The sequence below is a fragment of the Gouania willdenowi genome, chromosome 22 (genome assembly GCF_900634775.1).
Source record: "Gouania willdenowi chromosome 22, fGouWil2.1, whole genome shotgun sequence".
Lineage (NCBI taxonomy): Eukaryota > Metazoa > Chordata > Actinopteri > Blenniiformes > Gobiesocidae > Gouania > Gouania willdenowi.
This window is the reverse complement of record NC_041065.1, coordinates 16,316,087-16,387,833: the sequence shown is the minus strand read 5'-3', so window position 1 is coordinate 16,387,833 and position 71,747 is coordinate 16,316,087. Positions and strand designations below refer to the sequence as shown.

The 71,747-nt window shown below is 37.7% G+C and overlaps 4 protein-coding genes across 11 annotated transcripts; 3 read left to right on the top strand and 1 right to left on the bottom strand.

The window, feature by feature from the left end:
• Nucleotides 1-11,793: 11,793 nt before the first annotated feature.
• On the bottom strand, nucleotides 11,794-23,357 carry bag5 (BCL2 associated athanogene 5). Of its 2 annotated transcripts, none has more exons than XM_028438794.1 (5): nucleotides 22,279-22,999; nucleotides 18,891-19,032; nucleotides 15,319-15,687; nucleotides 14,839-15,233; nucleotides 11,794-14,530 (listed from the first exon to the last, which is right to left on the bottom strand). In XM_028438794.1, exons 1-5 carry the CDS (start codon nucleotides 22,308-22,310, stop codon nucleotides 13,990-13,992), a joined length of 1,479 nt encoding a protein of 492 aa, XP_028294595.1. In that variant the 5' UTR covers nucleotides 22,311-22,999; the 3' UTR covers nucleotides 11,794-13,989. The 2 variants fall into 2 exon arrangements, with proteins under 2 accessions (XP_028294595.1, XP_028294596.1); XM_028438795.1 differs by lacking the exon at nucleotides 22,279-22,999 and adding an exon at nucleotides 23,040-23,357 and having other exon boundaries at nucleotides 11,799-14,530.
• Nucleotides 23,358-24,005: 648 nt separating this feature from the next.
• coa8 (cytochrome c oxidase assembly factor 8) lies at nucleotides 24,006-27,603 on the top strand. The gene is made up of 5 exons (XM_028437317.1): nucleotides 24,006-24,183; nucleotides 24,498-24,695; nucleotides 26,463-26,526; nucleotides 27,233-27,323; nucleotides 27,462-27,603. The coding sequence occupies exons 1-5, from the start codon at nucleotides 24,061-24,063 to the stop codon at nucleotides 27,574-27,576; spliced, it is 591 nt and encodes a 196-aa protein (XP_028293118.1). The 5' UTR covers nucleotides 24,006-24,060; the 3' UTR covers nucleotides 27,577-27,603.
• A 1,513-nt stretch (nucleotides 27,604-29,116) lies between these two features.
• klc1a (kinesin light chain 1a) lies at nucleotides 29,117-61,786 on the top strand. 6 transcript variants are annotated; one of them, XM_028437312.1, is made up of 16 exons: nucleotides 29,117-29,589; nucleotides 37,420-37,687; nucleotides 39,005-39,235; nucleotides 40,488-40,566; nucleotides 43,206-43,434; nucleotides 44,550-44,637; nucleotides 45,607-45,708; nucleotides 46,318-46,491; nucleotides 47,737-47,836; nucleotides 48,116-48,168; nucleotides 48,255-48,322; nucleotides 48,527-48,635; nucleotides 49,111-49,245; nucleotides 55,390-55,520; nucleotides 58,333-58,399; nucleotides 58,841-61,786. In XM_028437312.1, exons 2-16 carry the CDS (start codon nucleotides 37,421-37,423, stop codon nucleotides 58,904-58,906), a joined length of 1,899 nt encoding a protein of 632 aa, XP_028293113.1. In that variant the 5' UTR covers nucleotides 29,117-29,589; nucleotide 37,420; the 3' UTR covers nucleotides 58,907-61,786. The 6 variants fall into 6 exon arrangements, with proteins under 6 accessions (XP_028293113.1, XP_028293112.1, XP_028293114.1 ...); XM_028437311.1 differs by having other exon boundaries at nucleotides 49,111-49,272; XM_028437313.1 differs by lacking the exon at nucleotides 58,333-58,399 and having other exon boundaries at nucleotides 49,111-49,272.
• A 1,433-nt stretch (nucleotides 61,787-63,219) lies between these two features.
• On the top strand, nucleotides 63,220-71,113 carry zfyve21 (zinc finger, FYVE domain containing 21). Of its 2 annotated transcripts, XM_028438830.1 has the most exons (8): nucleotides 63,220-63,424; nucleotides 64,851-64,901; nucleotides 65,033-65,201; nucleotides 66,497-66,572; nucleotides 66,645-66,736; nucleotides 66,888-66,941; nucleotides 67,382-67,512; nucleotides 69,567-71,113. In XM_028438830.1, exons 1-8 carry the CDS (start codon nucleotides 63,233-63,235, stop codon nucleotides 69,600-69,602), a joined length of 801 nt encoding a protein of 266 aa, XP_028294631.1. In that variant the 5' UTR covers nucleotides 63,220-63,232; the 3' UTR covers nucleotides 69,603-71,113. The 2 variants fall into 2 exon arrangements, with proteins under 2 accessions (XP_028294631.1, XP_028294632.1); XM_028438831.1 differs by lacking the exon at nucleotides 66,888-66,941.
• The last annotated feature ends 634 nt before the right edge of the window (nucleotides 71,114-71,747 follow it).

The window sequence follows — 71,747 nt, the reverse complement described above, 5'->3', positions numbered from 1 at the left end:
ATTTATGATTGTTTTATAGCAGTTGATCAACAGTGGATCATTATATTATTACATCACTAATATGAAGCAGTATGGACACAAATGACCCAAAATAAATAATACATTCTTTAATTCTAAGTAACTCAAAAGTTACTATTTCCAGTAACGCATTACTTTTTGGTGTAAGTAATCAAAATAGTAAATGAGTTACTTTGTGAATAAAGTAACTAGTAACGATAACTAGTTACTTTTTTTCAGTAACTAGCACAACACTGAGCATACTAATAGTATATAGTAGACAGTATGTACTCATTGAGTGTGTAATATGTTAGTATGCGATTTTGAACACAAACAAGGAGGACAGTGATTGGTTTGACACCATTTTTGTTCTCCAGCAGCTTTAAACCATGACTCAGCAGCTGTACTCCTAAAGGCTGTGCTGTTTTGTTCCCCCAGTCGTTCCTTTTAGTTTTTCTCTTTTTGTTCCCATTTTTCCTTAGTTTTCCTCCTTTCTTCCTCTCTCTTACATAACTGCTTTGAATACGGTGAGTCAGGATTCAAAGCGCCACCCTGCCGAGTTCAGCTGTGCATTTTAAAGGGCGACCATCCGACTGAAACCTGACGTGAATAAGTGATAAATATCTATGAGAGATGAAACTTTCCATCCAATCTCTGTGTGAATTATTGATGTCTGGCTCTGCCCGAAAGCTCTTTACCTCTGGATGGATCCGTTTTTGAGAGGAAGTCAATGCAGGTTTGGATGAACCAACACCAGGCGTGACAAACATATAATTTGTTGATTGCACAACCTGCAGAGCAGCCTCTATATATTGAAATTAGAGTGTTGTCCCTTTGACTCTGGGCTGCAGCATGTGTGCATGAATGAATTATTGATTCACTTTCCCTGCAGGAGAGTCAAACTGCAAGATGGAAATCAGTCGAGTTCAGTGCAGACACTTTCTCCTTTCATTGTCCATTTAAAACCGAGTAAGGATCTCTTTCATTACCATGAAAAAGCCGCTGTTTATTCAGAGCAATCCGGTTGCCCCAGAAACCCATCTGCACAGTAAGCCGAGATCAGTCCGCCCCTAAAATAGTCCCCAAAAAATGCACACGTTCCCTGGTTTGATCACTGCTGCTATCATAGCTTCGTTTGTGTAGATAAGAAATTCACAATAAGTTTTAGTACGACAACTTATCAGCATATTTATAATTTTTTTAAAAACACTATTTGAACCAAACAACATAGCCCCGCCCCTTCGCCCTTCAACCCTGCTCAGTTAAGCCCTGTTACGTGCTAAGCTAACCAAAACCTGCAAGACAATGAAAAGGGGTTGGTGACAAATTTAGCTTTCCCCTATCCAAAAATGTTACATCATTTAGGCAGGTTGCACAAGTATTTTTCCCATTAACGTGCACTCTGTGCACATGTTTGTCCTCCAGTCTCTGAAACAGACTCAGCTGATGAATCCACACCTATAAACCCCAAATAGATTAGAAAATATGTCTCTAAGCAAGCGGATGAATAAAAAATGTGGGATGAAGGGTATTTCTTTCTTCACCCTGGGAACCACGCTCATTAAAACTCAGGGTGTGACCCAGTTTGCTCTGTGCACCCTGCGGCGTGGGGGAAGGGACGATAAGAAGCCTTTGTCTACCTTCACCAACCCACAGTCCTGAAGCACTGATGATGGCTTCATTTCATACATTTCTATCCATTCTAATGGAGATGCAGCTTTTTAGCAACACAGACCAAAATCCCATAGACAGAATCCCAACACATGTCCTTGTTTAAATGGTTTTTTTTTTTTAAATTAAATGCCAACATCTGAAATCTGAACCTTATTCATACAGTTTGTCAGATCTTTAGAGGTTTCAACAATATCTGACATAGTGATTAGACCATCAAATGCAAACATCATAACAATACCAATAGAAATAACCACGGTAACCCATTAAACATCTCAATAACCTAGTTGTAAAAGTGAACACTGTATAACCAATAACAATAAAATATATCAATACCACTAACAGTAGCCACAACTCTAACCATAACCTGCTCCGCCCACAAAACAAACAGGAGCCACAGATCAATATAAAGGGGTGAAAGAGGTTTGTACTGTGGGAAATGTCTACAGTGAGACATATGATGAGCAGATTCACTGATGTTATGATTAAACTGGTGTCCCAGTCTAACCACTGACTGTCTGTTGCACATGACCTTCAGGCTGGTTTCAGACCACCACTGTTTCTGTTTCTGGACCCAGTGTGACTGAGAAGTGTCTGAACAACAGAACGATCCCACATCTCCGTGCTGCATTGTGGGATGAGATCAAAGGTGAAATTCCCAAGTTATTGATTTCTACAATGACGCACACTAAAGATAAATGTAATATTGATGATTTTAAGCAGTGGAAAGTGCAGCAGTAAAAGCACATTTGTAAAGAACAAATTTTGACAGTTACTGGTAAGCGAAAAGATGAACTTGAACAAAAATGGCTGATTGGGCAGTGGGGTCAGCTGCTCTGATGCTCAGACATTTCTATCCTTAACCTCTGCTCACTGCCTTCATGTTTTATTTTGTTGTTTTTTTTTGTCTCTTTTTATTGTTATTTCATGTGTACAGCAGGAGTGTAACACTGATAAGCTTCTGTTAGATAGTACATCAGTCAGGTGACAGACACACATTCATCTTTAATGAGCGACTGTTTACACTCAGAGCAAAGATAGACGTGAGTTCTATTCAAATGAAGTCATATTATGTAAGATATTTTATTGGTATTTATTAGATACTTCATGCTACACCATGTCATTCCTGCAGGTGGCAGGTGGTTTAAAGGGGCGGTATTATGAAAAAGTCACTTTATAATGGTTTTGCTACAGCGATATCCCTTTAGCTTCATTCAGAGGGCCAAAGTTGAAAAAGTTCTTTTCCCTCCCTCCCTTGTTATAATACATTTAGTAAAAATTAGCTCCAAACGGGTGAGTTGGATTTTTCTCGCCATGTGACGTCACATCGCAGAAACACCTCCTCCTGACAATCCTGGCTCCTCCTCCCCTATATAAGAATGTGAGCTCCACCCTCTCAATTACCTCACAGGTAAAACAAAGACAGTGGTTTAATATAGAATATATTATGCTTTATTGTCATATATGTAAAGCCACATACACAAAATGTGTTCTCTGCATTTAACCCCTCCCTGAGGATCAGTGGGCAGCCACGGAGTAGTGCCCAGGGAGCAGTTACAGTCAGTTCCATTTTTAGTATCCGTTATACAGCCTCGTATCGCCTTTGACATGATCTGACGTGTTTGTGACCCAATGCGACGCAGCGGTTGGACTAAAGAGTGGATTAGCACCTTGAATGGACTATTCCTGTAATCACTAGTGGTGAGGATGACAATAATGGACTTGGTAAATGGACTTGATTTTATATAGCGCTTTATCACCACACTGAAGCAGTCTCAAAGCGCTTTACATATCAGCTCATTCACCCATTCACTCTCACATTCACACACCAGTGGGACAGGACTGCCATGCAAGGCGCTAGTCAACCACTGGGAGCAACTTAGGGTTCAGTGTCTTGCCCAAGGACACTTCGACACATAGTCAGGTACTGGAATCGAACCCCCAACCTCTCGATCAGAAGACGACCCACTACCACCTGAGCCACGGTCGCCCAAAAAAGTGACGTAGCAGCTCCGGTGAGTGTTTAAAGCAGCTGATTGACTCTGCTGCTGATGTGATAAACACACACCGTGGAGCAGATTTAGTCTGACTCACAATCACAATAGCCGTTTAAATAGCCATGTGTTTTACTGTAATGTACAGTTTTTTGGCTGAAAACAATAACAAGAGTGTGTGGCTTGCAAAAGAAAATTGCTATAGTAACAAAGCTGTGGAAATGAAGTCTGCGTCTACAGACACGCCCACTCATGCATATGCATGAAAACCCCAAAAAGCCCGTTTTTAGAAGCGTCATTAAACTGACTTTTCAGAGGCTAAAACTCTGGAAAACTGTCAAGTTTTGGAAAATAAACCTTGTTTGGAGTTTTTAGAAGAAAACTGAGATGGGTGAATAATAGCATGATACTGGACCTTTACTATAAGACATATATTTGAATTAATAGTTTTTGTATTCATGTATATTATTATATGCTCTATGTATAGCGATATTCATAAAAAAAAGAGTGATTCATAATATTAATTGAAATTGTACATATTAATGTAGTTCTGGGTAATATTTAGATATTTAATTTATATTTGTATTGTTTTATTTGATATTTGTATTTGGAGCATTTTCAGAGCATTATACCATATTATGCATATACAGTATGAATTTATATTTACCATAACAAATAAATTAAACATTTCAAAGTGTATAAAAAAATTTAATGATCAAAATAGTTACATAATAATTTTGTTTTCAGTTTTTCTATGCATTCATGTCTACACTCATTAAGAACACACCACAGCAAGACATCAGGTGTAAAATAACAAATGCAGTAATAATTTGATTGGCTCCGGGTGATGTAATTGGGTGTTTAACGTCGTAAACGGGCGATAAAATCTGCAACCTGCACGTCGTCGGCTCAGGCTAATCTCTGACCTTGTGATAATAAACCAGGGCAACGACACGGTTTTTACAGTGCGAGACGATACCTGAACTTTGACCTCAGAGATGTTGTAGTTTAACAAAGACTCCTTTTAGTTTTTATGGCCCAGGTGGATCAGAAAAAAATCCAGATTTGTGGGAGAAATAGTGCAGTTTTCACAATTTTGTGCCCAGTTTTGTAATAAAAACAAACAAATGTACCTCCAGGATCTTAACTTTACAATTGCTCAAATTTGCGATAATTAAAAAAAAAAAAAGAAAATAATTATGTAATTTGGAGGAATTCAGTGGGATTATTTGCAAGAAATTAGAAAAAAAAATCCAATAGAAATGGCTGCAGTCAGAACGTTAAGCAGAGAAAAAAGGCACGCCTCTTCATAATTTGTGAATTTTTATGGTTTTGAGAGATTTCTGGACCTAAACTTGATGGCGTTTTACAACATCATTCATGTTTTTGCTTCAATTTTTCTTCCTGCAAATCTGAATCAGATTCTCACTTCTCTGAAGGAAACAGCTGAGCTTCTGAACACATGCAGGGAGTGTGAGTCACAGCAAAAAAAACAGTGATGTTCATAAATAATGGAAACAAGTGAAGGGAAGCATCAAATCAGGAGGAAGACGAGAGCAGAGGTTTTCTGTTGTCGTAGAGTCCTGTTTTAAGTGGACAGAGGCAAGAAAGGTGCTTTTATTTTGAAGGTAATTTTATTTATTCCATCTATACACATTTATTTTTTTTAAAAAAACTCTAGTTTGGTGGTTATTTTTCAGTGCCAGGGGTGCTTATTACTTACTCAGTAAGAACATGGAATAAAACGACTAAATGAAAGCTTGTGAAAATCACCAGATTAAAGATAAAAAATAAATACATGATTTTTTGTTTATTTATGCCTTTGTTTATTCATTCATTAATGCATTTATAGAAATGTTGCACACAGCTACGATTACCTGCCTTTCCTTTAAAGCTTTGTAAACACTGACCTTTAGTGGTTGATTTATTTATGACAGTAACAATGTAATAGAACAATATTTCTAGAAACTATTAAGAAAATATTTATGACACTGCTTTTGTTTGTTTTGTTATTTATTTATTTTTTCATACAGCTTCAGCTTTAGCCGGATTACTCACCTTTCTTATATTTGAACATTATTTATCCATTTTAACTGATTTTGCCAGGTGCAAAAGAAACAATGAATGACATTTGTTAGTGTAGAGAGTTTTCTAAGCACAGATTTAATATTATACACAGGAATATTGATGTTCTCCGTGGAACCGAAAAATAAACTTTAGCTGAGCTAGTGTTTGAGAAAAAAAAGATTGAATTTACATAAACGACAATATTTGGATGATAATTTTGAACTTAAAAAAAAAACAAAAAACTAAAAAAGAGAAAAAGAACAATTATAATAGCTAGCCAGCTATTTATTATACCTTTTTTAAAATAAATAACTGAAATGTAAGAAAAATCATCAAGAAATAGGCAAAACAACAACAACTAACCTTTAATGTTGTTTACAAATTCTTTTTCATAGATTTTTTTTTTTTTTTTTTAACTGCTGAACATTCTAAGAATTCTTTTTTTTCACAATTTCACTTTGAATAAATGTTTGATAAAACATTTTGCGCTGAAAAGCTTCACCAATCCTGTATTCATACATTATTTGGTGCACATTAGACTGATTATGATTAAATACAAACCTTTCCTGTACATTAACCTCTAGTGGATGACGTGTGTATGGCAGCATCAGTAAATCCTGCTTTGTTTTACAGTGAATTCTTCATCTGATTTATGTGCATTTCTTCCTCTTTTTGGTGAACTTTGGTCTGTCAATGTCATCAATCACCTCGTGCAGGATGTACAGTGTGTGTTTCCTTTCTGACACAGAGGGATGGAGACTTTACCCCGGAACACGCAATCAAACAGCAACAGAGTTATTTATAGTATGGCTGCAGATTAGTAGTACAGTACACAGTGTGTGCACAGTGAGAGCGACACCATCAGGTTAAAGCTGAGGCGTCACCTGCAGCTGCTCACAGTCCTGAAATAATCATTATTAACAAATATCTGTAAAATTACATTACATTATATGAACATTACATTTAAATATGACAAAATTGGTAAATTACCTATAATAATAGCATAATATCATATTATGGATAATTACTCTTGTCTGTTAATTTACAGTTATTTTGTTTTATGTAAAATGATATTAAATCTGTAATAAATACAGACAATTGTGTGTGAACTTGCAGTTAACAATGTAAATATGCAATAAATTGTCATTAAGAAACATGACATTTTTATCATCTTAACATAGTTGATTAATTGTGTCTAGGAACTTATGGCTATAATCTGTCATATTTATTTTTGTTGAATGTTCATTGATATGATACAAAGAAAAAATAAATAAAAAACTTGTGTAAAAATGTGTAAACAGCTACAGAACATTCCTTGTAAAAAGACTTCTTTTATTTTAATTTTTTTTATCTTACAGTGAATAGAATTCCTTTTATGGCCATTGCACAAAGTCTAACAAAATTGCACATGCCCCTCCCACATGCCCCTCCCACATGCCCCTCCCAACAGCGTTCAAGTACACTTCAAATATTCAAGCCAAACAGACACAGTTATCATAAAAACAACATAAAGTATGATAAAAGCCTGTCGGAATAAAAAGTTCATCAGTATAAAAGTTAATACGCATAAAAGTGCACGGTATAAAATATTTCTCTCTACTCCCTGTAACCACATCACTGCACTTTGGTTCCTCTCATTCAAACACATGTATTGTGTCTTTATTCAATACGTCAAACTAAAATCAAGTTAGGACCATATAACCTCCCCCCTGAGGCTGTTAGCTAGAAAAAATGGACAAAATATGAAAAAATAAAATAAAATAAAATTGGAGCTATTCTATAGTAAGTCATAAAAATGTAAAATAAAATATAAATTTAAATTAGGGCTATGTAGTACGTTACTGAAAACTAGCTAAAACATAACGCTGAAGTAACTACATTAAAAATGACAAAAATCTGACAAATACACAAAAGCAGAGGTAAGGTGATGTTGAGGAAAACAAAAAAAGGCAAATATTTGATTTTATTTATTAATTATTATTATTAATTTTTTAGATAAGTGTATTGTAACAACCTAAAAACTAGTTCCATTATGATAAACAATTTAAAACATAGGTCAGGCTACTTAATAAGGTACGGCTATTCTATTATGTATAAATAAGTCATAAAAATGCATTTAATAAATAAATAAATGCATAAATGAAATTCCAGGTTATGATAAAACCCTAAACCAGGCGTAAAGCTGAAGTAAAACTAAAAATGGCATGTGATTTTAATTATAATTATTAATTATATTTGTAGAAAGACTATAAGTTACTACAAATTATTTGATATAGTATAATATTTATATAATGCCACGTAAAATGAAATAAGGATATAATAAAGCATAGAAATAGCAAGAATTAGTATTCATGCATGAAAAAGTAAGGCATAAAAAAGGATTCCATCCAACATCTAACCCTAGAATAGATGAGACACGCTGCCAGCCACTGCTGCTGTTACCGTGGAAACCGACCAAGGATGCAGCAACCCATCACTGTCAGGTACAGCCTTAGGGATTCGTCCGTGACACCATTGGAGAGGACAAAAGTGTTTCAGTCCACTGGAGCAGGAACACTGTCAGCCATAAGTGTTATTTTTAACCAGCAGCTATACATCAGTGGGTTAAACGGTTTTTGTCCTTGTCCTTCTACCTGTTTGGGAAAAGGAAAAGTCCCCAAACCAGTTGGTGTCATGGTTTGGTTTGTGCTCATGTTATCTAGTGACTAATGAAAATAAATGCAGTCACCTGAAGTGTGTTTGTATTGTGATGAACAAGTGGATCAGATTCATGTAGACGCTGTGTGATGGCGTTAAAGCCTCACTTGTGATTTGACGAGTCACCAGTTATAATGACCACCAGTTGAACCAATGCACTGTTTTTGCCTTTGTGGCTGTTTTGGTTTTATCGTATCAGTGTGAGTTTTGCCGTTTGTCTGCAGTTTTTGTTTGTCTTTATTTTATTTAGATTATTTTGTATTTAATTTTGTATTTTCATCCCACAGGACAAAGACCTGCGTGTTAACGTCATTACCCGTGGTTTAAGCTATGAGGATGCTTGTTGTGTAATACTCTGTTCCTCTATCTCAGCTTCTGCACAGCATCCCAGTCTCTGCATGACATACCCACACACACACACACACACACACACACACACACACACACACACACACACACACACACACACACACACACACACACACACACAGTCGCTGCACCAGAGCTCTTCTACACACACACACTGGGTTTATTAATAGACAAGAGGAGGCCTGCCTTCTTTCTCTCCTCCTAATGTGATTCACTGTGAAGACTCGTATAATACAACCTAATGTTGATGCAGGTTTACCTTTAGTGTCTAATGTGGGTACTGGAGGGCTGCAGTCCTGCTGGGGTGGGTTTGGTGTTTTCCCCTGCTCCACCTCTACCTGAATCTAAGGATGTAGTCATGAAGCTGATCATGACCTTTACTTATGTAGAATTTTATTTATTAAAACCTGACTTTTTTAAAAAATATATATTATTTTAATAATATAAAATAAAGCTGTAATCCTGTAAAAACTCTGACCAATCCCTGTCAATCGGTCAGAATGGAAAGAACCAATCAGATCCTTTAATGTCTTGCCCCGCCCCCTTCGGTCCCGCCCTTCTTTCCACATTAAGCACAAATGATTCATCTGAAAAGAGGTTTCTGTCTTTCTGTTGGACGGATCAATATTTGCTTTGCTTCAGGGGATTTTGTTATTTTTATATCAGGTGTTCATTCAAGCTTGTGGGGGAGTGGCTTTGGAAGGAGCAGGAGGGGGTGGAGCTTAACGGAGGGCAGCAAAGTTCAAAACTGACTCGCTGTCCAAGATTGTAGACTAAACCTTTACCTAAAAGTTGAACTTTTATTTGATTTTTTGACATTTTTAAGTACAATTTATTTGATTCTTTAATGCCAACAATTAAAAATGTAATTTATTTTGTTTTCTAACCTCTTAAATGGTCTTTTTTTTAAAAAAAAACATTTTTCTTTTGCAAACACTCATTGATTTGATCCTCTTAATTCATTGCATTCATACAATCTCACTGCACTGATTAAGTAATAAAAAAATATTTATTTGACATTAAAAATAAAATAAAATACACCAATTATGACAAAAAAAAAAAAAAAAAACATTTTTAAATCTAAGACTTCGGTCTATTAAATGGAAAAACTTAAGCCAAGAATTAATTTTTATTTCCATTTTTGGGTAAAGTTTTCATCATCATGTGACTTTGTTGGGTGGAATTTTAGATATTTCCAAAATTTAGAAATGTGTTTATCAAATTCATACATTTATATTTTGTTTGTGAATATTTTTTCTAAATAATGATCGTTTGAAGCCTCCATCATAACCTCTGTTATGCAACAACTCAGTGCACGTGTGTTAAGATGACGCCCTCTAGTGGACACATCAGGTTATTTAACTTATAGTTACAGTAAAATGAAGATGATATATATATATATATTGTGCATTTTATTGAATAAATGTGTAAATAAAAAATAAATGATGTAATACAAAAATTGAGAGCATTTTTTTTTTTTTTTTTAATTATTATGTGTTTTTAAAACCCATTAGTTGACTTTTTCTTCACTTCAGCTGTTGTTTTGGACAGTTTGCAGCGCTCCATCCTCTGTGTGTGTGTGTGTGTGTGTGTGTGTGTGTGTGTGTGTGTGTGTGTGTGTGTGTGTGTGTGTGTGTGTGTGTGTGTGTGTGTGTGTGTGTGTGTGTGTGTGTGTGTGTGTGTGTGTGCGTGCGTGCGTGCGTGCGTGCGTGCGTGTGCGTGTGCGTGTGTATAAATACACTCAGTCTTATATAAGACTGAGCTTTCTGGATGAAGACACTCATAGACGTCCATCCATTGGACATGGTCTATGTGCTTGTGTCCTGTGAAAGGCTCAGAGGACCTGAATCTTTAAACAGTCTAATAATGGACTCCTGAGGAGAGAAAACACAACACTAGGATTACAGCCGTTTCCACCTTTACTGAACCTTTTCATGGAAACCCACTTGTAAACAAACATTTAGCAAGTTTATATGTTTCTAAACAGACTTTTTTTTTTAACTTCTAAATCACCATAAATCCTTTGTGAAGGAATGTTTGACGTGCAGCTGTTGAAGTGAGAAGATGAAAAACATCTCCTCCACATCTATCAGGGTTTTTTCTTACATTCTGTGCAGTGGCCGTTTCATATTCCTTACAAATGAAGCGTCCTTTTGTGTGTCGTTATTGTAGTTTTTGACACACTGTATTTGTTTTTGATTTTTTTCTTTTAGGTATTTTTTAGGGATGTCCCGATACAACTTTTTTACTTCCGATACGATATCGATATTGCCGCCTTCGGTATTGCCCGATATTGATGCGATATCAGCACGAATCATACATACTTTTTCACTTATTTTGTAGTGTGGAATGTTAGAAAAGTCTTGATCAGGTGATGTTACTCAAACAGAGAACAATAGTCAGCAACAGTAGAGATGAGAAAAACTGATCCATTTATTATTAACCAATTGGTTACATACATTTAACCTTCATAATAATATCTATAGTATTCCACAATTGAATAAAAACTCTGTTGGAGTGTGAACCACAGTCACTTATGGATAGAAGTGCTGGAGTGGAAAATTTGGACCGCTATTCGATATCAATATCGGATCGGGACAGCCCTAGTATTTTTGATTTAATAAGTGTGTTTTGTTGGGTTTTACATTTGACATGCAGCTCTTTAACTGGATAGATGAAAACGATTTCTGAGAACAACCATACCCTTGTATTTTCAGTTCATGTTCTAATCAAGATAATCATTATTACGAATATTATTTTTAACTAAAAATAAACATTCTAAAAGGCCATATTTTGAATGCTTTTATTTGATAATTTTCCACTCTCCTTCGCTCAAGTATCCCCTGTAGTGCCATCGCTGCCCCCATTTGAGAAACACTGGTCTAAATCGATATCACATGGTCACAGGCATTATGTGTTGAGTGAACATCTGCAATGCTAATACTGTTAAATTGTATCTGTGTATTGATGTGCATCGTACTTAGACTGTGGACCTTTGCTACAATTGAATACATTAATCAAAATTAATGTCACTAATCCGACCAAAGTCATTCTTTTCCTGTTTAAACGTCAACTACAGACTTTCTACTTTCTGCTGCTTGAAGTTGGATTAAAACTTGACTTTGTTTCTCCCTTTTTCTGAGCTGAATGTGCTCGGCGGAACGTTGAAGTTGATACAAACAAAAACAAAAATACCAACAAACACTTTGAGTTTGTTTCCTTAATCTGTGAACGTTTTAATACAAGTTTCAAGCAGGTTCCAACACTCTATGCACACATCTCAGCATCTTACATCCACCTCACCCTCTGAGATAAACCCAGAACAGTGAACTTAAAGCATAGGAAACTAAAAAACAATACAAATCAGTGCATTACACTGCACAAGTGTGCCTGGAAAATTAGTGTCATCAGTGTAAATCTTGTCTTTAGTAGTTTTTATTTCCGTTTCATTTGATCACATTTTCATTGTACTCGCTTTACTCTGTGCTTCACACCAACTTCTTCTTTTTTTAAAAAAAAACACAATAGGACACATTTAATGTCTATTACTGATTTAAACAAGCCTGCTTAACATGGAAATAATGAATATTTAACCCTTGCACACACACTAAAGGTGTAGAAATCCTAGAAGACGTGTTTTTTTTTGTTTGTTTTTTTTTTTTAAGTTTCCTCCTGCGTACAATCACAACTTTTTTCCCCCTATGAAAGTTCTCCGAGGGATTTTATTTTGAATTGCAGCCACTGGAAAGGAAGCTGATGAATTGACTCACACCAAAAACACTGACCGACGAGGAGCAGGTGCAGCCTTAAATCGGAGCATTAGTGCAAACTTCCTGTAGTGATAAAAAGTGCTGGGACACATTCAGCGGATTTTTGTGCATCGGTGCGAGGAAACCAACATAGTGAAGACAGGTGGGGGAGGAAATTAAAGGCACAGAGTTTCAGACGCCTCCACATGTCTGTGACGGGGAGAACGTCCCCTCCTCTCAGTCAATAGAAAGCACAAACCAAAGCAGCAGCAGTTTAAACATCCGTCCATTTTTAGCTCCACAGCAAACGGACACGAGCGGAAAAGGTGCTTTGATCTCCAGACGACAAACGTCTCACACCAAGGGAGGGGAAACGTGAGGGGGAGACAGAACGGAAACGCAAGATCCCGTCAGACTCACTGAGGAACATGTGAACATTTCATGAATTCAACTGGATTCAACTGAATTACGAGGATTTTAACAAACCTCGTCTTTTTCTTCTTCTGCAACATGAACCTGCTTGTGACCGTGCAGAGTTACTGTATATTACCTATTTTCCAGGTATCAGTCACTACTTTTTCATCTACAACTGAGCACACGACTTATACAGCACCGCGACCTATCCGTGGACTTTCAACACGAGTTGGCAGCGCCTTCTATTGAGTAAAAACGGGAATGCATGTTTACGTTAAATTTCTAACAATGTTCCCAGTAAGTAGTAGGTTTCTTGAAAGGCGACCGATGTACTGGTGTAACTTATAGTCCCAAAATTAGGATATTTATAAAATTTGGTCCATGTTTGGGGGACTGGGCAACATCTCTTGCCTTTATTGTTCAGATTGCTGGTTTTACTGAGTTCATACTTTTTATGAAATCCACTGATGTTTAAACTAAAGATACATTTCCAGACTATTTCCTGCCATCTAGGCTTCATGTGCAAAATGTGTGTGCACACAAACACCCAGGGCAAAGCTCAGATGTATTAGGAGCATTCGCATGTCCACCTTTACTGGTGAGAGATGCTCACACGTACGTTACTGTGCCAGCACCTCTTCCTCTTCCACAAACCAAACCTGGCAGGGATTCCCAGCGTGAGCGCGCCCTCTAAAACCATCCTGAAACTAGTCTAGTAGTCTAAAACCAGTAAGTCCACTTCTAGTTTGGAACTAATGCAGAACTAGCCTTAAACTTGTCTTAGATCATGTTCTGCCAACATCTGCTTAGGACACTAAGGATGCATATTTATTTTTATTTTTTTTTTATCATTTATTGGTATTAATGTGAACTAATCAAAGAGCTTCATATTTTCAGAACTTCAATAGATGAACTGGCCCAAAATGAAAAGACAACACACACGTACACAAAGGGAAAAGAGAGAAGCTGCTGCAGTGCATTCTGGGAGTTGTAGTCTGTATGTACAGCCTGTGGAACGCCGACAGGATGGGTCAGTACTCCCACTCGTCTGTCTTCATGTCCAGGTAGTTGAGAATGTTCTGGGCGAACTTCACCGCCTGTTTGCGGGCCGCCTTGGTGCCCTCGTCTCCGTGCGGCTCCACGGCGTCCAGCGCCAGCAGCTGCTTGGTCAGCAGCTCCTCCAGCATCATGTAGCTCTTGTCGGCCCGTTTGCCGTCAAAGCCCAGAACTTGAGCCTGCAGGTCAGACAGGCTGCCCAGCACTAGCCACACGGATCGGTGTGCCGGGTTCTCGTCGGGGCCCGGGTGGCGTCGGGCCAGTGCCTCGCGGAGGTCCAGGAAGGTGATGATGGCCTGAACTTCCACCACAGCGCGGCGTCGGGCCTCGCGGATACACGGATTCCTGGCCGTGTCCACCTGGTCCAGGTGAGACAGGAGGCTAACCAGCTCTGCTTTGGGTCGGAACCCGAGGTCGCCCATGGCGCAGTGACGCAGGATGCCCTCTCGGAGGTGGGAGACGTGAGCTCGCACCGCCTCGATCTCACGGATGGAATTATTTTGAGCCAGATCGTACCTGTGGACCAGAACATCACCAGGGTCACTGAAACAGGACTGCAATAGTTCCCAATTCATTTTCATTATCAGGACTTCATCAAAACCATTAGGACTTTTTATCAACAATTATTATTATCCAGATGTGGACTTCATCATGCGTGTCTTCTCATATTTATGACTTTGTTTTGTAGTGTATTAAAGTACTTCACATTTTGTTATTAAAAGGTTTATACTCATTTGTAACAATTATTAGCAGATGATGAATTTATCTCATCATTAAGACTTCTTGTGTCCCCATTTTGACGTTTTCATCATGCCGTGACTTACCTGCGGGTGTCGTCTCCCTCGCCCTCCAGGTCCAGGTGCTTCAGCAGCCCGTTGATCTCCTCCACCACCTGCTTCCTGTAGTTCCTGATGGCGGTGTTCCCGGACACGTCTAGTGCGTCCAGCTCCACCTGCAGCTCCATCAGGACCCGGGACAGGTGGGCACAGCTGTCCCGCCCGCTCAGCCCAGTCAGCAGCGCTACCAGCTGGCCCCGGGCCATGCTCACCTGCACCATCACCTGGTTGATGCAGTGCACGGCCTGGTGCGTGTCACCAGGCAGCGGCAGCGACAGCGTCTGCTGCGGCGTACGGCCCTCGATCACGTCCTGCACAGCGCACAGACGCGTCAACGCCCGGTATCGGGCCTTACGCAGCGGCACCCGGCCCTCTGTCTTTACCTGAGAGAGGATTAATCACAACAACATGATTATAGTAATGACTTTTTATCTAATCACGACGTTTAGCGCGCTCTCTAATCTTCACCTGTGTGAGCCTCAGCACAATCTTCTGCAGCGCCTCCACCAGCTCATCATTGATCTCTGCCACGCCGCCCGACCTCTGCGGCGCCACCACGCGCTCGTCCACCAGGTGGCGCGCCTCGTTACTGAGCTGCTCGATGGCCAGGCGCGACGGGTGCGTGGCATTCTCCTCCAAGTAGCGCAGCAGCCCCTCCACTTCCTGCGCCGCCTTCTTTCTGGCCGCCTGCAGGTCACCGCGGCCCTCCGTGTCCACGCGGTCTACGTCCAGCAGCAGCCGCGTCAGGTCCCGCTCCAGCCTCTTGTAGTCGCGATCGTCCTGCAGTCCACTGAAGGTGCAGACCTGCGGACCCAGAGAGGCCACCTCCTTCTGAACCTGAAAGAAGTCCACAAACCCTGCACTTCAGTGAAAGTAGAGACGCGTGTTAAAACCGGACTGTCGGCCTCTTTAGTTCACGGGCTACATACGACCCTGTGTGAACTTAGGTGGGCTGAAACAGAAATATACTGATTTATGAGAAAAAAGGAGCATTTTTAATTTCATTGTGAATTAGTTTTTAAAATAAAACATAAAAGGCATTGGTTAGTTAATATCAAGTGTTTCCTTCAGATCAGTTCCTGTCCAAGTAAAGGCCGTATATGTACAAAGTAGAACCATATCCCACATTAACAAGCAGCTGTTCCACTGGACAGATAAGAAACGTCTGCTCCATTTTATTTCCTGACAGTCTGTGCAGCAGTCGTTTCATATTCCTTCCAAACGCTGCCAAAGTGTCTTTCTTTAAGCGCGGTGTCAGAAAATGCCCTGATGATGTTTTTCCTCCTTTAGGAATCTTTGGCTGTTTTCCAAATCGTGCACTTTGAACTACTCGCACTAAGTGCGATGTCATAACTAGAATGTAGTGCGACTATTCGATAATGTGCAAAGATTAAGTGCACAAGAAATACCCGGATGTATGTTGCGTTCAGTTGCACTCGGAATCCGGATAGATCCAGGTCGTTAGTTCCGACCTCCGAGGTAAATGGGTTTTATTCAATAAGCTTGGAAAACATGGCTGGTCATACCAAGTTCATATTTTTTATATTTTTCAAGGAGCAAAAATGCTTGCTGGGGAAATATATTACCTCTTTGGGTAAGAGAGAGAGAGAAATGACTTGAATGCACCAATCCTGCATGAACCATAGACTGTAGAGTGTATTGAACTATACGGGTATTGTTACTTATGCAGAGCGGCGTTCAAATGAACAAAGTAGGATTGGAAATACCACTACAGAGTTATTCTGCACTTTTATTAACACACATGCCAAATTAAACGGCACATGAAAGTAAAAATTGAGGAGAAAGTGACTGTTTACGTCTAACGGTGGGCGCCGCCATTTTTCTAAAACATCATTCCGACCGACTCGGGGTCGGAACTCTTGCCCGAGCTCCTGAGACGGGGTTCCGAGCTCAAGGGCTGTTTTATTGCACTTTTCCGATTCGTTCTGTCGGATTTATCCGTGTTCTGAGTGCAATCGAATGCAGTAGTACACTATGCATTCGATAGATAGATAATGATTCCACATTATAACTAGCATGTAGTGCGTCCCAATTCGATAGTGTGCAAAGATTACGTATGTGAGGAATACCCGAATGTACACTTTATCGGGACATTTTTAAGGTGTACATGGTGGGCACACTACGCACACTCAAGCACCCCACAATGCATTGCGAGGAATGACGGCCAATACGGTGGATGCTGGAATCGACCGATGAAAACGGAGTTAATTGTTGAACGTGGAAAAGGACAGAATCGGCATAAAACGCCATCACAGTGTGGCAAAGAACGTTTTTTTTTTTTTAATGGGGAAATGTTACCGGGGACCCCTCATTAGGTGCACCACCCTCCCCCCTCCCGTCCTGGCCGCTTCAAACACTGCCTAAACCACCCGAAAACCGTCTAAACTGCTTTACTGGTCATGTGGACCATGCCATGGGATGTAGTGCGGGGAATGTCAAATGCCTCAGACACAAACCAGTACGATGTGGCGCTTGCCAACCAGTAAAGGAAAAGCAGTAATTCAAATGCCCTCCCCCATGCCCTCCCCATCCATGGTCTGTGTCTCCCAGGATGAGAATGAGGTTATCTGTGGTTGGTCTGGAGAACCTGAAACCCTTCCCGAGGTCGCCCCCTTAAAATAGAGTCACAGCAGGGGTACATAAGGGTTTATCCTCGTGTCCTATCACACACCAACCTGTGATAAATGTGATCAAAAATATTACTTATTTTAAATTATGTATTAAAGTATTTATTGGGATGTGTATTTGTGTTTATGTATCTATCTATTGTATTAGAAGTATTATATTACACCTACATGAAAATCCTTATATTGAAAAACTTTGTTCTGAAATACAATGTGGTGATGTGACTGTGTCAATACAAAAATGGATTTACTTCTGCGTGGTAAACAAAATGTAAATACTGATTAACTATGAGCCGGAGGCGACGAATGGCTCATTCTCATCTTTGTGGCCTGCGGGCAGTCATAACGCAGACAATCTGACATAGAGGAGCCAGTGAGGAGCGTTTAAGGAGGAAGAGGCTGATGAGGTGTGAAACATATGTGGGATGCTGAGCAGGTGATAAAGCTGGAGTCACCAGAACAGCAGGCGTGACACTTTTTTTTCTTGGTTTTAATTCATTATAATAATACTGTATATACAAGTACAGACATTCAGTCACTGTTTACAGTTTTATAGATTGTCGAGAAGTTACCAGGGAATGTAAAATTGTCCTGGGACAGGTGTGGCATTCTGGGATTGCATCGTACTGAGATTGTATACGCACATTCCATTACTTTATAAGGCATTAGTAAATAGGGCTCTTGTTTTGAAGATAAGAGGAAGTTTAGTAGCACAATGGAGGGTCTCTGAAATGTCGGCATGAAATGTGTTTCCGTGAATTTTATGGACTAAATGAGCACATGTTGCATCTGATATTCTACTTGGTCACTTTCTCGCTTAAAATGTTTTCAGAATCTTCAAACGTGGCGAATTGACGTAGATATTTTAGCCTCCGTGTTCTTCAGCTTTTTGTCGTCGTATATTCGAAATGCATCATGGGAAACTTGCAAGTACACTTCAGTGGGAGCTTAAGTAGACCCTAGTTTGTAGTGTGTAGTACGGAGTGCGCCATTTCAAACACAGCCTTTGGGTTCCATGTATTGCAGAAGTAAAATATTTCGAATTTTGAGTTATTCGTGTAGTGGTTTTTGGATTTTTTTTTTCTTTGAAAATGATTTATCTGACTTTGAAATATATCTAATAATATTATTTAGTTTTTTAAAGAAATCTAAAATAAGACAATGATTGAAAACTCTACTGGAACCAGCTTTACAGTTGATATCTTATTCTTGTTTTTATGAGGTTAATGTATGATTTTAAGTGTTTTTGTATCATTTTATCAAGCCCTCTAACTCTACTTTCTGACCAGATGGGAATCAGTCATTAAACTAATGTGCTACAGAACATCACCTCTCTCTGTGAGTTTAAACGTTTTTAGCACACGGCTTCTGTTGTAAATCAAAGTGTTTTCAGACCTCGTAGAGCCTCATCATGGCGGGATGCTGCGGGTGGTAGAGCGGCTGCTGCTGCTGCATCGGGTGATGGTGCTGTGGCTGCTGCTGCTGGGGGGCACCATGATCCATCCTCTTCCCACCATCAAAGGGCTTCCCAAACAGGCTGCAGAGGAAAACCCAGGATTAAGAAACAATGGCAGACACCTTGTCGTTCTCTTGTGTCTTTTACACCAGGAAAACGATTTAACCAGTTGGTGTTTACGGTTTGACTGGTTATCATGGTATATCGTGACTGATTCTGAAAGCAGTGCTGAAAATTAGTGCTAACCATTCCAAAAATGTAAGTAAAACAATGAAAGCCAACCGGTGAATTATTTACAACCTAATACTTGTTATTTAAACAAGTCATCCAACATCTAGTTTTTATATCTGTAAACTAGACTGACCTAAACTAGCATACCAGCAAGTTTATTGCTGGAATGAACTTGCTTTCAAGCCAGTGACCAACTCTCAGGTTGGCCCCACCCAGACAAGGACTCATGAGGACACATCAAAACAATCACTAGATGCCACTAGGGCAGGGCGGTTTAGCCTAAAAAAAAAAATTCTCTGATTTTTCAAAGAAAAATTCGAGATTCGATTTTTTTTTTTTTTTTTTTTTAATGCACTTAAAAATGACTGCAGACATCAGATATATTGTCAAAAGTGCAACTTTATTGCTGTGATTGTCCTCAAGAGTTAAAATGCATAGAACAATCCCAAAATTAAAAGTAAATGAGGCTGTCATTCAACAATTTCAAGCTTTAACCCAGGTTTAGGCAAAAGTGCAACAGCGCCTTCACAGTAGCTTACATTTTCTGAAATCAGAATAACTACATATTCTATAAAAAAAAATTCCTGAAAAAAAGTGTCTGAATAAATGAAACCTTAACATATTACAGCATGTAATCAATCAAATATAAAAAAAGAATACCTAAGCTATTAAGAATTATTCAAACCTGACAAAAAAAATCTATTAAAAAAAACTATCCAATATCTGTCACAGAACAAGTCTGAAAGGAAAACTCAAATGTATTTAAAAAGTAGTAATAAATAATTGCAGAATCTTCATATTTGTTGTAACAGGTGTGATGACGTAGAAAAAGAAAAGCATATATATATATATATATATATAACAGTTTACCTGGTGGTGCATCAGTTAAACTGGTGATGGTTATAAATGGTGACATGTCATGGCAGAAGTGAGGCACGTTTTAATGCAACAAATATCAGCTTGTTCAGTCACAAAACCATAACACACTTCAGATGACAGACATACATTCATATTCTGTCTCTCTTTCAAAAAGAAGACACAAAATCGCACCATCACTAGTCAAACTGGAACACCAACAATGCTTTGCCATTTAAAAACATATACAAATATATAGTCATACTGTAGATATAAACACAATTTAATGAATTAATCTTATTTTTCATTTTTCTATATGTTTAATATTTTGCTGTTATATTATTGATTTTCAATATAAACTACAACAGTTTTCATATTTTGCACTGTCAGTGAAGCATTATAATATCACTATAAGAATAAAATGATGACGTTAATAAAGGCAAAACATCAAGTGAAGAACAGAATAAACTCCTGAAATATGGACTATAAAGGTTGTGACTTCTGCAGCATCACTGACTCTCATCTGAACATGAAGGATTATTCCACTCTGTGGTTTTTATGTAAGGGGAATGGAGGATGGGCGTGTGAAGCGCTGTTCAACTCTGAGCTGTTACTGGGATAATCTGATCAAAATCCAGTTTGGCAAAAATCTCTGTCCGATGAGCCAAAGTGCTCCTTTAAAGCTCGCAGGAAACATTCATTCCTCGAAGTCACCGGGTGATGGGGATACCAAAGTTTACCCAACACCCTAATCAAACGAAATAACCCTGTACACCAGCCTCTTGATTTCAAGAAGTTATAGTCAGCTGTAGTCGTTATAGTAAGTTAAGATTTAATTGATTCTGACAACTGTTACTTAGGAAATCCACTTTGATCTTTTGACATTTTTCAACTGCCAGTCTTCATCAGAGGCGTCTGCTGATGGCTTTGATGCTTCCTTTGAAGTTTCCTTGACTTCTGCGTAGTTATCTGAATAAATGAAACCTTATTATTCAAAAAGAAGACAAAGAGAATCTTGCTGGAATTACTACGCAGAAGTCAAGGAAGCATCAAAGCGATCAGCAGACGCCTCTGACTAAGACTGGCAGTTGCCAGTCAAAACACATCGGGAGATAAAAGTGGATTTCCTTAGTCACAGTTGTCTGAATAAATGAAACCTTAACATACTATTTAAAGAGAAGACAAAAAAAATCTTGCCGGAATTACTACGTAGTCGTTATAAATCCGCAGCACTGACAAAAATGATTCACAAGATAACGTGATCAATTGTTGAACCGTAACACTGATTGCTACACCCTCTTAATGTGTTCTGCTGAAAGGAAAGAAGAGTTAACACTACTTAGCGCGGGACACTTGGTACGACCCAAAGATAACAATAACAATAATAAAAAGAAAGTGTCTAGAGATACGTTAAACGCAGCCATAGCCTGCGTATTCACTGTGTCAGGACGGCCGAACGGTCTAGGCACTCAAGGATTTTTCCTTCTGCTAACGTGGGTTTGAATCCCACATTTGACATATACATTTTTTTCATTTTAACACGGCGAATTTCACCTTTAAAAATACATATCTGACAAAAAATAAACATTGTAGGGTTAGGGATGGGGCTAAAATAAAAGGGTTAGTGGGGTAGCTAAGAATAAATATTAGCTAAAATACAACTGACGGAACTTTAAGTCACGTGGTGCACCTATCACGTGACCTAAACTGGCCAATGAGGGGGCGCTGCGTATGCATAGAGTGGCCGTCTATCCATACGTGTAAGTATCCATAGCCACGGCCTAATAAAAATCAATGGTATGTTCCATTTAACAGAGACAGCTGTGTCCCACGATGCTGAGCTGCAGTACTATTATATTTATGACGTTCCAACATGAAATCAGTGTACTGAGTTTTGCACCACCCACTGCTGTCAGACTTCACTGATGCATGTCCTGTGCTGAATATAAATAGTCTCCACTCATACGACAGGTAAATACTGGCGAAACTAAAGTAATTAACTCTTTCGTAGTGAGCACGCGTACACAGATCAGTCAATGAATGCTCTGTCTCTCCCTGTCTCCATCCTGTCCTGGAGGTTTCTGTTCTGCATGTGTGCTGTGCCTTCCTGCTTCTGGAAGGATCAACGCAAACATCACGCAGCGCTGCAGAAAACCTGACAACACGACAACAACATGACAACCATGTGATCCCCAGCGTACACCAAACACGCACGTCGACACACGCACTCTCCTGCCTCACCTTTTGAGCACGCCGAACACATTCGCGCACATTTTCCCGACAGATGCATCCAGATGTGCAGACAGAGCGCAGGAGGATGGAGCTCCTTCAGCCGCACACCGCCTCACTGCGGTCGGTTACCGAGCCCCGCCCACCGCCCGGTGAAAGGTTCACCGCTTTTAAAGTCTCCGGTTGTACAAACATCCACCTTATCGTGGATTATGTAACACTTAAAGGCCGGTTTGGGATGTGTGGAAGCGACAGCAGCCACTGAGGGCGTGAATCAGATGGTTACCTTGGTAACTGGTGACCGACTTCCGGCTAGCATTGCTAGAAATATGCGTTAGCATACTGAGAACGCAAACAATAAGGAAAACGGCACAAAACTTTACACAGATTTAACATCTACATATCTTTGTGTTGTATTTGAGTGAATATATAACATTGAAAACTGCATCTTGACAAGGCTGTGCATTTTAAGCTGTTTTTGAACCAAACTAGCACTGAATTAAACATGTTTTCATTCCAACTCAAATTGATGACATTTATTTGACCCAAGTCAAGTGTGCTACAGCTAGAATAGTCAAAACAGCGTTAATTTGGGTTTTTACGTTAGCTTTAACAGCCAGCACCGAAGGAGACTACTGATTATTAGGGGTACCAGTCAACCCGCTACACCAGTTTCTTTGTGTGTCGCTCTCCGATCACCTGACATTGCCCCACCTCAGCCCGATAACTGAGGCCTGTTGGAGGCAGGGTAACAAACCGAACCCGAGCCTCACCTGCAGAGCCAGCGGACAGCCATCGGAATCGTTGCGGGAAAACAGGCTTTTCCTTGGGTTAAAGCTCAACATTAGCCCGTCTCAGGTCTACCTTCCATCTACTTTCACCATCAGCGCTCAGAACTAACGCAGGGTTCACCTGCGCTGCAGAATGTCCTTTTTAGTGTTTTAATCTGTGATTCACGCAGATAAAGAAACAAAATCCACTTATTCTAAAGTTAAGCAATATCTAGTTGTAATAACACACAAATAAGCCCGCTATCGTTAAAATAAGCAGCTTTACTTTTAATAATCTGAGTGTAGGTTTTGGTTGGCCAATACAGGGTACGCTTCATTTGAACATGGTTGAGTACCGATAGTGCAGCAGGGGCGGGGATGCTGTTGGAGCCTTGATATTTTACATATTTTACCATAAATTCAAATTGCGAAAATACTGAGTGTCACTTCGTTAAATAGTTTTTATCACTGTATAATATTGCTATTTTCTTTCCTTGGTGACTTATTAATTTATTATTTTGTTAAGGAATGCAATTATTTTCTCTCTCTTTTTTATATACCAGCTTTTTAAATTATTTTTTAGCTTGTCAGTATTTTTTGCACTAAAGTTGACATTTTGTGACACATGTTTTATAATGTAGTATTTCCTTTCTAAAAATATAAATAATTGGACATTTGTTTAATAAATAAATAAATAAATTCAATGCAATTAACTTCTTTATAATGTCACTGTTTCTTGTCCAGTGTTTTTTAAATGAAGCTTTATCTGTTGTTGTGAATAAATAAATACTTCATAAAATGTACATTTACGTTTTTATAATATTTATTTACATCTTCATATATCGAGTTTAATCCAATTGTCCCGCATATGCAATACAAAAAAAAAAATCTTTTTCAAAAAGCGGGATGTGCCGAAGTGTTATTCGAGCAAGCACACGTCACATGTACCGTGATCACGTGTCTAAACTCTGTGACGGAGGAGTCACGTGTCCGTTGGTGTTGCTCTGTTTGTTTCCGGGTGAAAATGACCGTCTCGCTGTACTTCTCCCTGATTGGTGGTAAGAGGAGGTCGGCGGTCTCTGCAGCGGCCGCGTACTTTAACTTCAGCAGACTGAAGAGCTCAGCGGAGAGCAGCACACCTCGGCAGGTGTGTGCGTTATATGAATATATGCAATGGAAATACATATAAATTGCATTCTTCTCATCTCATGCCATTGAAAGAGGTTTTTGCAAACTAGTCAATATTCAAGGGCAATGTTGATATTAGACTTCAAAGGTGGGATAATTGTTCATTTTTGCAGTGAAACACAATGGTGTCCATTTTCATTAATGACTGCTTTCTGAGCGCTTTAAGTGTTGCTCTGGGGAGAGGTTTTCAGCAAACTAGTCACTACTAATCGGCAGGAGTTGTGCTGCTGTCGGCCAAAGGGAAAGTCTGATTCCTGATCTACTACCTCCTAGAATTCTACCTCCAGACCGGCTCCCAGCTCCACTCACGACTGGATCGGCCCCCCCAGTCTGCTGTCCAACCTCAGGCCCATCGTCTACAGAGAGTCCCAGGATGAGTCCGAGCTGGAGAAACGCCTCAGGAACCTCAGGCAGGACACAGAGGATTGGAACCATCGCTTCTGGAGCACGCAGAACCTCACCTTCAGCAGGGTCAGTGAGCCCAGGTCCACGCCACACGTTCACAGATGTTTGATGGGTGTTCAGCAGATGTTTGCGAGATATTTAGCAGCTGTTTGAAAGGTGTTCAGTATGGTCAGTCAGTGCCATTGAGGTCTACAGCAGATGTTCAGCAGCAGCTAAACATCTTCCACATTCGGCCCTCAGTCTAATTTTATGCGGCCCCCAAAGTTAATGTTCAAAATGACAGAAAAATATACAAACAAGATTAAGAATAAATTAAAAAAAACACAAATAATTACAAAATTGCAAGAAAATACAGTAAAAGACAAGAGAAAAACAAAAGACTCCAAAAAACACACAAAACTACTACACGAATGAACAAAACAACAGTAATACACACAATGACTCTGAAAAATATACAAAACTACAGAAAATGACAACAAAAGTACGCCAGAAAAACAAGAAAACACAAAGAATGACTCCACAAACTCACACTGTACTAACAACAGAAAGAAACAAAAATTACTCAAAAAAAAAAAAAAGGCTAAATGGCAGCACAAATACACAATATGACTCCAAAAAAAACCATATTTTTACCGGAAAAATACACAAAAAGACAACAGAAATGCACAAAACGCCTCACAACGAGCAAGACAACAACAAACATACACAGAATGAGAGAAAAACACGCAAAATGACTATAAAAACTTTTTCTTCTTTCCTGTATTGATGCTCATATCGCTCACTATTCTAAATACTGACATGAATGTGATAAAAGTTGCCTACCTCTGCTTTAGAAAATTCAGTCTTCAGTAATAAGTTAAAAAAAAATCACCAATCATCCAAAATCACTAATTTAATGAAAGTCCACACAGTATTTACAGGGGTGCGCTACTTTCCTCTGCTTATGTCATAGCTGCAGTTATTTTTAAACACAAATTATCAAAAGTGAAAATTGTTTTTCTAAAGTCGTGCAAATTCTCTTAGTCTCACAGATTTTCTCCAAATCACACAAACATTGGACACAGAATTGAGGAGTTTTGAAGTGAAGTTCTTCCAGGGACTGATATGTGTTGATTATTGCTCAGATATTGTAGATGCCTCAGTATCAGTTCCATGTAGAAGTGTGAGAAAATGAGTTTGAAAGCCCTGATGTGTGTATAATGCGTAAGTGAGTAATAACTTGTTGTAGCTGACGCTGTCAGTCTGTTTAAGTTGCCATGACAACATGAGAAGTCGATTTTATTACAGTTGTCATATTATTTAATTTTGCACACTATTATAGAATGTTTGCTTTGGTAGTCATTTAATGTCAATGTATTATTTTATTTGTGATATTTGTCCTGTTATTAAAGTTTATTGGGAGTGATGTAATTGTGCGACGGAAGTTTACCGGAAAGGACTCAGAGTTTACGCGGGTTTCAGCACGGAAAATATACACTCGCTGTCCTATTTTTGCTCCCTTTTTTCTGTTGGTCATCAGGCGAACACGGTAAATATTGTTTATTTAATGCTTATGAGTGGTTTAAATCGTTTGTGTGACATTTTATATGGTAATTTGTGTCGAACTGTGAATCGTCTTTGTTATTTCAGTTTTCACGGTGCTCCACCCCTCAATACTTCTGTGAAGATTAAACCTTTTTAAATGACCGACAGTTACACTTGTGTCTAATGTGCTATACACTGGCTGTGAGCTTTTTTTTTTTTTTTGTTGTGGGTTGCCGAAGGCATTCTGAGTGTTTTGAGTTAGAAACAGAATTTAAAGATGGAAAACTTCTCTTTTGATGTTTGGTGCAGGATAAAGAAGAGTTCATCGTCTCCCAGCTGAAGGCCAAAGGTTTGACACTGAGAGACGAGGCTGGTGAGGACGCCTACAACTATCCAACTGTTCATCATTAACTGTTCCAAATCACACTGATATTTTCTTAGTTATTTTATATAAATGAAACGAAACAGGCACAGAACATGTCGAAATGGCTAAACGACAACAAAAACACACAAGATTACAACAAAAATACACAAAGTGATGATAAAGACTCACAAGATTACAACAGAAATACACAAAATCACAACAGAAATACACAAAATGATGATAAAGACACACAAAATTGCAACAAAAATACACAAAATCACAACAGAAATACACAAAATGATGATAAAGACACACAAAATTGCAACAAAAATACACAAAATCACAACAGAAATACACAAAATGATGATAAAGACACACAAAATTGCAACAAAAATACAACAGAAATACACAAAATGATGATAAAGACACACAAGATTACAACAAAAATACACAAAATGACAACAGAAATACACAAAATGATGATAGACACAATGACAACAAAAATACACAAAATGATGTTAAAGACACACAATGACAACATAGACACACAATATGACATCAAAACATAAAGTGACTCAAAAAATACACAAAACAGCTGCCAACTGTAAAAAAAAAAAAAAAAACCTTTTCTGACAGATGTGTAGGATATGTTTTTCCATTCTGGTAAACAGCTGTGTGTGTGTGTGTGTGTGCGTGCGTGTGCGTGTGTCCTCAGGTCGTCGGCGCACCCTGAACAGCGAGGAAATGGCTTTCTTCTATAAAAGCTTTTTGGATAGAAACAGAAAACGACACGCCGATTACAACAGGTGAGCTGCTGACGTCTCCTGCGACGACTGTTGTTTCCGTGGTTACACTTAACGCACGCCAAATATCCTTGCAGGACGTTTAGGTTCATCAAAAACCACGGGTTCCCACCTTTAAACTCTTTTGTTTGTTGTCTGCAGGGAATGGTACCGACGTAACTTCACCATCACGTTGCTCATGGGCAGAGTCACTCTGAGCAACATATGGAGGACGATTAGTGACAGACACAGACGCACAAAGAGCAGCAAAAGCTGAAGTAAATAAAGATACACCACCAGCCGACTCTGTGCTTTATTCACAGCAGCCACAGCTGAGTTACTAACCAATACGCTCAATATCAATTTCAAACTACATTTTTATTCCTAAATATTAAAATAAAATATATATTTCATATAAAAAAACATTTTGTTTAAAATCCTGGTACCAAATAATTGTTTACATTACCAAAAAAAGTGTATGATTTTATGATAAATATTTTATTTATTTAATGTTTTTATATACATTTAAACTATAATTTATTTAGCTTGCAAGGAGGTTGCTTAAATAACTTCTATGAAGAAAAAAAGGGAAATACATTTTTAGATTTATAAATACATGCATTGGGCAAAACGGTTAAAAGCCTAATTATATTCAAGACAATAGTTTGAAAATGCATTTTTCCCTGAAGCATAAACAACAATATTAGTAAAAATAAATGTGATCAAAAAATGGAATGACAAACAAAATCAACTATAGTTTAACATAACCTTATTACAGATTATCTATTAAGACAATAGGACACTAATTTAATGTGTGTGTTTAACCACTCCTTGTATTTGCCTTTTCTTTGTTTTCTTTACATTCTACATGTAAATTCCCTCCTTCCAGACTTTTACATGTTAAACAGAAAGTCTGAAGCTAAAGGCTTTCTTTAATCCTGTGTTAGCCACAGTATATGATCAAACTTGTATTAGTTCACATTGTATTAAGTTAAAATTGTCCAAAATCTAAGGTATTTATTTCATATATTATTGACTTATGTTGAATATTGACTGAAGTTCATTTTTTTAAGGTGATGGCTAAAATAACAATATTCATAACTTATGCTATGTAGGCTAATTATTTTTGGTCCTATGATTTTATTTTATTATTTAATCTCATAGTTATGACCTTTTTTCATGTAATTATGGCTTTATTACATGATTGCAATTTTTATCTTAACATTGACATTTGCCTTCATTAATATAACTTGATTGTAGTGATGATTAATATATATATTAATATTAATATATATTACTATATATATATATATATATATATGACTATTTTTAAGGATTTAAAAAAAATAATAATTCAGCTGTGTTTTCTCTGATAACCCTGATTTAAAAAATAATAATAAATACATCTTATAAATAGGACTTCTTTTCACAAGTATGATTTTTTAATGTTATCATTAGGGTTTGCAGTGGGATTGTTTTTCTCCACAGTAAAAACGGAGTTCTTTACATTTAAATGGTCACCCCATTTTTCTTTTTTAGTTTAAATCCCAAACTTCGACCATTTTGTGATCCTTGATGCAGAAAATCCGAGCACATTTACATTATCAGTTCAATTAAATTGAACTTTATTTATATAGCACAAATTACAACAAAGTCATCCCAGTGCGCTTAACAAAATATAAAGTCTATAATAAGAAAGAAAGAATTATTATCGCATCATTTGTGGAATACGTGTGGACTGTGGCTTCCCCTTTAATAAGCGGGGGATGACATCACCGTAGCCGGGGCAGGGAGAAGGGGGGCCGGCTAACACTATCTCCACGCCCCACTCAGTCATTCAGCGATCCATCCATGCACCCGGACAAGCGGTGACAGCGTGAAGAGCTGTCATCCACATGGGCACCATTTTCAACCGTTTCTGAGCCGCTCTCAGGCGTAATTTATCGTAGCTGCTCGTCATGACGACAGCGGGGATCGGGCGGGTTGCCTACCCGCACGACTCCCACTAAGCCCGGCTTGTGTCTGATAGAGAGTCCGCCGGGCTAGCGATGCTGCTAGCCTGTCAACATAAACTCTCTATGCGGTGACGCTCTAGCAGAAACCCTCTCCTTGAAATCTGAAACACCCTGGATATATTGTTTTTTTATTACTAGTTTTATAGTTTTTTAGATATTTGAAAAGAGTGACATTTTCAAGAGAAGGTGCTTTTTAACGCAAAAAAGGCTTGATTTAAAGCGAGAGAAGGAGCGTTATTCTTCGGCTGTATCAGCGGCGGAGGTCCAGGAGAACGGTGAGGATGGCTCCGTCTATTTTCTGGAAACACGTCTTTTCAAATAAGTAGCTTTTTTTCAGTTGAAGTTATGAATTGTCACGTTTAACTGGGTCTTATTTTTGAACAATTTTGAAATGGAACTACCGTTTTAAAAGCACTTGGTAATGTCTGTGGCCGGTGTTTACCTGATGATCAGGAATTAGACGGTGTCAGCACCTGATCACTGTTAGCCGCAGTTGGCCTGTTTGACAGCGAGGTTTGGGACAACTGGTTCTTCTGGTTAATCCGAGAAAGCTGCAAAGGCCGTGTCCACACACTAGCATAAAATACGTTTTTTTTTTTGTTATAAATTTGCCTTGTGTATAAGGTTATAATAACCATCCTCACAGATCCATAACATCATCTTCACATGCATTCAGATAACTTCTATTGCCTGTACATGATAATAAACTATTATTTCACTTGACAGTAATAAATGGTAAACACGTGCTTGCTTAAACTTTTCCTCTCTTTTGATGAAAAACGTATAAAGAATTGATCTATGTCAAATGAATAAATCTACAAGCTAAATTATCATTGAAGAAGACTCATCTAACATGTATCCGATTAACTGTAAAGATTAATCAATAACTTATTTTCCCCTTTGAGTTCTTATGAGAAAGAGTTCATAAGGACACATTAAAGCGATCAGCAGATGCCTCTGAGGAGGACTGACAGTTGACGATCAAAACATTTCACGAGATCAAAGTATATAAAATTTCAGAAAGAAGCTAAACTTGTTGGAATTAATAACTTTATTTGTCCCCAATGTTTGAACGTTTCCTTGTAAAACCTTGCATCTGCGCCTGTCAGCAAATTTAACCCAGAATTGACTTTCTGGTAAGACTTTATTTGAAATAAAATTATCAAGATTTATATTGTATATCGCCATTATGAGAAAAAATATTGTGATTTTTTGGTCTTTAATATATCGCCCAGTCCTTGGTTCAAGTGGTTTCATCTATTTAAAAAAAAAAAGACCTATGCAATAAGCTCTTCAACCAATAATTATCATGCCTTCTTAGGCTCATAGCTGTGCCACAGCATCAAAAGCTGTCACACCTTAAAAATACTCCATTAAGAAGAAAAGTGCAGCAACAAAACAGCCGTATTTACACATCAGGCACTTGGAGATCCTCGAGGGATCAGTGTGACAACAACAACAACAACCTGCTCCAGAGGGAGATCTTCAGGTAGTCAGAGCAGATGCTTTGGGTGTTTAACTCTGAATACAGCAGCAGCCTGACAGGTGACGCTTTCAGACACTCGTGGGTGTGTGTGTGTGTGTGTGTGTGTCTAAGTCTAAAATCTGAAGCATTCAGGCTGTCCCAGCTGTGAGTTTCACACTGAGATCACTGTCCCGTCTTCTCAAACACAGGCAGCTTTCACGCTCCACAGCTTGCTGTGAATATCAACGACAGGACACGGTTATCTCTCACATGACCAGCTGTGGTCAGAGTGGGACGGGTCTTATTGGACCAGACACGCAACTTTGAATGTTTCCGTACTTTGGAATAACAAATTTGAAAGGGCCAATTTTGCATATTTGCTGATGGTATTAAATGGAGCAACACTTGGTTTTGGGGTTGCTGTAATGCGAAAAGGCCAAACGACAAAAACACTTTTAAAAAAAAAAAAAACTTCAACAAACACCAAAAATAATAATCCACCAATATATGCTTTGCAAAAATCTGGAAAACTATTTCAAAAACACCCAAAATGTCAACAAAATTATGAGAGAAAACCTGACATGAGACAAAAATGAATAAAAAAAGACACAAAACAGTGTCGACTGTCACCTTATTAGACAATTTGATTGTAAAAGTTGACCTGATAACAGCTTATTCCCACCTGCAACACACAGAACTCAAATAGTCATCTTCAAGTTTCCTTATCCCTCACCTAGAAAGATAACATCATATTGTTTAAAAGGAATAGGAAACGGCCACTGCATAGACTGTTTATTAAAGTAGTGAAATATTGCTTTCAACGCATCACTGTAGGAGACAATTTAAACAGGTTATATACTTAAACGCTTTTAAGATGTGAGACATTCCAAAGGAGACTCTTTATTTTACACATTTAAACCTAAATCAGTGAAGGATGAGGATGTTTCCTCTGCCGTGAGATAGAAGCGGTGCTGTCTCTTTGGGTCAGAGCGTCTCAAACACTTCCAGTCATCGCAGTAATATCATGTCCATTCTCGCTCCCAGGAATCCAAAAAAACCTTCAGTGCTGGTGATTTGCTCACAGAAAGAACTCTTTAGATAACGTGTCAGGTTTGCACTAATGCCATGTGAATCTGTCATACTTAACATTCCTGTGTTTGACCTCCAGCATCGTCTTAAAATGTCTACATTCAGAGACGATAACAACGGGCAGATTTTCAGCTGATGAGGGGAAACAACAGGATGAACAGGTGGGGAGGGGATGTTCAGCTGTTCAGGTGTTTGGCTGGTGACCATTTCAACTGGTGACTGTTTTATGTTCTCACGCAGTGTTTACGGTTACCTGAACCACGTGTTTCATTTCACATTCACAACACAATAAAAGTAGGGGTGTGTATTGCCTGGCATCTGGCGATACGATTCTTATCCCGATACATACTGTAGGTCACGATACGATATGATGTATCCCAATATTAGAGCTGACATCCGGAGTTTCTGAAAAACGTCTCGATTTCCCGCACTAAATAGCTCCACTGCCTCTGCCAATCTACCAGAAGCCACGCCTCTACTTTTCTGCACGCACATCGCGGAACATAACAAGGTCGCATCGGGTCACATTGATATAGGTCTATGGATCAGGTAAGAGCCAAAATCATATTTACCTGTTTGCTGTTGTGACGCACGGCCTTGTTTCCGTGCACAGTTCAGCATTCACTTTGATTGACAGTCTCAAAAACAGGAAGTCGAACCCTAATGGCTGGGCGATCACGGCAATCGTTTCCCTTTGTATAGAGTTCTATAGGATGAAGGAGGGACTTATATACATTAATGTATATGAATGACCACCAGCAGTAGACCATAGTAAAAGACTAGTTAGGTATTTTTTTGCATTTCAAAAGAATGATATATAAATATAGATTTCTCAGAAACTCTTTAAAGTATAAGGCGATTATTGCGATTTTTTTAAATTTATGACTTAAGAAACGACTAATCTTTAAATTTGTACATTTTCATGAGAACATTATGTAGGAAATATATTTTATTGGCATATTTTACACTCAAAACATTGGCTTTAACATGCCATGTGCCAAGAACTTAAAATAAAAAAAAATCCCTAATGAGGAGACACATTTGGAATGTCTAACAGTCGTTTTGATGACCGTGCGTCTCAGATCACGCTGTTCATTCATTGTGCACACACATAGTATCCTGATGATAACTACAGAAGCAGTTTTTCTGCTGATGGAGGCAAACATCATGCTGGAACCACCGAGGAGGAAGGTTGTGTTCGTGCTCCAGGTGTGACGATGTTATGAAAGAAATCCCTCATACAAAGAGCAGTTAATGAGTTGGGTGTAACAGTTTAAGTGGTGAGCATTACAACTGGTGACATGATATGTCAGGGCGGTAAAAAGATTGTCACACAGTGTTTACAATTGTCAGAAGAACCTGTTGTGCAGTCACAATACAAACACAGGTCAGATCACAGATATGCATTTATTTTGAGTTTTTCAATGTTAGTTATGATCATTGATTCATTGTAACACCAACGGTACAAGCACTCAGTTTGATCCAAGTTTAAAAAACAAAATTCTGCTTCAGAAGATACAGGAGAGGAATGAGGGGATACATTTAAACCAGTTCAGGATTATCCAGTCATTTTGATCACACCGTTCATTCAGCGCGCATGCTCATATTACGCTGAGCCAAAGCTTTCCCAAAGTTAAATAAAGAGTTTAACATCTTAGTGGAACAAAACTGTCACTATTCACAAAAAGTGTTTAATATTACTTTTCTAAGCTTTTAATGGTTTGACTCCTGAACAAATTGCTTTCAAATATTTCTATATAGTTCCTCCTGAACTATTAAAGCTGCTACCTATGATAATTTTTTATTAGATAAATGTATAGGGTATTAGGCCTCATTGATTAATAAAGCAAAGATCATTTGTAAAATGATCATTTATAAAAATGTCAAAGTTTCAAATTGACACTTAAAACTTGGTTTGTTGACATTTTTGCGCTTTGCATTGTGAGAAGTGTTTTTACTTTTTTCCGATATCACGGGGAATATTGGGAACAAACTAGAACAAATATGATATCAAGCAAATCACTGTACTCCTTGTTTGGTGAAAAAAACACTAGAATTTGGAAGACTTTGGATTTTTAACTTTTGTTATCCTTTTATGTTGTTGCTCCTGTTGTTTTAAATTCACCTTTGTTTTGTACAGCACTTTGTGATTTGTATTTGCGAAAAGCGGTTTATAAATAATAATTTACTTACTTAGAAATAGTGGTAAGAATGAAATTCACACTATTTTCACACTTTTCACTTCTTTGTTTTTTGCCTCCCATAAATGGCTCTGAACAGGAAGAAAAGCTCATGTGGTCACTTTCACTTCTCTATTAGCTCCATCTGTTCCTTAGATTACATTACATTCACCGCCCACTTTATTAGACACACATCAACAGCCGCTGTGACTACAGTACTACTCCGATTTTTATTTTTTTTTAATTTGAGTTTTGATTCGATTTTCAATTTTTTTTTAATGCACTGAAAAATGACTGCACACATCAGATATATTGTCAAAAGTGCATCTTTATTGCTGTGATTGTCCTCAAGAGTTAAAATGCATAGAACAATCCCAAAATAAAAAGTAAATGAGGCTCTGTCATTCAACAATTTCAAGCTTTAACCCAGGTTTAAGCAAAAGTGCAACAGCGCCTTCACAGTAGCTTAAATTTCCTGATTAAGAAATCAGATAACTACAGATTTTATAACATATTACAATTAAAAAAAAAAAATAAACTCTTCCTTTAGCATCTCTGCATAGTGTGAATAAAAAGTGAAACATGCCCGTGGCACACACTACTCAAAGGATGAACAAATAACCCTAACCCTAACCACAAGAAATTGTGGTTGGAATAAAAAAAAAAATTAAAAACTTTTTCAAAACTTTCTCAAATTTTCAAAATAAAAATCGTTTTAATCTACAAACTCGATAAATCGATTAAATCGATTTTTTTTCCCCCAGCCCTAATACTAGTTAAGCTAGAGACAAAAACATCTACAATAACCAATCTGTACTCTGACCACAGACTTAATAATGCTTATACTGACCTGAACATGTTGATGTGGTCGCTACATGCTAAGCTAACCCAAACATGTGAGCCAGCTTGCTGGTAAAGAGTTCCTTCCTAGTCTCAGAGGAAAAAGCACATTGACTATCTGCAATATTATACGTGGAACGCAAAGATTCATCTTCAAGTTTCCTCATCCCTCACCTGAAAAGATGCACAACATGACACACAAGATAATACAAAAAAATGACATAAAAGTACCACAAATAGACTCAAGAACGAAGCATAATGACAACAAAAAAACCCACAAATACTCAAAACAATTCCCAAAACACCAAAATTACAAAAATTAGCAGAAATGCAAAAAAAACAAAAAAAAAACAGATTTACAACAAAACATAAAACTAAATATTTACCATCTGCAATAGGTGGAAGACAAAGATTCCCAGAGAAGACAAAACATCATCAAGTTTCCTTGTCCTTTACATAGAAAAACACCATAAAATGGTTGAAAAGTGTTTGGAAGGAATATGAAAAAAATAAAAAGTCAGAAAAAGACGTACATGAGATGTTTCCCAAACCTGAGTAAAACGGCTACATGTTAATGTGTCTCATGGATGATTTGGTTCACGATTGTACATTTATTTTTTGTACTTTGTTGGTGTTCAGAAAGAATACGCATAGTGTCAAAAAATAAAATAAAAGCACTGCTGTTTCCTTTCTCACTTCCTGCTTTCCTGTCAGCTGATTGGCTGTTGGCCCAGTTGCTGAGACACATGGAGCGATCTGCAGCTCTTCCTCCTTCGGCCTCGTCATCCCTTAAGGCTGTTCACACCTCCTTTTTTTTAATCCTGCCCTCAGAAATGTGAAGGATGAGGCACACAGACTGATTTAATGTGTGTGTGTTGTAGAAACAGATATACAGTAACATTCAATCAAGCTTGTTTGTTTGTCAGTGAGCAGTTTGAGCTGTGTGTGCTGACTAAGATTTAATAGCCTTCTCACTTCCAGCACAGCTGAAGCGCTCAGTTGTAATCCTCTTAAGAGTGTGTGTACATGTGTGTGTATGTGTGTGTGTGTGCGTACGTGTGTGTGCTAGCAAACGACAGTCAGGCATGGTTGAAAATAGGATGTAAAGAATGATATTTGCAGTTAAGGTGATACAGCTAATCTGTCAAAACAACACAACTGCAAGTTTTTTGATAAACTTTTTATGGAATCAAAACAAAAAATCCGTTTAGAACACCCTCATTTTTTCCAGTTATTTATTACAATTCATGCAAGTCGTGCAAGTCCAATGAATAGGTTGAAATGATACAAAGGTAAGCACTGAACAGCCAGAGGTAAAAAACAAAAAAAGGCTTGGTTACCCAAAACTAGGGCTGGGCGATTTTGCCGAAAATAAAAATCTCAGATTTTTTAAAGAATGAGGCTCTGTCGTTCAACAATTTCCAGCTTTACCCCAGGTTTAAGCTAAAGTGCAACAGCGCCTTCACAGTAGCTTAAATTTTCTGATTAAGAAATCTGATAACTACATATTATATAACATAACATTACAATTAAAAAAACTCTTCCTTTAGCGTCTCAGCATAGTGTGACTAAAACATTGAAAATGCCTGTGGCACATATAACCTACTCACATCGGCTTACATCGGAAAAGTCCGAAAACACTGTGGTGGGAATTTTTTTTTTTTTTTTTTTACTTGAATTTGCAAAATTAAAATCTACAAATTTGATTAATTGATTAAATAATTTTTTTGCCCAGCCCTACCCAAAACTGAAAAATAATTATTGAAATAGGCCTTTTTCAGGGAACACTAAATGGATTAATAATTTAAAGCTGTTCTGCAGCAATGAAGGCTGAATCAGCCTTGAAAGCTGGTGCTACTAATTCCTACAGGTGCTCCAACTTTTCTTGGTTACTTCCAACCCCCTCTGTCTGCATAAAAGCAGTGCCTAACACTGTACTCCAATGAGTCAAAAGTTTAGAATACATTTTTGTCTATACATGGATTCCATGGTTTCTTTTTCAACTCAAATTGCTTTTTTGATCTATGCTTTCATTTCAGAGTGCAATGACACAATAAACTGAATCATTTTCAGTTAAATACTGGAAGAAAGTGTGGTGTTCTAAAACTTTTGACCGGTAGTGTGAAATGACTAAAGTACAAACATCAAATTTATCATGCAGATGTTTAGCTGAAAAGTGTCTTCTCCACATCTTTCAGGGCTTTTTTTTGACAGTCTGTGCTGTGGCTGTTTCATATTCCTTCCTAACATTGTGATTTTAATGGGGGCTTTTCAGGATAGGAAACTGAAGATTTTTACATAATTAGATAACTTATTGGTTTAAATTGTCAACTAAAATTCCAAAACTTCTAACTTTCGTTTGATAATTATCGTGGATACCTACCAGGAAGGATCTAAAGAGAAAACCAGAGGAAATCTTAGTTGTAGGTTGCTGCATTGCTGCAGATTCATGCATTATGTTGTATATGCAAACCTAAGGAAGCACAAGTTAAATATGCATCGACTGAACCTGTTTTAATTCATTCCTGCAGGATGCGTGAGGACATGTCCACCGTGCTCTGTGTGAAGGAGGAGGAGGACTCTGGGGACAAGATGTCCCAGGAGGAGATCATCTCCAGGACCCGGCAGGTGATTCAGGGGCTGGAGGCCCTGAAGCAGGAGCACCACTCTATCCTGGAGGGCCTGCTGGGAACGCTGCGCTGCCTGAAGCAGGGCGAGGAGGGCGTCCCTGTGGAGGAGAAGACCACCATGATCCACAAGTCCCTGGAGATGCTGGAGCTGGGACTGAGTGAGGCACAGGTATCCAATCACTTATATTCAATCCTGCTCTAGCTGTAGATCAGTGCAAAACAGTCTATAGTGTAAATGTGTGTAATTCTCAAGTATAAGATATGATGTATTTGTCATTTTTATGTGTTCCAGAGGTGAAAGTACTAGATTACAAGTACTCACGTTTTTGTAGTTAAGTTGCTTTCATGGGTACTTTTTTGAGTATATTTGTAAATCAGTGATTTTACTTGTACTTAAGTACGTTTTAAAAGAAGTAAAGTAATTACTTACATTTCTTCACCCAACTGTTACTGAGTAAATTATTATTTTTTGTTTTAAAATGATCAATGTACATTGTGAAACTACAAAAATGAAATAACCAGACAACAATCAAATGCATCACATCATAGCCGACCAACCAGATTAAACGTAATGCACAGCACCAACACTTAATTGAATGCCCGTTATTTTCTCAGTGTTTGAGTTCATATAATGTAGCTATACTTAGAGCCTGATCATTTCTTATAAGCAGTGGCTGTCAATACGTATCCATATACCGGCATTCTATCTGTACACAACGCCGTTCAATGGCCAATTTAGGTCACGTGATAGGTGCATATGACTTATCACGTGACCTAAACTGGCCCCTCATTGACCAGTTTAGGTAAAGTGATAGGTGCAACACGTGACCTAAACTTGCCAATGAGATGCTTCGCTCTTGTACTTCCATTTGTGTGAATACGTCAACTACGTTACGAACTAACTAACCCTAACCTACATTACAGACTAACTAGCCCTAACCGCACGTAATAGTCATGTGACTTCCGGTAACGTCATCTTTCGTACGGATAGAATGCCGCTATATGAATACATATTACGTACTAGGAGACACTTCCTTTTTTATTTTGAATTAAATTAATTGGTGTTATTTTATTTAAAAAATAATTGTACATTTTGACAAACCTCTCATTTCATAAAGATTCCTTTATTGTGGAAAATAAATCAAATCCCAGTTGTGCAAGATTTTAAGTTTATACACCGTGGTAAGATTTATTACCAAAATAGATGTTGGAGTGAAAGTAACCGTACTTCTACTTGAGTAGGATGTATCAGTACTCTTTAAACCTCTGACGTGTCCGTATCTTTCATGCTCTGTGAAGCTGCTGTTCTCCCACGGCGATAAATAAAGTTTCATCTTTACCTTAACTTTTTTTTTTTTTCACCTGGTCTGCATACAGTATGCTATTAAAGGCTAACGTAATCTTACCTTCTGTTCTATTCGTCTGTAGTAGAACTTGTGCACCCACCATCCTGTCTGATACATGCTCATCTTCCTCTCACACCCAGGTGATGATGGCGCTGTCCAGCCACCTGACATCGGTGGAGTCAGAGAAGCAGAAACTGCGCGCTCAGGTGCGCCGACTCTGCCAGGAGAACCAGTGGCTGAGGGACGAGCTGGCCGGGACGCAGCAGAAGCTGCAGAAGAGCGAGCAGAGCGTGGCCCAGCTGGAGGAGGAGAAGAAACACCTGGAGTTCATGAACCAGCTGAAGAAGTACGACGAGGACCTCTCCCCCTCGGTGAGTGTCTTATCTGTCAAGAGTTACAGACATTTAAAGAATAACAAGAACATTCATCCAGAAAGGCACATTTAACATGCAGCTGTTTAGCTGGAAAAATTAAAATGTTTTTTTTTTATATCTTTCAAGACTTTTTCTAACAGTCTGGGCAGCAGCTGTTTCATATTCCTTCTAAACGCTGTAGAGGCGGGGCTGTGGCATCAGATCCACTAATGGTTTTAAACCCTCTAATACGGCCAATTACAAATAAAAGTGTGGGTGTTTTGTGTTTTTTGTGTGTGTTTTTTTTAATGTTTTTGTATTTTTGTTGATCTGATGTTTTTAGAGTAATTATTTAGTTTTTGTCATGTTGTGTGTTTTTCTTGTTTTTTTGTGTCTTTGATGTTTTGTGTATGTTGTGGTTTTGCATATCTTTGTGGTCATTTTTTTTTTATTTTGGAGTTCTCTAATGTATTTTTAAGTCATTTCATGTATTTTTGTAGTCATTTATTTCTTTTTTTGGAGTCATTTTTTTCAGTATTGTTGTATTTTTATCTACTTTCGGGACCTGTACTACAAAGTTGCATTTCCTCTTATCACTCTAACTTCCGGGATTTATTCGATGTATACTGTACTCCAATTCTTCATATTTTCAAATAATTATTCTGTAATTGTGATGTAAGTCTACCCGTTTTCTCTGTGTTTGCGATTGGTCTGACACTGCCATCTCCACCCTTTTCCTGTGAGCGTGCACGTTGCCAGGCTGAAATCCCTTATGTTAAGTCAACGTATTTATATCCTGCTTCATAGGACAGAGGATCTCTGTCGGAGAATGTTTGCTTAGGTGGAGAGATATCCTGGATATACTTGTCCAGCTTTGTAGTACTTGGTGTTATTCTTTCTTTTTGTGTACAGTATGGTGTTGTGTGTCATGTTGTTTATCTTTCCATGTTAAGGGAAACCGGTTCAATAGTCATACATACAACAGAAGCAATGTTTACATTTACCTGAACCATTTGTACAGTCACAATTTTATTTATGTATTCATTTTTTTATTTTTTACACAATCAATTGTTACAATAAGTCACAAGATAACATCGCCACTAGTCAAGCTGTGACACCTATCAGTAAGATTGCTCCATGCAGTCAAAGCTCAGCACTTTTCCCAGAGAAACTCTTGTGACCCACGAGTTGAGAACCTTTACTGTGAAGCTTCATGTGCACTGCAGCTCTTTTGTTTTTGGTTATCAGTTTCTTTTGTAATCTTCCTCAGGAGGAAAAGGAATCGGACTCCAGCAAAGAGTCTCTGGACGATCTTTTCCCAGACGACCAGGATGATCAGACACCAGGCAGTAAGTGTTTCTCATCCATCATCTCATCTTTATTTAAGTTACATGTGTCTCAAAGTCACTAAAATGAATGAGGAAAACAACACACTCACAGCACTGAGAGGGAAGAAGCTTTTATACCAAGAGCAGTTTTAACAATTGGCTGTATCAGTTCAGCTATCGATCAATATAACTGGTGACACATCATAGCAAACGTTAGGTTTTAATGCTGTCAGCCAGTATATACGATACTCAAAGAACACCTCAGATAACACATATGCATCAATGTTTATTCTTCAAAACATCTGTGGATCTAATCAGTCATTGGATAACATATTCACAATACCAACTGGTGCAACCCTTAAACTGATCAGTTTACAGGGTGTCTGCGGGGTCTTAAAAAGTATTAAAAGTTGATAAATCAATTGTGGGAAATTTAAGGCCCTTAACTCATTGAGTGCCGTTCACGTCTATAGGCGAGAATTGGTTTAGTAACGTGAAGTGCCATTCACTTTTATAGATGTGAATTGTGTTTTTCAGCTGGGGTTGCTAGGACACAGTGTGACGAAGCTCTCCGGTGAATATCTAACTTGTACAATGGTGTAGTGACCAACTGGTGACATGTAGGTGGCAGCAGAGCACCTTTGGATGAGAGATTACCTGTTATGGGCAGAGCTCGGAGGGAGAGGAAAGGAGTTTACAAGACAGAAAATGGCGCCACAGAGTTGATGCTGAAGTTCACAGCAGCGCATACTCGACCAGAGCATGTGTATACCCTAAGTGGACTATTGAGAGTGTCGCGATGGATAGAGAAAACGATCAAAAAAACAGGGCAAGCGCTGACACTCGGCATGTCCGGGATGAGGAGGAAGTTGCATGTGTGGAGAATGACGGGGGAGAGACTTGGAGGAAGGTGTAAATACAGTAAGAAATCCATTCAACTCTGACACAGATAGCAAATTAATAATAATGCTGCCATCAAAAGCCTGTTTTCAGTGTTGTTTTTGCAGTTTTATCGAAGGAAACCAATGTTGAGGGGTCCCTAAAGCAAAAAAAAATTGCTTCAAAGTCACTAATAGACTTTTTCAGCTTTTTGTCACAAACTGGTGATTTGTGTGAAACTTGCCTCTATTCAACTGCTGATTACAGAAGAACGAAACAAGCTAGAAACAGAATTATTTTTTCTGATGAAAGTAGAGGTTCTAATCTTTCAGAATTCAGATTGTCATAGTACAAAATATTCTGTTGGTATTTATGCTCTCAAATGGCTGGCACTGAGTGAGTAGAAATTTTGAAAATGACTGGCACCGAATGAGTTAAAAAGTATTAGAAAAGTCTTAATCGCAATTTTATGAGGTATTAAATTTTATTGGTATTCAAGCTTTGACTCGGTTGCGCACTCGGAACTAGATCACTTCGGGGCTGCACGCATAAGGGTGCGATGTCACTCGACAGCGAATGTTCCGGTGAACAGACAAGAAGAAAACAAAAATGGGAAAGTGCAAGTTCTCTGACTCCTGGCTCAAGATGGCCCAATTCAAAGATTGGATAAAGCCAGTCGAGAATCACAACCGGGAAGCCTATTGCACACTTTGTAAGATAAGGATTAGCATAGCATCAATGGGCATAAATGCAGTTAAAGTCAAAGAGCTGAAGAAAAGGATCAAAATCCTGCATTAGGTGTGCAACACACCTCAAATTGATGCAGACCATCTTGCTGAGCAGGCAGAAGGAAAATCTGGGTCATTAATGGCCCAACTTATTACCAAGTGAAAAAACCTTGTGCCGAAGACACAAAGAAAAGCTCAGAGAGCTGATGGACACAGTGAAGCTGATGGAAAGCAAATCACACAATTTTGATCATGTTGTAAATTCTTGTTTTCCTCCAGTTGGCCTTGAATAACTGCTGTTACTTGTTGTGACCTGAGGGGAATGTCAATAAACCTGCCTTTAGTTTAGTTTATTCTTTCAGGTTTTATTCCTTCTCCGCTTACATCATTTCTGTTAAATTGCAAACTCCAAATGTTTAAGATGCGTTGCTAACAGCATCTTAAAGTGGTGACGAGGTCTTCCTTTTTTTTTTTTGAAAGGTTTTTTAAAAAAGTCTTAAAAAAGTATTGAAATGAACCTTTGGATTCCTGCACATACCCTGGTTTAGTTACTTTCCTGGTTGAACAGACACAGGAGAAGAGTTGGGAGACGTATACAAAGAGCAGTTAAAATGTTGATGTGTAACTTCTACTGGTAGTGATTATAACTGGTGGCAAAACACAGCATTGTATTGTTTGTTCAACACAATACAATAATTATCACACTTGAGATGACTGTTGTGATTTAGATTTTTTTTATTTTTCTCTCTCTTATGTGGTTGTGATGTTCCTCCAACTGGTTCAAGCACTCGCTGAAATAAAAGTGCAGCGTTTTCCTGCTTCTAAAGATAACAGAGAAGGACAAGGAGACATATTTGAACTATCACAGAAGGTTTCAGTTACTTTGATCACGTTGTTTGTTCAGCGCGCGCACACAGTTTACTAATTGACTCAGGGATGTGACAATAAAAACACAAACCATCCAACAGTATGCAGAGAAGAAGAAGAAGAAGAAGAAGTCCCGGGACCTCCTGAAGTCTGCAGAAGCTTTAACGTCAGTGTCTGTGTCTCCAGTCCAGCCGGTTCATGGCAGCGCGGTGGCGGCGGCGGCTCAGCAGGGAGGCTACGAGATCCCGGCTCGCCTGAGGACACTGCACAACCTGGTGATCCAGTACGCCTCACAGGGCCGCTACGAGGTGGCCGTGCCGCTCTGCAAACAAGCTCTGGAGGACCTGGAGAAGACCTCCGGACACGACCACCCCGACGTGGCCACCATGCTCAACATCCTGGCTCTGGTTTACAGGTGAGTGCACAGCAGCCATCAATCACCACGAAGCGTTCACACGTTTTAAACACACGTATAAGATTTATTTATTCGTTTTTTAAAAGAAATTATAGAAATATAAATGAAAAAACTCAAATATGTGGACGAGCAAAGAAGCAGAGGACGTCCAAGCAGTGAAGGATCATCTACTGATAATTAAAGATGAGCTATCATGACCAGGTTTACAAGTATTCTTTTATTTATTTATTTAATATTGTATAACTAATGTTAATATAATATTAATATAATTATAAAGATAATATTAATACAGATAACCAATTGTTATTATTAATAATTATTACTGTTATTTAAAAAAATGAGAATTTTAGATAAAATGTAGTTGGATAACAATAGAATATATGGTTGTTTTGAATAATTATCATGTTAAGTTATTAAAAAAGTTATTATGAAATTAAAGTACGGTAGTTAACGTCACTAGCTTTAAAGAACAAAAACAAAAAAACAACACTTACTACAGGTTTCAAATATTTAGATTGTTATTGTTTACTTAATTACCACTTGGGTAAAAATAGTTAAAATAAAGTTTTATATCGGTAATAACGTTCGTAGTTAAAAAATGAACTTCAGTATTTTGATCAAATTGTTATTCAGGACATTTACATACACTGTATGTATTAAATGTTTTCTTACATACGATGAGTCAATAAATCAAGTTATAAATGGTTAAATAAATGTTTAATTTATAGAAAAAAGGAATCAAAACAAAGACATTTTTTATTTATTATTATTTTATGAAAATGAAATAGAATAATTTAAATATGACTCAAAATATTTAGTGATTATATATAAATAAATATTCTACAGGTGACAAATATAGTTATCATTGATAACAGAAAATCAAACAGAACCAAAGATTTACAACTATTTCAGAGAAACTGGACCAATGTGATTAAAAAAAAGTGACTCTGAGGAGCCGGACGAGACTTTCACAAGACGTTTCTTTTCACTTTGTTTCCTACAAATCTCCTCCAGTGAAGGCTGGACTCAAAGCGAGTTGCTGGGGAAACAGGAATGTGTGTAACTCACAGGTTTCCCTTTGTTTCCTGTGTTTCTGGGTTGTTTCCATCCATCAGAGATCAGAACAAATACAAGGAGGCGGCAAATCTGCTCAACGACGCCCTGTCCATCCGAGAGAAGACGCTAGGCCGCGATCATCCAGCTGTGAGTACAGCTGTGCAACTGCAGAAACCCTAATCATACAAACAACAGCAAGTCATTTAAGGGGAGTTAATGCGATAAAATGATTTTACAACACGTGTCATGTCAAGCTTTATGAAGGAGATGTGACAGCAGTGAGGGTATTCATGGGTTATTCTGTGATTCTCAGCTACAGTAACTTTGACACTCTTGTGTTATTATAATACTGAAAGGCGGTGCATGTCCTCAGGTGTGTCAGCAGGTTTGTCTTCTGTGTGGATCTTCATCCTTTGGTCGTGTGAAGCTGAGGTTAGCCGTCTGAGCCTGGAACACGGAGATGATTTCAAACAATCACACAGTAGATGTAGCTCTCTGATTTCTCTGACTGAATTACTCTGATCCACAACTCTGCACAGATGGTCTTTAACTCACCTGTTCATGTTGTTATAATGGATAAATAAGGCATGTACAGAAGAGAAAATAATGATTGCCATTAGTCTTTTTTGCAGCATTTTTTACTTACAGAGCAGTGATACTGGTTAATAAAATCAAACTACCGGTATCAAGTCCCTATTAGAATTTTACTCTATATTTAATTTATTTAAATACAGATTATAATTACAAAATAATGTTTGTGTGAATAAATCAAGTCATGGTACAATTATATTGTTTATACAAGGATAAAAACAAACATTGACTCCAGAAAGTAGAAAAGTTTGTTATTTCTAAATGTATTTCCTGCAAGGACCCTTCCTCACATCCCTTCACCCCCCTCCCTTCTGTCTTTTCCTCAAATCCTACGATGTAGATTCTTAGTCCTGCTGATCTGAATCAGTTGATATGATAATTAATCACCAATAACGGCTCCCCCAGATTAATGAAGCTCTCTATAGCTCTGCAGTCAACGCACGGCTGTGTTTGACCGCGGTCTCAGGATTACTGGGAATAGTCGGATTATAAGTGTGTGTGTGTGTGCGTGTGCGTGTTCCTCAGGTTGCTGCAACACTGAATAACCTGGCTGTCTTGTATGGGAAGAGAGGAAAGTACAAAGAGGCCGAGCCGCTGTGTAAGAGAGCACTGGAGATCAGAGAGAAGGTGGGTCAGAGGTCGAAGCAGAAGTATTGAGGAGTGATTATTTATGTATGTATGTATTTATATATTTCTTTATTGGGTATATTTTATTGTGATAATAATTATTTGATTTTATCACACATTTTTTAATTTATGAAATTATTTTAGTGTTTTATTTTCCTTTATTATTGTATTATTTTCTATTGTATTTTATTGATTTTACAAATTAAAATGTTGATCATTATTTTTTTTTAATTGAGTTTTAAAAATTACTTAATTACTATCTTATTTAGTCATTATTTTAATTTTATTTTCCATAGTTTAATTAAATATTTGATGATTTTAATGTTATTTTGATTATTTTATTTACTATTTTGTTGAATAATTTACATACACATATAGTTTATATTCTTTGACACCTTACCTGATTAAATTAGGGAGAAACAAAACAAAACAAACATTCAAACATTGTTTGTAAATGAGTTTCCATCAAAAAGAAGGGTTTTTTCATCTTTGCAGTTAACTTACCATTAAAGTTATATAGATCCGTTATCGTACGGGTTGGATAAAATCATTGTCGGTGCAGATTCCCCAGACTCATGTGGTCTTCTGTGTGCTGATGTCCGGCTGCAGGTTTTGGGTAAAGACCACCCAGATGTGGCCAAGCAGCTCAACAACCTGGCCCTGCTGTGCCAGAACCAGGGCAAGTACGAGGAGGTGGAGTACTACTACATGAGAGCACTGGAGATTTACCAGACCAAACTGGGACCAGACGACCCCAATGTGGCCAAGACCAAGAACAACCTGGTGAGGAACCAGTGTTTGTGCACCGTTTAGTTTGGAGTTAATCATCAGATTTATTAGAGCTGCACCATGATTATCAGTCATTTACTGGTAAGTTGCAGAAGTATCAGGTCTCACATCTTGTTCACTAGTCCATAACACCCAGTTCTCCAGACTGCAGTGCAACTCCTGCTGTTGAGCATTGACTAGTTTACTATAACCTCCATAAAGACTTTGGCTCTGATGTGTATTACTGCTGTGAAACACGAGTTAAACTGGTGACTTCAGGGATGTTTTAAATCAACTGGTGCCTCGTGTTAGATGGTGACTCAGGCTGGTTGTGCTCAGGAGTCAGGTGATACTTTAAAAGGACACCAGTTTCACCATTAACACCAGAGTAGCAATAATATGCTGATCGCGTTTCACTGCAAAAATGAACAATTACACACAACTAAATAGGGCTGAGTATTGGCAAGGATGTTGCAATACGATACGTATCACGATACTTGGGTCACAATATATCACTATATTCTACCCAGTTAATATCAAAATTAAACACAGAGATGAAAAATCAAGTTGCTATATATGTTCATCAGAAGATATTGATTATTCAGAGGACAAAATGAGTCAAAACTATTTGCTTCAAAACATCTTTATTATTTATTTCTAGTGTTTTTGCACAGAAAGAAAATGTAGTGTTACACGCTGTCATCATAAAATAAAGTGCAACAAGTTTCTTTTCACTGAAACTACTGTGTAGAAGTCTAAAAGTAACCATGACAACGTAATGACGACATTGCTACAACTGTAGGTGAGAACATTAAGGATAAATCATCCTGAGTTACTGGCAATGCACAAAAATCTGAAAAAAATATTTCTCCTATTGTGTCAGTTTAATCACTGATCTGAACAGATGATATGAAAATACAATGTATATAATACATAAATATTGCAGGTAATACACACTGCCATCATAAAATCAAGTGCATCAAGTAACCATTGCAACACATTGAAAGCATTATAACCACTGAAATATTGCACAAATACACAAAAATATTGATTAAATATCAGAAAAAAAATTAATAATAAAAAAAAAAGATTTAAAATTGTTAACAAAAAAAAATCACAATATATCGTGAATTCGATTTTTTTTCACACCCCTACAATTGAATGTAAAACATTATGAAATGAACTTTCTCAGTTCTGAGCACTGATATTCCTCAGTAAATGTGACTCTCCTGACTGGTCGTGTCTCTCTCGGACCACCAGGCGTCCTGTTACCTCAAACAGGGAAAGTTCAAGCAGGCTGAGACTCTGTACAAAGAAATCCTGACCCGCGCTCACGAGAAGGAGTTCGGCTCAGTCGACGGTACTTTCACAAATCTATTTTTTTCTTTTTGCTTCTTTATGTTTGATGATTAACTGTGGTGTGAATGTCAGCTGCAAAGGTTTTTGATTTTCCTTCTGGATTTTTGAAGTATCATAATATCTTGTTTTCTGTAGTCTTGTCCTGCATTAACTTGTTTTAAGTCGTCTTTTTCAATGGTGTTTTTTTTTTTTCTTCTGTTTTGTTTTGTTTTGCCAGGTCACATGTTGTATCGCCTTGTTTTTTCTTGTGTATCATGTTCTTTTCTTGTGTATCATGCAGATGAGAACAAGCCTATCTGGATGCACGCTGAGGAAAGAGAAGAACAAAGCAGGGTAAACAGAGACTTTTTTTTTTTTTTAAATGAAAAAGACCTTCATGAGCTGTGGAGTCCTCCAATAGCTAATATTTTGTCTAACAGGGGAAACCAAAGGACGGATCACCATTTGGCGAGTACGGAGGCTGGTACAAGGCCTGTAAAGTTGACAGGTAGGTGTGTGTTTATGACTTAAAACCTAATTGTGTGTATTTGTTCTGAATGGTTAAATAAACCCCGTCAGTGATTTATTTATTATTTATTTATGTGTGAAAATATGGGCTTTTTAAAAGCACAGTAACTTTTGAATCATGGAATTATCATTATGAAATGAGTAAAATGAATTGTGGCTGTAATTGTGTTTCAACACTTTGTAGCCCCACCGTCACCACAACCCTGAAGAATCTCGGCGCCCTCTACAAGCGGCAGGGCAAGTTTGAAGCGGCCGATACTCTGGAGGAAGCCGCACTGCGCTCCAGAAAACAGGTGAGGGAGAAGAAAGTGTACTGGTTTCAGAAAAAATTCAGAAAGTCAAATATTGTTGGAAAAGGAAAAATTCTGTGACGTTAAACATTTTTCTGAGAAGGTGTAAGAAGGTGAAAAGGCTGACTCAGCTGGAGTGAGCTTTACTTTTTCTCAATTTCATATTCGGTTTGATTTTGGGAAGAGATTGAGAATTATTGTTATTATTTACTACACAAACAAATGTTCTGTACTTTTACTTTATCAAATATAAATCTATCTGTAAAGCAAGAAAGGTCTGCGTGCGTACGCTGTTCGATCAGCGCGCATGCACGCACACAGTAAGATAACAATAAAACGAGAACAAGAAGAGTGACGTTAGAAATTGTAGCTGAACAATGAAACTGACGATTTTTTTGTTCTCGCTGATGTATAGAAAAGTCCTTAACGAACTGGGCTCAACCTGTCAATGATGTCTTGTGTACGTTTGCGCTTTCAGGGTCTTGACAACGTGCACAAGCAGCGCGTGGCCGAGGTCCTGAGCGAGCCCGAGGCCCGCGAGAAGCAGCGCAGCCGCGAGAGCCTGACCTCGGACTCGGTGAAGTACGAGAGCGGGCCCGACGGTGGCGAGGAAGTGAGTATGAGCGTGGAGTGGAACGGGGTAAGTACAGTACAGAGACTCAGAAACTTCACCTTCAGGATTGTTTAAGTCTGTGCTTTTCCTGACTTTACTGCTGTACATCTGAGGTGTTGTTCACACGCAAACTGTCATTTTCAGAAAATGTAGAGTTTTCATTGTTCTGTGTTTCATGTCATTGAAAACACATTTTAGGTTTCGTGATATCAAAGAGTTGCTTTTTTCGGCCCTTATGTCAGAGTTTGTTGTAGTTGTTGTTCCTTCTGGTGACATGGCAGACTTAAGTTAATGGACAAGAACTAAACGCTAACAAACACAGGAACAACGACAAAAGTGTGTAAAATCTTAGTCACAAAATGCGACAATGGTCCAGAATGCTTTGTAGAGCTAAAATTAATCAGATTTATTCTGTAGAGGCGGGACTTGTTAAATGAGTCGATAATCAGTTAATGTGTTTGTGCGAATAACTAAATAAAAATAAATCACATTTTTATTTAAAGCTCTGAATTTATTTCTGTCACGTGTTTTAATAATCCTTACTACTCTGTATTTGTAACTCAGTAGAACAAACATGATCAAAAACTAATTTATTTAAATAGGGTCACGACCCATAACCGGTTGAGAACCACTGGGTTAACGTGTGAGAATAAATCTGATCTTTAGTCAGAGCTCCTCATTGTCATTAGAAGCTTTTATTTTATTTATTCATTCATTTTATCTCTGTCACGTGTTTTAATGATCTTTTTTTTGTCTTTACATTTTTAGTTAAATGGTTTAATTAAGAGTATTAGATTTGTAAGAGCTCAAACTATAATAACACGTCAGGGTTGAGTTTCACACTTTTGTCCCGACCCTCATGGATTTGTTTATTGTTTTATTATTATTATTTATGTTGTCTTATATTTTACAATTTTGTCTTCATATATAATCTATTAACTTGTATTTAAACTTTGTTAGGAATCTAACAAAGAATGCAAACAGCAGATTCTAAGCACAGTTTTAGCAGTTTATTTATTTATTTATGCTTATAATTTTATTCATTACTTACTGTATAGTTCTATATTAATATTAATTTAACTAATAAGATGAAAACTTTGAACCTCTACTATGTCCTGATACTGATTTATAATTATTATTATTGTTTTTAAATCTGTCTGGTATTTCTCAGTGTGACTGAGGATGAGCTCTGTACTGTACTCGTCTGTGACTTGTGGTGACGCCTTTGTGCGTGTTTGTAAAGTGGGTTTCCTGTTTCCTTTCCACTTTTCCTGCTGTCCATGCGCACGCTTGTACACACGCACACACACACACACACACACACGCAATGTTGATGTCGTGGTCAAATCTGCTCATAAGAATCATGCAAATGTTCCCTTCCTGTCTAACGGTCACTGATGTTTCCTACTGTATTCAACCCTCAGACACACACACACACACACAACTCTTTAGGAATTAAAGGGTTATTTTTTAAGTGAAGTCTACATTATATAGCAAATTGCCAAAATACAATAAATGTTCACATTATGTTATAATAAAACCTATGTTTGGTAATAACGCTCACGTTTTGTTGTAACACCCACGTTTTATTATTAAAAACAATTTGGGGTGGATAAAGGGCTACAAATTTTAGTGGTCATTACAAAATAAACATCATATTTCATTTGAGTTATTATTATTTCTTACAAAAGAAACACATCATCAAAATGTATTAAATGTTTAATGACGTACTGAGGTGTTACAGTTCATGATAAATGAAAAAGCTTCATTTTTGATTTATCATGTGGTTGTTAATCAGTGATGGGCTTTGGGATGAACTCCTGCGTTATTACCACTATTAACTCAGACTCTGTGAGTGTGTCTCACCTCATTCTCTCTCTCTGTCTGTGTCTGTGTCTGTTTCTTCTCTCTCTGTCGTTGCTGCGTCCCCACAGCAGATCTAACTCCAGATGCCTTGTTGTGCTTCTTACACTCTCCTGCATGACGGATGCCTCGCCTCGCCTCTACTTCATCCTTCAGCTTCTCTTTTCTTCACTCCAGACATTAACCACAGATGGAATCCTCACTTCTCCTTCCTACTCATGTTTGAAGCTTTTTACTGTTTCTGTACCAAAACTCTAAACTTCTTCCTGTCTTATCAATGGTGTGTTTTAACCCTGCTTCTCTTTACTGTCCTTTAAACTTCTCTGTGAGCTCACATTTACCCAAAAACTGTCCTTTTAACTCTCTCAGTTTTAACCCGAACGCTAAAACTGTCGTTACAGCTGTCACATAGTCGTAGCCTGTAGATTATGCCTGTAGAATATTTGTCAATGATAGAAAAACAAAATGCAAACACAAAAAAAGCACAGAAAGTGGAAAAATAGCTACAATGTGCTGCAAATAAAAGAAGGGAAAAAACACAGACAGTATTATCACACAGCAACACGCAAAATAAGCCGAAAATGAGATAAATGGCCAAAAATGAGAATGAAAGATGCTAAAAATTTACAGGAACTACATTTTAAAGCAAAATGACCACAAAAAAGAGATTAAAAAAAATGCCACAAAATGTAGTAAATATAATACATAAACACACAGAAGGACAAACTGAACCTACAGTGACCAAATGTGTTCAAACAGAGACTTCAGATACTCTCACCACTACAGAAATGTGCAAAATGACCTCAAAACAATACAAAGCATGATTCAATTCTTAATTTCCATAACCACAATAGTTGAGAAAATGGTCAAAAAGTCAAACAAATATGCAAAATGTATAGAAAAAACTATATTTGCATGCAAGAAGTCACAGGACAGGAAACTGACACAGATATAACACAAAATAACTACAACTAGAAAGAAAATGAAGACACTTAATATGTTTAAAGACAGACGACGACTACAAAAGCATGCAAAATCAACACAAAAAGAGAAAACGGACCAAAAATATGAAAGAAACAAGCAAAACACGTAGAGAAATTTCATTTTAATGCAAAACAATCACAAAAAGTGAAAGGTACCACAGAATGTAGTAAATATAATGCATGGAGGGACAACGTAAACTAGCAATGTGCTTAAAAAAAGAAACTACAGAGACGTCAACTACAGACTACGAAATTGTCAAAATAAATTTTTTTTTTAAAAAAACTACATTTTTATGTAGTATAGTAAAAATAAAACATGATGCAAATATTACCACACAGAGAGAAATTGAATTGTTTTGCATTAGATGTAAATATAGTGAGACTAACAACTTTAGAAGCAGGCAAAATGACCACAAAAGGATGAGAAATGACCGAAACGTGACCAGTGTAACCAGTAAAAGTTGTGAAATAGTCAGAGTTGAAGCTCCTTCCTGTAGGTGATCTTTGAATCACTGCCTCTGTCTGTAAACAGATGTTTATGCTGTAAACAAACGGGCTGTTGATGTTTTGGTGTGTGTGTGTGTGTTCTTCTAATCCTCCGCCGTGTTTGTGCTTCTTTCTAATAAAAGCTCGACTAAATAAATCCAAGCTCATCCTGGTGTGTGTGTGTGTGCGTGCGTGCGTGTGTATCTCTGTAGTTTCTGATGTGTTTTACGTGTCTAATATACAGTATTTCATGGTACATTATAAGCAAGGGTGCACGTGTGGGAGGGGAGGGGAGGGGCTACATACACTGCACGGTGAAGGCAAGGGAAATGAGTAAAAGCAAACGGAGCAAAGATTGAACACATTTTAATGTGATGGAAGGTTCCAGTGCAGAGTATAGACTAGACTTAGCCATCCACACTAGTGAGGGCCAAATGTTCTCACAGCAGGGGCCACAAAAATGTCACTGTATCTGATCCCAGGGCCACATCATTATAATCAATATTCATGTCAGCATTTAGAATAATGACCAATCTGAGATAAGAAATAGCAGGTCTGTTATTTTGTCATTTTATGTACCTTTGTGTCTTTTTTGAGTCAATATGTGTATTTTTGTTGCTGTTTTGCATGATTTTGTGCAGCATTGTTCTGGGTATTATTTTGTCATTTATTTTTATTTATTTATTTGTTTGTTTATATTTTCTTTTTTTCACAGATTATTTTGTACTAAATATTGTAAGCTACAAAAAAATGTAAAGGAACAATTTGGGAGCCCAAGGTGCTGGATCTTCGGTCAATAATAGAAAGCTCGTAAAAAATAGTAAAAACAATAAGTTTGGCATTTGTGACGACCTTATTGTCAATAGCGCTCAGGCTAATCGGTCGGTACAATAAGTCATCTCTGAGACAGACTTGTCGTGTGAACTTGCATGGATGCATCATCACTTTTACTTCCTGACCCATTGTCATCCTCAGGAGGAAATATTTCCTCTGAGTCACAATTAGACGCTAACTGACAAGCAACGTGTGTTAAAGTGAAATAATGATTTCCTCTTCTCTTTATCTGCTCCTCCTACACTCTGTCCTTAAGGGCTCTATTAGCTCATTTTTCTTTGTGAAGCAAATACAAATGCCGTATTTTCCAGGTTATTGGCCGCGTTCTAAGTATTTTATCAATAATAATAATAATAATAATAATGGATTGGATTGTATAGGAGCGCTCTTTCATAGACACTCAAAGCGCTTTACATTGATCTGCATTATTCTTTCACTGCCCACACGGTGGTGGTAAGCTACTATTGTAGCCACAGCTGCCCTCCGACCACCGCCAGCACTCACACACACACACACACACACTAAGCGATGTGGGTGAAGTGCCTTGCCCAAGGTCACAATGACAATGACTTGGATAGAATGATATTTTATCAATATTCCTGGAAAAATCCACATCAAATCTGCAGATATATACAGTACGCTGCACCCTATTGGCATTTCTACAGGTGCAAATCTGTTTTGCAGCCGACGGCTCTGCAAACGTCGGCTGCAGAGACGTTTGCAGAGACTGTTTGGAGAAGTTGTAACCGCAGAGTTGTGGTTGTATAGAATAATATGCAACAGTAATAATATATATTTAAAAAAAAAAAGTTTGCAACCGTCATTTTATTTGTGTAAATATCAGTCGACACATTTGTGACCACGTTATTATCAAGTATATGCATGCTTGATAATAATCTGAACGTCATGATCACGACCTCATCTTGACCTTGATATGACGTTCAACGTTTGAAGCGATTTCATTTCTCATATGAAATTTAAGCAGCCTTGCAAACCCACACACTGTGTGTGTGTGTGTGTGTATGTGCTTCTGTTTATTACAAATCTATATTCAGTATTACCCACAGTCACTCAGTATATATCCAGGTGTATTTCATTAACATTTATTATGCTCTGCGAACTTTTAAGAAATAATTCATCTCGAGCTCCCAATGAGCAAGTTCACTTTTTTCCCCCATCATTTAAGACATGAAATACCTTTGGATTTTTTTTTATACAGGTGAACATTTTTACATACTGTACATGTTCACATGTTTTTTTTTAAGTTCTCACATTGCATTCTACAAGTTCTCTTATTTGGCAACGTATCTACCTTTATATTCTGCCTCCAACAGTCGCTTTAACTCAACAAATGTGTGCCACACATAGAGCGCTCCACCGTTTTGGCCTCGTCCTCAACTTAAAATGAAAAATATAGCGGCCTGTGCAATGGAAAATACGGTGGTAAAAGCTGCTGGGGATGATTTCTAACATTTTTTAAACTGTACCAGTATTTCATCCAAAAGTAGTTCTCAGAATCTGAATCAGAAATACTTTATTTTTCTTCTCATCTACTCCTGATTTCAACGTCCCCTTAAAAACACTGACACAGTGTCATTTCTGGTACTTTGACGGATTTAAAGTTGTGCTAAAACGATGGCGGATGTTGATATTGTGGCTTCCATGGGAACACTGGAATACTGATGAAATTTAAAGTCTTAGGGTGTGACGTCTCCTCATGAGGAACATCATAAAGAAACCAGCATTAAAATGGAATCCAGTGAATTCCTGTCCTCTTCCTACTGTGAGGTCTACACTGTGTCTTTATCTGTCTATGAAAAATGTCTATGATCGTCCTCAGCAGCTTTAACTTTTGCCGTCTAATTTTAGAAAGCAGCAAAATTCCCTGCAGGATTGTGCAGCCTATGAACACACAAATGGATTGATGTAATGTGTGTGTGTGTGTGTGTGTGTGTTTAACCTCGGTGTGTCCCTCCAGGACGGCTCGGGCTCTCTGAAGAGAAGCGGCTCCTTCAGTAAATTGCGAGCGTCCATCCGCCGCAGCAGTGAGAAACTGGTGCGGAAGCTGAAAGGAGGCTCGCCTCGGGACAGCGAGCCCAAAAACCCCGGGTAACTACTCCCATAACTCCCATGACTACCATAACTATCCCAGCAACATCCAGCCAGAGTCCACGACACACTAACACACCATGGACCGGCTCCTCTCTGCCGGTGTGGCAGACGCTGTCGTCATGACATCAGGACGAGCTTCCAGCAGCGTTGGAAACCCTGTCAGAAATGGTGCAATGTTTTTAGACGGCACGTTTGTTAGAACGCAAATGTAAATACTTGTTTAATGTGACAACCTGTGACAAAGTAAGAATATAAAAAAACTTTATGAGGGAAAAGATATTTTAATAAATATTTTATCGATAAATTATTTCAATTTCATGTAGATTAAAGAAAGATTTATTTTATAAATTAAATTAAATATAAAAGATTATATCATATTTAGGGGAAAACACTTTTATAAAGAAGAAGAAATCTGTTTCAAGAAAATGCATATGCTTTGAATTTAAAAAAAACAAACCTCAAATGCATGAAATTCATGTTTTATTAAACATACAAATAATTTTCATGATAACTGAGAGAAATGGCAGAACGATACACGTAAAGACTAACATCCTATGTCTTTAGGAGCAGAAATATGCTGAACTTGATTACATTAAGCGCTTCTACCTTTTAGTGTTACGGTGTGACTGGTGACCATGTCAACCTGTGACTGATTAAACCAACAGATCAGATGTAGTGTTGACTGTAAACGAATGCATTGCTGTGATGTGGAGTGTGTTTTGACATGAATCTGAGCCACTTGTTCATCAAAATACAATAAACACTTAGAGACGGCCTTAAAGCATCACCATTTATAATGATCACCAGATGAACTGGTACACCAACAGGTTAAGAGCTCTGTATGAGTGCGTTTTGCTTTTATTCTATGAGCTATAAGCTGTTCTCACCACATGTATGAACTGTTATGATCCAAAGCTACTCACTTCTTGTCTTTTGCCACTCGGGGGTAAAAAAACAAAACACATACGGTCTCTGTTGGAGTGAAGTGGTGAAAACCTAACATCTGTCTGTTCTCTGTCTAAACACCATCAAACCTCTGCAGGGCTGCTCCTTTAAACCATCTCCTGCTTCTTTAGCGTTTTTATTTTATTTGCTGTGCTTGGGGGTGATTATTGTGACTATGTGCTGCTGTTTAGTGCACGCTCAGTGATGAAAACCATCAGACTGTGATGAATGCGATGGGAAACGAAGCACTAGCGACTTCAGTTCGCAGCTGTTCTGCGAGCTCTTCCTCCTGCACGGTGTTTGCTTCTTTGCTCTCTCCATTTTTTCTTTTTTTTTTGATTCCCGTGAATAAAACTTTGCCCTTGTTGACACGTGCATGCCTCATGTTTGTGTGTGTGTGTGTGTGCTCATTTTTTGGGGGGTTTTGCTGATTGTTTTCTGTGTGTCATGATGACGATGACCATCATCATCATCATCATCATCACTGTGACTGATGCTGAACCACCGCATGTGTTTCTCATGGTGTTTATTGTGATGCTGCACTTGGTGATGTCACGGCTGGAGGTGTTGCAGCTATAGAGGGAAAACAGCTGGAATGGTTGCGTTTTCATTTAAATGGAGCTGAATTTTCCAACCACTTAAGTGTGTGTGTGTGTGTGTGTGTTCACTGGACAAAGACTGAATGTAAACAAAGGCAGGATGAAGGAAACATCGACTAAAATTCATGAAATTATTATAAAATCAGGGTTGGGGTCAATTACATTTTTCAGTTACAATTACGTTTTCAATTACTCATGTTCAAGTACAATTCAGTTACGACTGCAGTGACCGGCATTATTCCCAATTACAATGAATTTATGATTATTTTTTTATTCCCTGAAAGTCAATTACAATTATGTTCTCAGTTACTGAAGTGCAAATAATTACTATTACTGAGTCTGAAATCAATTACCTGATAAAATGAAACCTTCCTCTGTTTTAGCTTTCTGTTTCTGTCTTATAACGCGTCTTAAATAAAAAAAAAATAAAAAAATACACTACAAAAATATTATCTGTCATATTTGTTTTTCATACCAAGTTTTGCGTAAAATTAAATTATAATTGACAGGATTTATAGAATTTTTATGGCAATTACAGAGTCAATTATCTAACCTTAATTACAATTCAATGATAATGATTACAACAGATTTTTTGAATTACAATTATAATTACACCATAATTGTACTTAATTATGCAATTAAAATTATAGTTGACCCCAACCCTGAATCTAACAATAAAAATATGTTTTTACTTTCCTTTCATCCTTTGTTTCTTGTCCTTATTCATCTTTTATTTTCTTACTCTTTTTTTTTTATTTTTTATTATTTAATAATAATAATTTGTCATTGCACATTTTACTTGTAATGCACTTTACATTCAAATTAATCTCAAAGTAGTACATTAAAAATAAAGTAAGCATAAAAGAGGAAAACAAGTTTTTAGTCCTTTTAAGCTGCTAATGCCCTGTGGTGTTTTACCTTTCACTCACTTATTCTAATGTTGCCTCATTGTAACTGCTGACTGAGTCTGAGTGGCTGTTGCTTAGTTACTTAGTCATTGGTTAGGTAGGACACCAATTTCATCAAAACACCAGCAAACCTACTCTTTGCATTTCACAGCAAAACTAAACATAGTGTAAATAATTCTCCGTTCTTTGGTGTAAAATATTAACAAGGGTACTCTCTCCACCAATTAACTAATCTACTTTTTTTCCCAGCTATTAGTAGTTCCCACTTACACACACACACACACACACTAGCAATCCCTGTAAGTCTAACCTGTGTGTGTCATTAACACTCACCCTGTGTCCTGCATGATGCTGCAGCATGAAGCGAGCCAGCTCTCTGGGCGTCCTCAACGGGGACCACAAACCTCCTGTTACCAACAACCAAGTAAGACTCCAGTGTTTCTGTTGCATTACACTGCTGGCCTCTCATTGGCTCCACTAATGACTAAAAACAGCACTAATATCTCCTGCTCTGCAGCAGCCATCATGTATCCAAATACTCCTGAAGCACAGATGAATACATTGCATTTCAAGTGTTTGACCTGAAGTGAAATAGTGAGGAGGAGCAGAAAATGTGTGTCAATATGCAGATGATGTCACGATGAACTTAAGTGAAACAGAAAGAAAAACTTTGAACTTAAAACGAAAAGGTTGTTTTGAAGTTGCAGACAATGACTTGACTTTTTCTGTCTGTTATATTGGAAAATTAATTATGGGACAGCACAAATGTAAATATTCATTTTAGTTTTTGAATGTAATTTTACTGCCTTATTCTAACCCCTGATTTTCTAATTCTTTGTTCATCTTTCTCTCTGTTTTCTTTCAGGAACGAAATAATCGTCTGAGAAGAAGTCGTGACTTGAGCTCCAGCCACAGCGATTTGGCGCGTTGAAGGTTTATGACATTATTGACCTGAGAGGTCACATGACTCAGTCCTGGTTGTAAATATGTGACCCTGAGGTTTCTGTGTCTGTGTTGCACTTTTGATGGTTGTTCCTCTCAGAGGATAACCTGAAGTTCTGCTGTTTTTTGCCCTAGAGGTGAAACTCTCACTGAATCTCCTGATGCTGATGAGCGTAAATGAAGGCCAATGCGAAGCACAGCGAGAGACTTTAGCTTTTTCTGATGTAGAGACCAAAAAAACAGACAGGTTTACCAGCAAAGAACTGCTGAGAATCACGTTTCAGAAACTCAGAAAGCATCACGTTTGTGTGCGTCTTTGTGACTTTTTTTTAGATTTTTTTTTTTAGCATTTTGGATGGGTTTTTTGTTTGTTTTTGTAACTTTTCAGGGCTGTACTAGAAAGATGGCTTTACTTTTATCGCACTAACTGTGATTTATTCTGTGTATGCCGTACTACGATGCAGGTTAACTTTTTCACTGGGGTAAATCATCATGGTAACTTAGCCTGAACGGCTAACCTGGTCGAGAAGAGGGTTTGTTCAGGCTAAGGTATGAGCGAGTATAAAAGCACCGCCTCCTGACCAATCAGTTTTCTTGAAAAATGACCTGCACAAGAATGAATGGGAGAGAGAGAATTGTTAGATGCAATCCTATAATTTACCTGATTTCATCCTGTTGGAAAGATCTAGATTTTTATCAAATGGACTGACCGATAAAGCCTGCGTGGGTCAGGCACTCTCTGACTGATACATTCATTCATTCATTCATAATACAGGCTGTAAAATATACTAATATTACTGCAATCCCTAAATTTTCCATTTGGGGATCAATAAAGGATTATCTTGTGATGTAGGCTGAGCTGTATGACCGCAGCATCAGAGTCACAGACTGCACCCAAAATGTGGTGGATACGTGAATAGAAAACATGTCTGTCATGTATTAAAGTTAAACCCACCATGAATTAATGTTGTATAGTCTCACAAATGTATGTATTAGTAGTCTTTGATTATCTACGTGCATTCTTTCCTTCCTGCTTTTGCTGCAGCAACAGTGTCATTTTTGGTCTGAATTATGGATTTTAATTCTGCGTGTATTTTAAGAATGATTCCTCAATTGTGACGCAAGTTGCTCTGCGCGGTTTCTCTGTGTTTGTGATTGGTCTGACGCTGCAATCTCCTCCCTCCGTTGATAACATGTTGATAACCTGCTTCGTAGTACAGCTGCTTAGAGTCTAGACTGTGATGGAGAAAGTTTGGTTAAGTGAAGCTTGCTAACATTAGAGATATCCCAGATATACGTATCCAGCTTTGTAGTACAGGCCCTGAGATCTGTTTGTGTAGTTGTCATATTGTGTAATCTTGTTGTGTATTGTGTTGCACGTCGTGTATCTTTTCAGGGAAGGGATACGGGAACATGAAGATGAATTTTTGCGTTCAACGGTAAAACGTTTTCCTGCTTTGCCGATGTTGAAACCACTACAACCACTAGGGGCCGCCCTAACCCTGCCTTACCTTTGATTCTGAACATACACGCGTTTTTTGTTTTAGCTGCTTTACTCTTTACTCCTCTGAATATCTTTAGCTCCACCCACTGCTGTAAATTTGAAGCAATGAGAGGAGCGCTGTATCTCTGATTGGTTGAGATGAATAAAAGCTGCACAGAATCAACCAATCCTGTCTCTCAGACGCTACTAGGAAGTATTTATGTAGTTTGTTTGGTGTTTTTGGCTAATCCAATGTTCGCGAATTCCAAAAACTCATTTATTTTAGCCACTCATGTCAGTTTATTGATGTTTAACGTGGATTTTCTTCCCAAGTTTTATTTAATCTCATCCAAGAAGGATTGACGTCCGTTTACACTCTTGATTGTTTTTATAAAATATGTTTTTTTATTTGTTTCTGTCCTGCTGCTTCACTTTTATCAGTTTAATGGAAGGAAAACGTCAAATTATCTGCAGTATTTTGTATTCCGATGATCATATTAATTTATTTATTTTCCCGGTTGAAATATTTTCTAGATCACATTAAAAATCATTATCAAAATAATATGAAATGCAAGAAAATGAAGCGTTTTGTTTTGTATTTGATTATATTTAAACAAAATATTCCGTTTGATTGAAGTACACATTCCTAAAGGCTTTACTGTAAATATTTGTGCTTTTTATTCTTAATGAAAATCATTAAATAATTAAATGAAAGCTCAGATTATTTTTTACTATAATCAGGATTTATGTACATTTGATATTTATTCAACCATCGTAAGGACAAATGAAGTAACTATTTTGTTTATAAAAAATTTGGGAATTTCTTACACTAAAGGGTTTCTGTGAAAAACAAAAAAAAAAAAACAGTGAGCCTAAAATGAACCAAAAACAAAAACAAAAACAAAAAACCTCAAAAATAAGACTATAATAAAAAGCAAATCTAACAAAAACCTTTTTTTGTCAAATCAATTACAGAATAAAATGATGTTGATGTTACATTTCTACTTTAAGTATATGTGCATTTTAGAAGGATAATTAATTCAGTGAATAATTAAAAAAATAATAATGATTTATTAAACTTTTGGGGGAATCTTGAAATGTATCGTTAATTTTGACTAAATTTGTCATTATAGTTTTTTTTTATTAAATGTTTTAACAAATTCAAAAACTGACGAAGCATATTTGATTTATTTTTGATAAACTTGGAATGTTTAAGAAATTTTACAAAATGAATTTTAAAAAAAAACAAAACGGTTTAAACTGTTTCATTTAAAATGTTTAGTGAACACATTTAGGTAATATACTAATGGCATTTTTTTTAAATATTTTTTTTTTTATTGCAAAAAATATTTTTCAGTAAAAACTAAATTTATTTTCTTTCTTTTTAAAAAAAAATATCTATAATGGATTATTTATAGATTTTTAAATGTGCTCATTTTGATTCAACACATATTATGTTTGTTTTAATTAATTTGTGTTCTCCCCTTTTTTTAATTCATATTTGATTAAATAAATTGGAATAAATGTGACAAATTTAGTCAAGTGGTTTTTCTCACAACTTGTGGCTCTTATAAATGTATTTCCCTCCCACTAAATTTTCACTATTTTCCTGAAATAAAGAAGAATTTTTTCTTTTGTTGTGTTTCTGCGACGGTGGCACGGATGTGATCAAACCACGGACTGTCAATGAATCGACTGTCGATAAAATGTAATAATAATAATAATAATAATAACCATATTTAGGATACAGTGTGTTCAAACTGCTAACACGTGAACAGGAAATATATTCTACATATCTCCTGCTTTGGATTCAGGTTGTTGCTGATGCTGTTGTTGTTGCTGAACTGATGCTGTGGACCAGTGGGATGTGAATATTTTATGATAGTTATAAATGTCTGTGGTTTGACTCTGATTGCACTGTTTGGAGCTTTGTTGCTTTGTGATGCTTGTTTAGGCTCATAACTGCCTGTTTGCTGATCTGAAAATAAACAACAAGAAAAATCAAATTAGGACCCCAAACTGTGTCTTTTTTCTTTTCTTTTTATGTTCCATTATAAATTACAATTTATAACTACCTAATACAAACCCAATACAGGCAGAAACAAAATGCTTATTAGCCCAACATAAATCATGACATTCAAGTTGCCTTTCTCAGCGACAGAAAAACAGAAAACAAACAAACAAGCACTTAGCAAATGTTACACCCTTACAAGCATATTCCTACTTCTTTGCATGAATTTCTATATGACATTTTCTTTTCAAAAATAGTGTGTCACTCATTTTTATTTCTTTGTCAACATTATTCCATAACTTAACCCCTAGAACAGACATACAGTACATCTTTGTTTTACTTTTAATATTATCTTTGGTATAATAAATACACATTGATCCCTGTATTTGCTGGTCTGTAAAGATAAGTATTTATTTATTGTGTTTACGTGTACAAGTTTTTGTATTTTTTCTTCTAATTTTCATATTTTTGTACTTTTTGGTTAGAGTGTGACAACATGTGCTCTCATTTACTGACTCGATCTGTCAGTCAAATATTACATTTTTGTATTTTTTATTTATAGTTTTTATATATTTAAAAGTTTTCGTTTGGTCAACCCTCCCCTCAGTCATGAATTAGGGTTGCCTCCTCTGCTTTCTGATTGGTTGGTCTTCCTGTCAGTCATCGTGACGGACATTTTTTTTTTATTTTTTATTGGTCGGCTTGCCTGTTAATCATCCTGGAAGGCGGCTCCAATAATTTCTGATTGGTCGGATTTTCTGTCAGTCTTTACGGAGAATCGCTTCTTCTTTGTTGGATTGGTCAGCCCGTCTGTTCGTCACATGCTAGGCGGATCTTCTCTGCTGTCAGTCTCTCGGTGTCGGATGACGGAGGTCCCGGCGATAGACATGTCGGCGGTACCGGATGGTAAGAAGCTGGTCCGTAGCCCGAGTGGACTCCGCATGCTGCCGGAGAACGGAGCCTTTTTCAGCCCGTTCTCCCTGGAAGAACCGCGATGGGTCCCTGACCGAGAGGTGAGAGAGACGACCTGTTCAATCAACGGCATTAAGCTCTCAGTGCTTCCGGAACATTTCAATAATAAAAGCTCAATCTAAACGTACAGCTTCTCATTATTCTTCCACGCAATTCTCAAAATTTAAAAACTGATAATGAACCAAATTATTGAAAGCTTACCTTTCTTAACACAAAGATTCACCATTTAAACTTTTTTTTTTTTTTTTTTTTTTTTTTTTAATGCAGATTGTGTGTGATATGTTGTACTTTCATTTATTTATGTTTTACAAACACTATTTTGTTTGTATTGGCATTTTTAATTGTAGTTTTGATAAATATAAATTATTCAATATAGTTAAAAACCAAAATTTACAATTGGCTCAGTACAATGCCATTGAACGAACAATTAAGCGACTGCAAAAAAATATCATTATTAATTTTGTATTCTGTCATAGTAGCTCGATCATGGCTATTGTTGCAAGCAACTAGTGTCATTACTTCGAAAATAGTCATTCATAACCAAAACTCCTTTATTCCTGCAATAGCATAACTGTTAAAACATTACATTTGAGCTTTATTGATTTATATTTTTCTATTATCTGTTGTGATAATATTTAAATTTGGTAGTTTTAGCTATGGTGACTAAAATATGACTAAAAGTAGCACTGAATTGTAAATAAAGGTATGTGACGTTGTGTTATTCATTCCTTCTCATTATTGTGATGCTTTTATTGTGGAAGTAAACGGACCATTTTTGGCTCTCTAGGTGTTTGTTACTGTAGCTTAACGCTGCTCGCTGCAGCTTTCCTCTTTGGCCTTTTGTTACAGGCCGTCACTGCGAGCCTGGCACTACCTAAACCCCTTTAACCAACTAAATAAATAAATAACTAACTAACTGGTTGCTCACAGTAACAAAGCATTTTAACACCCTCGGTGGGTGCTCACATTCGTGTTTGCGTTGTTGTTTTTAGCACTAGCTGCTAACAACTACGTGTGGCTCGTGACGTGGGGCGTGTACGAACGTGTGTTTGTTATGGCTGAAGCTCACTGTCATTAAAAGTGATTCATAAATATATACAAATAACTTTTGATTATTTTTTTTATTTTTATTTTCCACAAAACCGAAGCTTGCTTTACTGATTCATATTTAAACATGTTTTTCAGGTCTTGTTTTTTTTGTCCTGTGTATTTTCAAACTCCTTTTATGTGAGTATTAGGTAAACCGGAAATAGATAGAGCAACAAGTACAGGTGACACTGTCTGTGTTGGACATGTATGGGACAAACTAGTCTTACACTTTATATAAATATCAAGCAAGTCTAATTCATTTTTGTGGAAAAAAAGACAGTTTTAAAACATTCTGGCTCAGCCCTCCCTCCCTCTTCTGTTCATGTTCTTGTTGTGTATTTCTTAATTTCCTGTTTTTATTTGTCCTTCTGTCCTCAGTGTGCCAGATGTATGCAGTGTGACACAAAGTTCGACTTCATCAGGAGAAAGGTTGGTTTGTTTTCCCATAAGTTGGTTAGCTGATGTTGAACCAAGTATTTATGGGATCTTAATGGACTCATATTTGGGTTTGAACATGGCGTCCTGCTGCTCTGACACCGCCCTCTGTGTCCGTCCCTCAGCATCACTGTCGGCGCTGCGGACGCTGCTTCTGTGATAAATGCTGCAGTAAGAAGGTGGCGCTGCCTCGCATGTGCTTCGTGGATCCGGTGCGTCAGTGCTCTGAGTGCAGCTTGGTATCGCAGAAAGAGGCAGAGTTCTATGACAAACAGCTCAAAGTGCTGCTGGGAGGTGAGACGCCAACTTCGCTCTCTGAGATTAATGGCCATCCCACAGGCTGGAGTTTAATGAATTCCTTTATGAGAGGAAAGTGTAACTAGTGCTATCAAAAATGAAAAAAAATTGAGCGAATAATCAATTAATCAATTAAATTATTCTCTTTTTTTAGGGTTGGCCGATTTTTCCTTAAAAAAAAAAAAAAAAATTCGAGTTTCGATTCAATTTTCAATTATTATTTGCAACTTTATTGCTGTGATTGTCCTCAAGAGTTAAAATGCATAGAATAATCCCAAAATTAAAAGTAAATGAGGATCTGTCATTCAACAATTTAAGCTTTAACCCAGGTTTAAGTAAAAGTGCAACAGCGCCTTCACAGTAGCTTAAATTTTCTGATTAAGAAATCAGATAATTACATATTATATAACATTACAATTGAAAAAAATAATAAACTCTTCCCTTAGCATCTCAGCTTACTGTGAATAAAAAATTGAAATATGCCTGTAGCACACACATAGTCTACTCATAGGGTAAACATATGTAAACAAATAGGGGGCTGGCTCACATCAGAACGTGAAAAACTGTTATGGGAAAAACCAAAAAATATTTGAAAATTAAAAAAAAAAAAAAAAAATTAAACTCGAATTCGCAAAATAAAAATTGTTTTTATCTACAAATTCGATTAAATCGATTTTTTGCCCAGCTTTAAGTCAGACTTTATAAAGCCCAAGGGCTGTTGTAAACTTAAGTTTAATTTTTTTTTGATGCTGTTGCTTTTCTCTCCTTCAGATAATAAAATTCATCCAGTGAGTTTGTTCATTTGTCATTCATGGGCTTATTCAATTCTCACAGCATGTTGCAATTAGCACTGTCCTATTGTTGTTGCTAGCTGTCCGTGCTACCTGTATGTGCTAACCGCTACATGTTTAGCATTGTGGTGGCAGCGGAGGCTGCAAAGCTTCGGTAATTGTCAAACTCTTTCTGGCACAATTTACCCACAACTGAACTTTTGTTTTCCATCCAGTGTTTTTATTTAAACTAAATTTAATGCCAACAAAAGCAGTCTGTGCATCAGTATCATGGGTATACCAGGAACTCTTCAAAATAAGAAAGGTTCTGCACTGTTTGGGGTGCAAAAAAAAAAAAAAAAAGCAATTAATGGCGTTATTTTTTTAGTGCATTGTTTTTGTAATTAATGAATCACAATTAAGGCATTAGAATGACAGCCCTAAGTGTAACATTGTGTTTAAATTCCTGACAGCTGTTGAGTAGCAGTCATATTTCATCAGCATGTCCTCCGTTCTCTGCAGGAGGAACGTTTGTGGTCACTTTGGGGACGTCAGAGAAGTGTGAGACGATGACGTGTCGCCTCTCCAACAACCACAGGTGAGCTCGTCTCTCCTCACACAGACTAGCTCAGGTTGGTTTCATCCCGTGTTACGATGACCCACTAATCAGGTACCTGTTCCTGGACGGGGAGAGTCATTTTGAGGTGGAGCTGTCTCGGATCTCCAGCATGCAGATACTGATAGAAGGCTCGAGTCCAGGAGGTGAGGAACCTAATCCCACCTCAGTCTTCCTCTGTTAAACAGACTCTGCACCAATCAGAAGTTTCTCAAACCTGTTCCTTCTGCACTAACACTCCTCCTCCTCCTTCTTCTTCTTCTCTTCCTCTTCCTCTTTCTCGTTGTCCGGCCTCAGAAACTGACATTCACACTTACACCAGTCTGCTGGACAGTCAGCTAATCTGTGAAGGTTAGCATCTCTTTATTTCCTGTCACTGCATGCAGCTTATTTGTAGTTTCTTTTAACATCTGCACTTTAAGGCTTTTAGCTTTGGAGTAGAAACGATTTGGGCATTTTTCATCATTTTTACCCGTCTTTGATCAGCCTGTGTGAGGTTAACAAGAAATACTATCAGTTAAAGTGAATATATCCTGTTGAGAAACAGGGTCCTTTTGAAAAACCAGCCCAGGTGTTAGTTTAACTAACTTTAACCTGCTTTGAGCTAACATACTCATTCTGAGTGAGTTTCATTATAAAGAGGATTCTTGCCTTTTTACTGACGTCTCATGTTATCAAAGGATGGTGGAAAATATACAGTATGTAATATATGTAGTATTATTTACATGTTACTGTATGTATATACTGTGCATACATGTGAGCTAAAGTGTGCGCTGACTGGTTGTTGTTAGCGGGGACGGGGCGTCCCAGTGGAATGCTGCTGCACTACAAGCCCATGAGCTCTCAGGACGTCCAGCAGCTCCGTGTGGAGGCGGCCGACGATAAGAAGGAGGCGTCGACCTGGCTCATGGCCATGCACAAGGTGGAACATGACTCAGGATTGGGGTCTATTATAATTGCAATCGCATAATTGATAATTAATTAAAAATATGGCGTGATTATAATTGTAATTGTCGTTTTAAAAACCTGTTGCTCCCACAGAGCCTTGCACACAAAAACAAGGAGAAACAAGAATATGTGCATTTAAAATCTTAAAGTGTTTGTAGTTTTACAGGAGTGCAGGTATAGGGGAGGTGGGCTGATTGATTGTTCTTCAAGGTGGGGGTTATGCGTGTCTGAGTCCGTGGGTGTTGGTTGTTCGTCTGGCCCAGGGGAAGAAGCTGTTTGACAACCTGCTGAGGTGGAATCTGGTTGACCTGTAGCGTCTCCCAGAAGGCAACAGATCAAACGGGGGGTAGGCAGGGTGTGAGGGGTCTCTTGTGATGACCTTCGTTCTCCTGAGGCAACAGGATGTGGTGATGTTCTCCAGGCTGAGCAGAGGACAGCCTTTTCGGCAGCGTTACTGTGTTACTGTCCTCGGCCGTGGAGCCTGTGTACCACACACTGGCCATGTTTACATGGGAGCTTTAATTCCTCTTTAAAGCAGAATAAAAGTTAATTCCTCTTTAACCTGGCCTTGTAAACTGATTTAATTACGTTTTTAATTCCAAATTAAATAATTCCTCTTTCTTTACAAACAGTTAACAACACTTAATTCTGCTTTCAGTTAATTCCAGTTGTTCTGCACATGTGCGACTTGTGGAGATGACGCACTGGGTGACGACATAATCCAACATGGCGGCCCGGAATAGAGCCGACACTATTTAATAAGAGCCTTAAAAGACATGAATATAATGAAAAAAGGGGATGTATGGAGGCATAAACATGCAGACATTAACATGGACACATGGAATTATCACACACATGGAGATCAGCAAACGGATCAGGCTTCATCTGACGGGTGATATTAAGACCCGGAAGCGGAGTAAATCAGAGCCTTCCCAACCCCCAGACCTAAAGCGGAATTAACTAAAGCCGAATAAACCAGTTTTCCATGTAAACCTCAATTTGGGAATTACTAATTCCATGTAAACATGAAGCAGAACACTTTAGTTTCGAATGATTTAATTCGGAATAACTAATTCCGAATTTTAAAAAAAACATCATGTAACCGTGGCCACTGAGGCAGTGCGTTCCTACGCTCTCCACAGAGGAGTGGTAGACAGCCAGCAACAGCTTCCTGTCTAAGTAGACCTTCCTGAGGATGCACAGGAAGTGTCGCTGCTGCTGAGTCTTCTTGACCAGGGCCCTAATGTTGTAGATCCAGGAAAGGTCTGCGGAGATGTGGGTGCTCAGAAACCTGAAGGTGGTGACAGTTTCCACCCACTCTACATTTATGAGGAGGGGGGTGTGGACCTGTTTGTGATTCCTTTTGTTTTACGGATATTCAGGGTCAGGTTATTTTCTGAGCACCAGCACAACAGTTCCTTCACCTCGGCTCTGTATGCTGCCTTGTCCCCATCGTGGATGCATCCAACCATCGTGGTGTCGTCGATGCTGTGGGTTGAGGGGGATGGAGAACAGTCGTATGTGTACAGGGCATACAATAGAGGGCTCAGAACACAGCCTTGGGGGGAACCATTGCTGAGTGGTGGGGGCGGAGTCTCACAGATTGTGGGCGGCTCGTCAGGAAGTTTGTAATCCAGATGCAGGTCGGAAGGGGAATTTGTAGCTGTATCAGTTTTCTGTGGAGAATGTCCAGGCCAATGTATTTCAGGCTCAGTAAGTGTGAGTAATTGTAATTGAACTTTAGTAATTCAGAATGTAATTGTAATTGACTTTTTCAGAATAAAAAAAAATGTAATTTAATTGTAATTGGAAAAAATGCTGTTCACTGTAATCGTAATTGAACATGGGTAATTGAAAGCGTAATTGTAACTGAAAAATGTAATTGACCCCCACCTTGATTGGGACACACCTAGAGCTCGTTAGTTTGTCTATTTGTTTGTTTAGTGTGTGTTTGTGTGTGTGTGTCTCATGTTGTGTGTCTGGCTGTTTGTACAAAATGGAAACTTTAAAGTCTCTTCATTCCAACAGGCGGCCAAACTCCTGTACGAAGCTCGAGACCAGTGAGTGATGACCAGTCCGTACTGGGACGGCCTCCCAGCAGCACACCCAAGTGTTTCCAGCCTGTCAGCTTCTCCTCGTTCACATGAATCACACACAAACACACACACCCACTTCACACACCACATTAACACACAGACACTTTATGATCCTGCTGCAGATCTTCCAGATTAAACTAAGACTTTAATCCACTCTGAGACCCTTTAACAGACACTTCCTGTCTGTCAGTGGCAGCTTTTTACCGTTTGTCACGGAGCCAAAAGGTTTTCTCTGACAACGACGGTCGAGCTTCCCTAAAAATTTACAATAAACGAATCAAACTTTTTCAAAACTTCGTGGAACAAACGCTTCATGTTTACTTTATACAGTAACTGTTCAGTTTGGGACGCATCTAAGGGGAAAACTAAACACTTTAGGTTCAAATTAAAACCAAAACAAACCATAAAAATACATTTTAAATTCCTTTTTCATTTTCAAACATTTTGTTTTTGTTTTTTAATCTTTCAGCTCTTTCTTTTCCCATTTATTCATCATTTTAAGAGTTGAGTTCAACAAGAAGTAATACATTTTGGTCATTTGTCTGAAGAAAAATCACTGCTGGTGTTTAAATGAGTATTATTAGCGATTTATATCTAATTACAGCTATAGTATAAATTGTATGATAGTTAATGCAAGTTTTTATTAGACAAGTTTTATCGATTTTCTTTTGAAATATTTACGATTTAACGCTTGCAGAAGAATTAACTAAAATAAATCCAATTCGAATGATTACATTTCTAAGTTGTTCATGCTATTTTCTTTTATCTGTTACTTTTGGACATTTTAATAATGTTATATATAATTTAGAAATGTATAAATGCTGCTTTTAAACTTTACAACAGCTTTCTTTTTCGTCTTTCTTGGATTTCTACGTTTACTGAAGTTGAAAACGACTAAAAACGGACCTGTCTGCAATTTTTCATTCCACAATCTCGCCTTCGTTCTGTGGCGTTGTATTTGTTCAACAATTCTGTGCGAGCGAGGACAAATTAAGATGAATTATTTTACATGAGCGTAGCCTGCTCATTGAAAAAGGTTTGGGAGAGCGTAAACTAAGTTAGTGCCAACACACAGGTGAGGTCGAGGGTGGAATTGGCAAAATCTGCACCAGCTAAGCTGACATCCGCACAAGTGATGACATATTTTGGGCAAATTGTTTTTTGCTCGCAAGAAAATTGTTACACACAAAGAAAGACTTTTTATTTACTTTTTACTCACAATGAATTCATTCTCAGCATGAACAACGATCCAATTTGTGCAAATTACCGTAGGGAAAACAAATGAGTTTTTATGTGTGAAGAATTATTTGTGGAAAAAAAAGGTTTTGCTTGCAAATAATTAATTTTCACCCAGAATTTTTTTTCTGATTTTAAAGGATTAGTTTGTGCTCAAGAACTGTGGCACAAATGTACTGGTGAACCATTCTGCCTCACAAAGTTTATTTTTCTACAGTGAGAATAAAAGCACTTTTGCTGTTTGGTGTTTGTCAGATGTGTGTTTTTTTTTTTGTGTTTGTTTTTTTTGGTTCAAATGTTTAAAACAATTTATTTTTTTTTGCCTGAGCTTTATGTTTTTCATCCTCGTGCTTCAAAGTGTCGGTGTGATTTAATCAGATTTACTTTAACCTATTTTAATCACCATTCTTCTGTTCATAATATCTGCACTTTATTTTATCTCAGACATTGCTCAGTATTTCTGCTGTTATAACTTTTTGATAAGTCGCTCTTTTTGTGAATAAAACCAGTGTTTGTACGTCTGTTTGTGTCATAATTGTAATCAGTAAATTCTAAACAATATAAAAGAAATATAAAATATCACAATACAAATATATATGTTTTGTCATATGTGTAGGATAGAGTAATACATTTGATTTGATTTAGTTTAATAGTGGTATTAGTGATGCACGATATTTTGGGATATCAGCCTTTCTATTTATTTGTATAGCGCATTTCATGCACAAGGCAATTCATATTCATTTATATGATCAAAAAGTGCAACAGAAAACATTCAACGGCCAAAAAATCAATAAGATCATTAAAACCAGCGGTAAAAACATTACCTTCATTGATCAACCCATAGACATTGATTTCCAAACAGTTTAGATTTTTTCCT

Bases quoted from the DNA above. Each gene is read 5' to 3' on its own strand.
- coa8 (XM_028437317.1), top strand. From the start codon at position 24,061: ATGACCGTCTCGCTGTACTTCTCCCTGATTGGTGGTAAGAGGAGGTCG. The intron at 24,696-26,462 runs GTCAGTGAGCCC...TGTTTGGTGCAG, and splicing joins AGAACCTCACCTTCAGCAGG to GATAAAGAAGAGTTCATCGT. The intron at 27,324-27,461 runs GTGAGCTGCTGA...TGTTGTCTGCAG, and splicing joins CGACACGCCGATTACAACAG to GGAATGGTACCGACGTAACT.
- zfyve21 (XM_028438830.1), top strand. From the start codon at position 63,233: ATGCTAGGCGGATCTTCTCTGCTGTCAGTCTCTCGGTGTCGGATGACG. The intron at 63,425-64,850 runs GTGAGAGAGACG...TTCTGTCCTCAG, and splicing joins GATGGGTCCCTGACCGAGAG to TGTGCCAGATGTATGCAGTG. The intron at 65,202-66,496 runs GTGAGACGCCAA...CGTTCTCTGCAG, and splicing joins GCTCAAAGTGCTGCTGGGAG to GAGGAACGTTTGTGGTCACT.
- klc1a (XM_028437311.1), top strand. From the start codon at position 37,421: ATGCGTGAGGACATGTCCACCGTGCTCTGTGTGAAGGAGGAGGAGGAC. The intron at 37,688-39,004 runs GTATCCAATCAC...TCTCACACCCAG, and splicing joins TGGGACTGAGTGAGGCACAG to GTGATGATGGCGCTGTCCAG. The intron at 48,323-48,526 runs GTAGGTGTGTGT...AACACTTTGTAG, and splicing joins AAGGCCTGTAAAGTTGACAG to CCCCACCGTCACCACAACCC.
- bag5 (XM_028438794.1), bottom strand. From the start codon at position 22,310: ATGTGCGCGAATGTGTTCGGCGTGCTCAAAAG. The intron at 19,033-22,278 runs GTGAGGCAGGAG...TTTCCTCTGCAG, and splicing joins GTGTTCGGCGTGCTCAAAAG to CCTGTTTGGGAAGCCCTTTG. The intron at 15,688-18,890 runs GTCTGAAAACAC...GACTTCTTTCAG, and splicing joins CCATGATGAGGCTCTACGAG to GTTCAGAAGGAGGTGGCCTC.